This window comes from Schistocerca serialis, chromosome 11, assembly GCF_023864345.2.
Source record: "Schistocerca serialis cubense isolate TAMUIC-IGC-003099 chromosome 11, iqSchSeri2.2, whole genome shotgun sequence".
NCBI lineage: Eukaryota > Metazoa > Arthropoda > Insecta > Orthoptera > Acrididae > Schistocerca > Schistocerca serialis.
Window position 1 is genome coordinate 182,234,545 of NC_064648.1, and position 72,089 is coordinate 182,306,633.

The window sequence follows — 72,089 nt, forward strand, 5'->3', positions numbered from 1 at the left end:
TTTTCGTTACTTTAAAGTGAACAGTAACTCCAGACTGCAACAAACCTTTATTTTTGTTTTGAGGTTACCGGTTTTGGTCTGTTGGATCATCTTCAGACCTCATATTGAATTATGAAAACAGAATTATAGGGATATACTAATATATAAAATATATTACAATTGATATACAAATTATACCTATGATGATGGTAGGTGGTAGCAGTGGACAGACCAGGCGTTAAGACTCTACGAACATTAACTGCTAAGGAGAGGAATGCAGGTGTTGCTTAAATACCCAATGCACTGCCCACTGCATTCTGATTTACATCAGCGATAGCAAATGTCAAACATTTGTTACAGTAGTGTGTACAGAATAGTTACACAAAAGCTAATAACAAATGAAGAAATTAGTGCTTGTATAATATAAAGAAACTGTTATACACACAATTTTGTCAAACTGCGATAAAAATCTATACAAAAGAGATAATCAGTCATTGGTTGTGAGAATACTGATAGCCCTATGTGGAGATTTATTGCAAACTAGTTGATTGTAGGGCAGCAGAGATGGTGGGTAAATGACAGTAATGGTTCCCATGGAGATGGCATGGTCACATCAATATGTTTCATACAGTAGTAGTGAATGTCAGGGCTGCTGTTTGCTTCAGTTTGTATGTATTCCTCTGTTATTTCTCCAAATGATGATTGTAACTTTGTGCTTATCATTGTTTGATGGGCATTTTGTGACTAATCTAGAATCACAGTACCTCTTAACTTGGCTGCTTATGCATTTGTTTTATGTTTGTCACTACTGAAATTATATATATATATATATTATAACAGTACAATATAGTATATATTTAACACTATCATATATTATATTGTAGCATTGTAACCGATATTTTTGTACACCTGACATTTTGTATAGAGTTTGATGTAACTTCATTTAATATCTCTTTCATGCTTTAGATATTTTTACCCTGCATCAGTGTCACTGTTAGTTACATGGTTAGTTAGTAGGTAAAGGTTAACATGAAATGGGCACATCATGTGTGATGGAAGTAGATCTAACTTTGTTGGTCTAACATTTAAGCAAAATCCTTCCGTTATCACTGTCTTGCTTCACATTCTTGTGGTGTTTGTAACAATACTGCTTAAGTGGCTAATTAGGCGAACACTGGTTTAAATTTAAGAAATTGAGCATTAGTGCCTCCAAAATGAATCCATACAGTGCAACATGTGAATTTCCTGGAAGGGCATTGTTTAACTCTCTCTAGTACTTTATTCAAAGAACTGCTCCCTTATTTTGTATTCCTCATGTGGATAGGATTTGATAAAACAATTTCCTCAAGCTCATTAACTCCATATGTCCCCTCTGAACAACGTGATGCAGTGCTGCACATGGTCACATTAGGCTCCAGGACACAGGAAATCCCCAGCAGGATTGAGACAAGAAGTATTTGAGCAGAGCCAACATACAATCATGAGCTGCGTATGTCATTGCATTTGTGCGTGTGTTGTAACGCCCATTTTCTGGAGTTTGAAAGTAACACTCTGGCAGCTGCTCATCCGAACCTGTAGTCACTGTCGCCCACTCGATAGCACGTCAGTCTGTTGTCACAAAGCTGAAATCTTACAAAGTATTTGATGGGAATATAATAGAGGGAAACATTCCACGTAGGAAAAATATATCCAAAAACAAAGATGATGTGACTTACCAAATGAAAGTGCTGGCAGGTCGATAGACATATAAACAAACACAAACATACACACAAAATTCTAGCTTTCGCAACCAACGGTTGCTTCGTCAGGAAAGAGGGAAGGAGAGGGAAAGATGAAAGGATGTGGGTTTTAAGGGAGAGGGTAAGGAGTCATTCCAATCCGGGAGCGGAAAGACTTACCTTGGGGGAAAAAAGGACAGGTATACACTCGCGCGCACACACACACACACACACACACACACACACACACATCCATCCGCACATACACAGACACAAGCAGACACAGTACTCCATAGTATTTGATGGAATGTACAAGAAAAGTGTACACATCGTCACAGCTGTAGTCAAGTTAGTATTACTTTGGCTGTTTCAGTTGAAAATGTTTTTCAGATTTAGCTTGCATAGTGTTTTCTCGAAATAATTATATATATGAAAATTTATGCAGCTAATAGTTAATAACAAACATTGCATTCTTTGACAATCTGAAAATTAGAAATTTTCAGTCTTTGTAAAATATCGACTTTATTCTCAAAAATAAAATTAGAACAATTGTAAACAAAAACAGAATTTTTGTTTATGGGAAAAACTGAAGCATAATAAATTTATATAAATTGTTGATGGTGTACAGCAACCTGCCACAAACTGGGTTAAGGTTACTTTATTCAAAACATACCAATACCCATTTCAAATTTTGAACAGTTCATCATGAGCCTGTTATTCATGCTTTCATCAATACAGATGCGGAATGGAAGCTTGAATAAACATAAAAAAAGGTCTGGTGAACTAAAAGATTCTAGACTGATCACAGTACTTTTTGAATAAAGTAACCTGATACCAATTTGTGGCAGTTTGTTGTACACCGTCAACAATCTATTTTATATAATAACTAAGATCTCCAATTACGTCTATATATAACAAAATTGCAATAATAATATCTTCACTGTAAAGTGGTTTTTGATTCATTTAAGTTTACATTTGTGGTCACTAATTTTCGTGGTTCAGGGTAGATGTTGTGAAAAGGATCGATACGAAAAATAAATATACATTATCAGGAAAATGTCGGGCCGTAATTTACATTGGACGATGATTTCAATTGATGTGCGAAACATCAAAGAAAAAAAGATTTATTACACAGTCGAAACAAAAAAGGAAAGTTAATTGAAACATGTTATGCACGTCCTTGAGAATGTATTATCTAATATTACAAGTGCCATATTGAATATTAGTGTCAGTTGTGGAAATATCTTAATGCTCAATCAATTAATGAAGTGTCATCTAATGCACAAAATTCAGGTCTAAAGAAGTATAATGACAAAGGCTAGAATTTAAGACCAGAGGAAATATCTGCAAGAGAACATGGAGCTATTTCTGAGATTGATTATTATCATGTAAATTAATGAGTCTAACAGAATTTGGAAAATGTTATTTAGAAGTTGAACTGTTAGTCTTAATAGCTAATATTCTCTCCCCAGAAATGCATATTAGTTTGTTTCCTTATTATGTCATGTACTAGATTTTCATCTAGGTTTAACTTTTAAGTAACTGATGTCTTAACTAAATTGACATCAGAATTAGAATAAGCACATCAAAAATATTATCTTGAATAGTGAATCTAAGTGGGAAAACGGTTTCAAATTTCAGAGTATTTGGACGCGTTCTTCTTGTATTTATTTATTTATTATCATCCTAATGATCACATTTGTGATATAGAATTTGTCAGGGTACATTTTAACAACTATGTAATATCTTTACAAAATTTGTATCATATTAATCTATCTTATGTTTAATACAATATACAACTAATAAGTGTTTTTATAACGTAATTTATTATGCACTGATGTAATTTCATTTGTCACATTAACTTAAACATATATTTTATACAGTTACGCAGAGATATTCACTTATGCTGTAATAGCATTTGTCAAGCATGTGGTTCTTTAGAACAGTTTTAAATTTATCCTCATTTTCCAGCTCTTTGATATGTTTTGGTAGTGCATTAAAAAGTTTGATGCCTTGATTACATACATGTTTCTGGCTTCGGGTCTTTGTTACAGCTTGTATGTGGAGATCTTTATATTGCCGTGTGTCGTAATTATGGTAGTCTGTATTGGTTTTCATTTTGTCCTGATTTCTTTTGATCACCAACAGACATTTCAGAATGTATAATGATGGAATTGTTAAAATTTTCAATGCTTTGAAAAAGGGTCTACAATGTGTTTGAGGTGGGCTGTGGGTCATTATCCGAATAGCACGTTTTTGCAATTTGAAAATCTCATTTAGACGACAATTTGTTTTTCCCCAGAATACTATTCCATAGGATGCAATGGACTGAAAATAGCCAAAATATACTAATCTGGTACAGTCATTACTACAAACTCTTGAAATTATTCTAAGCACAAAACATGCTGAATTTAGTTTTTAGTGCTAAGTTCACCACATGGTCCTTCCAATTAATCTTCTCATCAATGTGCATACCCAGGAATTTTGCACACTGTACTCTTTCAAGTTGTTTGCCCTCCATGGTGGGATTTAGGTCGTCCTGTTCACTTATTTTTCCATATTGCACATAATTAGTTTTTTTTTTTTGCATTCAGTGTTAGCTTGTTAGCACTAAACCATTTTTGTATATCTTGTATTACATGGTCCACAGTACTGTGCAATGACTGCTTCATATCACTAACTATTAAACTAGCATCATCAGCAAATAACATGATTCTAGCTTTTCTCTCTGACACCTGAATATCATTCATGTAAATGAGGAACAGCAAGGGGCCTAATACACTTCCTTGGGGTACTCCTACTGTGACCTCCCTTGGATCTAATCTTAGTTTAATTTTTGGATTAATATTTGGTGCTGTAATTTCAACCACCTGCATCCTCTTTTCCAGATAAGACTCAAACCACTTTTTTACCGGTCCTCTGATACCTATAGCTTCAAGCTTTTTAAAAATTATGCTGTGGTCAACGGTGTCAAAGGCTTTTGACAAATCTAGATATAGCCCAACTACACTATTTCCCTCTTCCAATTTAGTGATTATTTCTTTTGTGTATTCTAGTACAGCTGTTTCGGTACTTCTCCCAGCTTGAAATCCATGCTGATTACTGTTTATCAGATTGTGCATATTAAGATAATGTGTGACTCTATATTTCATTAGTATCTCTAAAACTTTAGAGAAAGTTGGGAGGAGTGAGACAGGTCTGTAGTTTTCTATTTTAAGTTTATCACCCTTTTTCAACAGGGGAATGACTTTGGAAATTTTCAGTTTTTGTGGAAACACGCCCTCAGCCATTGACAAGTTTGCTATGTGCACCACTGGTTTTGCTATCTGATTAGCTGTTTTCTTTACTAATATTATTGGCACCTCATCTACTCCAGCTGACATCTTGGACTTCAGACTTTTAATCACTTTTAAAACTTCCTTTTCGTTTGTTGGAACTGCCGTCACACTGCTGGCTGCCTTGGTGCTTCCATCTTAATCTGCTTCCCAAGATTCCTGCTTAATGTCTGGGGTAAATTTAAAAAGTAATTATTTATATAATTAGGCATGGCATATTTATCTACCATTTTATTCTCCTCATCTTTTAGAATAATTTCCTTGTCTTTGGTAGGTACCCCGGTTTCTTTTCTCACAATGTCCCATGCTATTTTAGTTTTATTTCTGGACTGTTTTATTTCCATATTATTACTTAACAACTTTGCATTTGCAATTACTCTGCGGTATATTTTCCTATACCTCTTTACATATTCTATAAAATCAATATTTGTACACTTCCTCAACTCTGAATTCAGTTTTTTCATGTTTTCACATGATTTCTTAATTCCAAGAGTCATCCAAGAACTTGACTTTATGTATCCAGTAGACTTGACTCTGGTCAGTTTCTTTGGAAAACACATCTCAAAGTTCATCATATAAATCGATGCAAATACACTATATGCCTCATCTGTACTTGACTGTTTCATAACATCTAACCAATTTTCATTTTCTAAGATAATTATGAACTGATGACAGCTGTCCACAGAGAAGTTTCTTTTGTAAATATTATTTACACCTTTATCTTCCTTTGACCTTAAAGGGATTTCAATGGTGAGAGCATTGTGGTCAGACAATCCTAAATCTATGTTTGTTACCTCTGTCAGTTTCTGACATATTTGAGAAAATGTTATCTATGAGGCTATTGCAGGTGTTTGTTATTCTAGTTGAATTGTTTATGTGTGGTGACATGTTGAAACTCTTTAATATGTCCAAAAATTGCCTTTTTTGTTGACTTTCAACTAGAAGATTAATATTGAAATCACCACAAAGAATAATCACAGTTTCGTTTTTGTAAATAGTATTTAGCAACAATTCTAATTTATCAAAAAAGACTTCTATGTTTCCACATGGTGACCTATACACTGTTATGACTATGACTTTTTTCATCAGGCCATATAGCTGGACAGCACCTGCTTCAAAAAACTTTTCAATACTTAAGTTCTCTGCTTCACATCTCTTTTTAAATTCTAACTCTTGTCTAAGGTAAATACCGACTCCACCACCTTTTGCAATTTTCCTACTATAATTATTTGCTAGTTTAAATGGATTAATATGAATACTATTAATTTCTTGGTCCTTACACCAATGTTCAGTAATACACAAGACATCAGGTTGGGTGTTACTTACTGCTATTTCAAGTTCACAATATTTGTTCTTGAGGCACTGCACATTTAGAGTCATAATCTTTAGAACAGGGAAGTGAGCACTGGTGGTATTTCTCCTTTCCTTTAACACATTATTTAGAAAATACACAAACTTTCAGAAATAAACAAAGGAAGAAAGAAAATGTAGACATTCTCGGGAGCTAAAGTCCTGAAAGATGGAAGAGCCTCAGCTTGATTTCTCACATTGCTTTTCCCTAAGCTGCCAATAATTCTGAGGGAATGTCATCTACTCCAGGGGACTTGGTTCGACTCAGGTCTTTCAATGCTCTGTGATGTTCTTGCAGTATCATGTTTCCTACTTCATGTTAACCTGTGGTGCCGATGAGGTTGTTGACACCAGCATCGATATACGTTTGTCTCTAGACTCCAAGCATCATCCTTGGACGCTAAGCTAAGATTATCTTCGCTCTCTTCCGCCATGGCCAGTTCTTTATTAGCCTTGCTTGTGTAAAGAGGTAAATAAATGAACTGCTGTTAAAAGGTGTTGTTTGGTGTAACTGACCCAAACATCCAACTCACTGGTGACCCCGAGTTGTAACATCTTCAGTTTTCACCATTTTACTGTGTCCGCAGCCTCTGCGCCGGTTATTTTTGCTTGTATTACGTTGACACAGCATTCGAACAATGACTTCGGCTCCACGCCAAAATCCCGATTTTGTGACAAATGTGCACCGTGTTGCTGGCGATGTACACCCGCCAGGATTGCAACACGGTGTTTCTCCTTCGACAACTCCCCTGGTGTCGCTCGATATTTTCGAGCCTGTAACAACAAGTGAGGTTAGGAACCCACACGACTCTGGTTACCGAATGCCTACGTTCCTGCCACTTCATGTGCTACCTCCACCAACCGTGCCACCATGACTTACGGCTCTCGATGGAGTGCGGTACTAACATCGAACTCCATTAATGTTTCATTGGACAACTTTCCACTGCCGGAGCAACGATTCTCGATGCCCTTCTCCATACAACCCCACGTTAACTACAGCCACATGGTTGGCTCTGCCAGGCTCACGGGCCTTTCACCTCAGCTTCCAACCACGCTTGCTGCTACTTCTGTCCCACATCAATGTGTGTCTTACGACTTCGGCACATCAGCCTGCAACACAAACAACAAGTGGTCTAGTGCGCCTAATGACAACCTACGTTTACTACTACGCCCCAATGATCTGTGCCACGGCACTCACCTTATCCGAATGTGATTTCGAGTGGAGTGACTACGAACCACTCACTCCATGTTCGGCATCACTATACACACAGTGCTTCGGTTCAGCCCACACCTCCACCACCTCCCTGCCACACAGGTGATTACGGCTCAGCTCTCTTGTCGAGCTATCAGTGTGTGAACATGCGCCAACAGTTCATGAATTATTTCTCACCTGTTGCATCCACACCGGCTCCAGTCGAGCTTCCACAACCGTTTCCAGCACAGCCGGGTGCCTCTCCTGCGTCGGCCATCCGCGACGTGACACATCGTCCTCCACCGCAATGTGCCACCTTCACTCTACCGCAGGGCCAGTTTGCAGCTCCATCGAGCTCCATGGCCGCGCCATGAAGGCTCGAGAATTCTCCTGCCGCCCACACTTTGGACTTCACATCTGCTTCCACACTTCACCTCCAGGCTCCTTCCAGGCCGCCACCACTCACAAAACTACCGAAACTGCCTGCGTTCTCCATCGAGAACCCCAAATTCTGATTCGCCTTAGTCGAGCAGATCTTTCAATATTATTTGCTTGACGGCCACTCATGGTCTATTTGTCTCATGAACAATCTCCACGACTGTGCTGACTTGATTCATGATTTAGTCACCACACCACCTCAGGTAGACGTATACACTTCTGTCAAGAGGACGATACTGGAACATGTTGCACGGACGTCGACTGAGAAGGTCCAGCAGCTCATCTATGAGGAACAACTCGGTGACTCGACTCCATCACAGCTGTGGCGCCGTCTCTGACTCCTCGTTAACAATCACGCCAAGCCCGATAACACGCTCTTGCCAATCTGGATGAAGTAACTTCCTCTTTCTGTCCAAACTGCCATCTCTTGCCTTGAATATCAAGCAACTGACGTACTTATCCGCACCACTGGCCAGGCTCATTCTGCACTACAATGGAAGCTTCACACCTGGCAAATTGAACCCGCCTCCCGCCAATAGCTTCGACCTCCCCCTGCACGCCACGGATGCCGCATTAATTTGGATACTGGTAACCACTCGCCAGCACTGCCGACGGCCTTGCCCCCTCCTGTAGTCAACTCCTCAGCAGGCTCGGACCCTCGTCCTTCCCCCTCGGCTACGGGCTCTCTGCAGGATGCACATCCACATTACCCCTATTGCTACCTCCACACACGTTTTGGTGATGCAGCAAGGAACTGCAGACCACCTTGCTGTTTCCCAAACACAGGTCGCAGGTAGGTTCGGGTGCCACCTCCTGCACACAAGACAGGCACCTCCCAGTGCTTCACTCAGTTTATGAACGACCTAACATTTGTGGACGCGTATATGTCAGAGACATGTCTTTGGGACAACTGTTCCTCGTTGACACAGGTGCTGCTGTGTCCCTACTGCCCACGTCCTTAGGATCCGAGAACATTCGTTCCCACCACACATCACTGCAAGCTGTCAACTCCAATAAACTGCAGTGCCTTGGTTCGACATCCCACTCTGTTATGCTCTCCCCGAACTGCAAGCTCGAGTGGACTTTCCTAGTCTGTGATATTGATGAACCTATCATAGGCATTGATTTCTTGCGCCACCACAAATTTTTCCCAGACATAGTGCGCAATATCGTGTTTCATCACCCAACAAACACTCAGTTTCCCTGTGCTCCTTCGAGCCCTCGCTCCCTGGATGCATCTGTTCATGCTCAACTCAAACTCAGCTCCAGCTCTCGTATGCAGCAAATGAATTACAGACACTACATCAAGGTCAGTAAGTGCGCCGAATCTGCTTGTAGTTCCAGCAATCGAGCCTCCGTGTATTTACCTCCCACTACCCCTCCCAACTGTGCTATCAAGTCTGCCATAATGTGTATTGACAGTCCCACAGAGCCACACCCCCCTAACACGGCAGCATTTGACACTTGGCCGGACACGAGTGCGCATGTGCGACAAGCATCACGTGTTTCTGAACTGACAGCTCCTAGCCCACCCCTTGCGGACAGCACCTCAAACTATGCAACTTCTGCTCTTGCGGGCCACTGTGTGACTGCCACAGACAACACAAACAGTGCACTCGCGCCTAGCGTTTCACCCACGACCATGCTGCCACATGCCGCGCCCTTGGACAATGGACTCACTAATGGCTCACGAGCTCTACTGAGCTCACCTCACCTTGGTGCCAGTGCTTTGGGCCGGTGGCCATCTTGACTTTGCCGCCTCGGCTCCTGTCGGATCCGCCAAGCGGCTCCGAACACCATGACGACGCCTCACCCATCCCGCCCACCACACATTGTAAACAAACCACCTCCCGCGCCACCGGCAATATTTCCATCGTCACCAATGGCACGGTTCACAAACTTCGCCTCACGCCAGGTCCCTCAATCTCCAGTAAACCACGTCGACTTTTTCCCGAGCACCTCACCGACCTTAAAAAGCAGATTTCTGAACTTCTAAGCTCTGGCGTCATTGAACCCTCTGCCAGTAGCTGGTCTATGCCCATTCATATGACACCCTGGCGCATGTGCGGAGACTACTGTCGACTAAACGCACGAATAATTATGGACACCTACCCCATACCCAACATTGCCGACTTTACCAGTTCCCTCGCAGGTGCGACCACATCCTCTGTCATTGATTGCAAATGGGCCTACCACCAGATCCCCATGGCACCTGAAGACAGCAGTCATCACCCCGATCTGATTATTTCAGTTTCGATTCATGCCCTTCAGTCTGAAAAACGCAACCCAGACCTGGCAACGCTTAATCAACAAAGTGCTATTCGACGTAAAATTCTGCTTTGCATATCTTGATTACGTTTTTGTGTTCAGCTCCTCCATCGAGGACAACATTCGACATGTGCAAACTGTTATGAACACTTTTGTGGCAGCAGGCATCGAAACCAACCAGGACAAATTGCAGCTACATCAACCTGCTGTCACTTTCCTTGGTTTTCGGGTCTCTGCCGCCGCCATTTCACCACCCCCTGACAAAGTACAAACAGTACTAAACCTACCCCGACCTGCGTCATTCAATGAGCTCCGGAGCTTTCTGGGGATGGTTAATTATTATCACCGACATCTGCCTTGGGCTGCGGAGATTCAGACTCCACTGACGGACACCTTGGCAGGCACCCACACTTCTGGATCTCAGCCCGTTCCATAGACCCCTGCTCTGGCTGACTCTTTCACCACCCTCAAAAGTCTTCTTGCCGAGGCCTGCACCATCGTGCATCCTCACCCCAATGTGCAGATTTTCATCACCACAGACGCAAGCGATACTGCCATCGGCACTGTCCTTAGCCAGACAATCGAAGGCCAGACTTCGCCTCTGCAGTTCTTCTCACGCAAGCTCACCAGCGCACAACGGAAATATTCCGCATTTGTCAGGGAGTTGCTCGCTGTCTATGAAGTGATCAAGCATTTTAAGACTGACATTGAGGGATGCCCTTTCTATGTTTCAATGGACGACAAACCCCTGACTGCAGCCATTACAAACCCGCCAGCTGACCTGCCTCCTCGCCGCTTCAGATACATGGACTTCATATCTCAGTTCACCACCGATGTCAGACACATAAAGGGTGCTGACAATATAGTTGCTGATTTCCTTTTATGAGTCGACGCCGTCCATTCGCTGTTAAACCTCTCTGAACTGCCTAACCTCCAACCTGCCAACAAGGAAACACAAAACCTGATTTCAGACTCTACTTCTTCACTACACTTCGTCTGCACCATCTTCACTGGCATTTCTGGTGAGAGCTGGTGCGATGACAGTACAGGCACATTATGCCCCCTCATCCCAACCATACTCCATCAACCTATCTTCAACACATTGCGTAATTTAGTCCACCCCGATGTTCGTGCATCCACCTGCCTGGTAGCGGAGCACTTTGTGTGGAGAAATGTCAATAAGGACTGCCAGCAATGGGCACGCTCCTGCATCGCATGCCCACGCTGCAAAGTACACAAGCACACTTCACCCCCCCTCAGCGTCTTTTTGATCCCTCCTGGGCGTCTCCAGCATATTCATACTGACATTGTCGGCCCTCTCTCCCCCTCTAACGGCTTTCATTATGTTCTCTCATCTATCGAGCGTCGAGTCATGGGTATCGCGTTTTGGATGTCCAGCTATCATCACGACTGACCAGGGCAGACAATTTGAGTCAGCCCTGTTCAACAGGATTTGTAACAATTGCGGCATTCAGTGCATCCGTACCACAGCATATCACCCGCAAAGTAACGGGTTAGTCGAGTGCTGGCACCGCACTTTCAAGGCAGCTCTTCGATGGCACGACTCTCTATAGACTGAGGCCCTTCCTCTTGTGCTACTCGGCATTCGTGCTATTTATAATGAAGACCTCAAAGGCACAATAGCGAGTTTGTATACAGCTAGAACATTGTTCTCCCTGGCGAACTTGTGAGCCCTTCCACTTCTCTCCCTCAGTCTGACTTACCTTCCTTCATGCACCGTGTCAGATGCCACTTCATCAACCTCCATATCCCTTCACCTGCCAGACATTCCTGCCCTAAAGTTCACGTTCCAAAATCTCTGAACAATTGCGAGTACGTCATGCTCCGAGATGACACTGTCCGTGCTCCCCTCCAGCCCCTATATACCGGCCAGTACCGAGCTCTCCGGCACTCAGCCAACACCTATGACATCCAGATGAAAGATTCAGCTGTTACAGTCTCTCTCAACAGACTTAAGCCTGCTCATGTCGAGCCTTCTTCTACCCCCCTTCAGGCCACAACCACGCCACTCACTGTCGTTGCTCACGACACTCCGACCACTCCCTCCACGTCGGACTTACACACTGGATCAAGCGACTTCCAGTTCTAATTGTCGAGTTCTCCTCCAACCTCGCCCTCTACTCTGGCCTCACACACTCCATCGAGTGACCACATGTTCCCCACTTCCAGCTTACCTATGATCACACTCTCGCCTGTCCCTTCGACCTCTCCACCGTCGCCTGCCTCGCCCTGTCGAGGTTTCTCATGCCACCCCGTCTTGAACGTGCCCTCGCTTGAGGTGTTTGTTCCTGTCCCCCTGGACATAATCCATGACATCTCAATAATACTGCATGAATATACACTGTTCATCGTGTGTTTCTCTTCATCCAGTGCTCATGACACAACTTCCGCTATTCCCTGCTACCTTGGGAAATGTGTTCCCCTCCCACCTGTCACCCTGGACATGCTTCGTGTGTTCGCCACGCCCACCAGAGACATCGTCGTCGTCGTTCCGTTCCACCCGTGAACCGCTGGCCGACCTGGCGCCGTGCTATATGGCACCGATGAAATCGACATCAACATCAATTGGCTGTTCCGCCATGTTCACTTCAGTTCTTTGTGATCATTGTATGTGTTAAGGTTAATAAATGAACTATTGCTAAATGGGTGTGATTACTGGTGCAACCAACCTGGTAATCCTCCTCAATCAATATCATATCATTAGTGGTGCTGGATACACTTGTAATCCTAGTAGGGGAATTTATAATTGGGAGCAGGTTGTATGTTGCACAAATAGCCATAAGATCATGTGTATCTTTTGAAACTTTGTTAAAGTCAATGTTAAAGTCTCCACATATTATAACTGTTTTGTTTAGGTCCCTGATACTGTCAAGACTACCTTCAAGTTGGTGAAAGAATATTTTTATGTTTGAGTTTGGACTTCTGTACAGGCAAATGATGATTATTTTTATTGAGGTTAGTTCTACAGCAGAAATTTCAAAATCTCCTTCTTTTCCTAGCTTTTCTAGAGATTTTAGGCAGCAATAGCTGATACTGTCTTTCACAAATATACGTGTTCCTCCATGTGTAGATTTTTTTCTACAGAAATGAGATGTCATAACATAACCATTTATACATGTGATTGCTAACATCTCATCAGTTAGCCAATGGTCACTAAAAGACATTACAGATCCTTGTTTTAATTGATCTGACAGTAATGCTTATAGCTCATTAATTTTGTTTCGCAATGACTGCACATTTTGATGGACTATTATAAACTTGGGGTTTCTGCCTGGCATATCTGATTCATCACTTACCTCTATTTGTCACTGCCTTCCCTTCATTTTAATCTGACAAACACTTCTGTGATGAGCTATGGAGGTGCTGTCTTCATCTGTGGACAGTAAAAATCCTCACTTCTTGATAGTGGTTGTCTTGCTCTTGCAGGTTGTGTCCTTGTGGATATTTTTACTGTTGTATCTGATGATGTAGTTGTTTCTGTAGCTGAATATGTTGTCACTCTTGCTGTTTATTTGTTCTCTGGTCCTGACTGTGTTGTTTTACCTGCTACCACTGTTATAACTTCTGTCTCAACACTTTGCACTACAATCGATTGTTTTTGTTCTAGTACTGCTGTAGCAGGATTTATTTGTAGGAAAGATATTTTGCACATCTCCTTTACAGTTGGCAGTGAAATTTTGTCACATTTCTGACTGTCATAAAAAACACTTTTCACTAAGGCCTTGATTTTTTGGCAAATTTGTGATTTGCCCCATTTATTTAGATGCATTCCGTGTGTTGTGAAATGCTGTCTTTCTAAATAATCAACAAGGGGAAAAAAAGCATTTGAATTGGTCTTGCAGATCTTTCTGTAACCCCTGTTTGCTTTTTGAATCTCTTTATTTACACAAGAAGATTCTATAAGGTCATGCCTGTGAGGTATACCAATCGCAATCAATTTCTGGTCACCTAATGTACATAGTGCATCTCTTAAGATTCTGTTTGCTACTTTTAGTTCATTGTTACACACGTCATTTGAGCCACCTAAAAATTACAATACACTGATTCTGCGACACACAACTACTGATTTTATAGGCTTTTAGAACATCTTGCAAACCTGCTCCAGGTTTCACAACACTTGTAACATATAAATCTTGCTGATAATGAAGAATTTGTGCAAGTCTTCTTCCATGGCTGTCAGCAAGCAAAACTGCACCAATACCGGTATTTTCTCAGTTCCCGATACTTCTTGGAGACATGAAATCATTTTTCTTATTTCCCTGGTTGACTGTATCTTCATTTTTATCTAGCAGATCATATTTGTTTGTTGTTTTCAGTTCGGAATGTTCTTCATTGTGTATTGGGAATTAGTATGGCTGAGACTTTTCCTATACAATTTTGTGGAGATTTACTCATTCGTTGCTGTGTAGTTCAGCTTACCTAAATATGTTAATGGAATGTAACTATACCAGATTGAGTGCTTCCTTTTTCCTGGCCCTATTTATTTTTCGTATCGGTGTGCGAATTAGGTTAAGAATGTCATTTGTTTTGTTTGTCCCCGCCCAAAACACCACCTATTTCTGCTGCTGTACCGTTAGTTTCATGTTCTTCTTCAGATTGTTGTAAATGACTTTTGGATTTGTTTTTGTTTTGTTAGTTGCATGCTGGTCACGAAATGAGGTAGAGGCAATATCGCTGTGTCCACCATTCTGAGCAAGAGAGAGAGAGAGAGAGAGAGAGAGAGAGAGAGAGAGAGAGAGAGAGAGAGATTTGTATCTGATGTGGCTACATTACTCTGTTTGGCTTTCAGGTTTCAGGAATCTACAGGTGTGGCAGCCATGGAATATGAAAGAAGTCTGTGGGTGAAGAAAGAAGAAGAAACTGAGATGAAAGTGGAACAAAACCACTTGGTAAGGGATTTTCATGAGCTTACTCTCTAATTTTACAAGCAGTATTCTGTGTTACTTAACTCAGTGCAGACCATGGTGTTGGATATGTGAGACATGAGTAGGGCCAACTTAGCTTGGCCTATGCAGTGCTTCGTAACTGCTACAAGATTTATGTCCTGTCACTCACAGTGTTCAATCATGAGTACCTTGGTATTACAAAAAGAGCTTCTTCCATTGCCTGCACTAAAACTTAATCAGCAAAAATCTTATGTAATGAAAATACTTAGAAATTTATTTGCCATCATACAGCATTTTGCATGCTATTGATGTTGTCATAATTTGCGCAGAGTAAATAATACACAGCAATATGTAATATAATAATGCAACACTGCTGTGAGGATGACAATGAAGAATACGGATATCTGTATAAACATCCAAAGATATAAGTTACATGTTTATATTCCTTTTGCACAATCAGTGACCTTCTGTATAGTATAAAAAGCCAGTTTTGCATTTCATTATAAAAAGATTTTTAATGAGGTAGTGTATGATTCTAATACAGTACCTATATTGAATGATTTAACTTCCAAGTATGCATAGCTACTATAAGCCTTGCTTAGTCTAATATGGTTTTTTTTTCAGCCTTCTGACTGGTTTAATCCAATCCACCATGATTTCTACTCCTACGCCAGCCCTTCTTTTCAGGGTGGTACTTGCATGTGATGTATTCCAGTCTCTGTCTGTCTCTACACTCTACAGCTTTCTCCAGTACCATAGAAGTTGTCCCCAGATATCTTAACACATGTCCTGTCCCTTCGTGTTTTCTCAATGTTTTCCACATTTTTAGCCATTTACACCATCGTTCGTTAAGATGTGCAACTCACTGATTATCTCAATTTCCGATTTTCCCACATTATGTGATGCAATTCCAAACAATACTGTGTTCCAAACCTAATTCTCAGAAATTACTTCCTCAAATTAAAGGCAAAATTTGACACTAGTACGCTTCTTTTTTTTTTTTTTTTTTTTTTTTTTTTTTTGGCAGTAATGCCCCAGTTGGTTGTGCTAGTCTGTTTCTTGCTTCATCTGTTCCAAGCTAGCAGAACTTCTGCAGTTCACGTGCTTCATGTTCCCCAAACTTGATGGTATGTTTATTGCTGATCTCATTTCTGCTACTCCACTTTACTTCCACCTTTCCTTAGTTTCCTCTGATTCCATGAAGTGTGCTCATTAGACTGTTCATTCCATTCAAAAGGTGCTGTAATTCTTCCTCACTTTCACATTGAGGATATCAATGTAATCAGTGAATCTTATCATTAATATCCTTTCAACTTGAAATTTAATTCCGTGCTTGAAGCTTTCTTTTATTTCTCTCATTGCTTCTTCAAAGCATAAATTGAACAGTAGGGGCAAAAGCCCACACCATTTTTAAACTGAATGCTTCATACTTGGTCTTCCACTCTTATTGTTCTCTCTTGTTTCTTGTATATACTCTATATTACCCATCTTTCCACATAGTTTACCACTATTTTTCTCAGTATTTTGAACATCTTGCGCCATTTTATATTTCCAAACACATTTTCCACGTCGACAAATTGTATGACTGTGTCTTCATTTTTCTTAAGTCCTGCTTATCAAGTGCTATTCAGAACCTCCTCTCTGCTGCCTTCACCTGTCTGAAAGCCAACCTGATCGTCATCAAACAGATCCTCAGTTTCTTTGTCATTCTTCTGTTTATTATTCTTGTTAGCAGCTTGGTTGCTTGAGCCTTTAAGCTGATTGTTCAATAGTTCTCATATTTACCCACTCTTGCTATCTTCGTCATGCTGTGTATGATATTTGTCTGCAAGTCTAATGGTATGTCTTCAGACATATGATTTCTGCACACCAGTTTGAATTAGTAATTTGATTGCAATGTCCCCCCAGTGATTTTAGAAATTTTAACTCCTCTGTTTCATCTCTGTGCTTTCAATACCCACTCATATTTCTTCTTCTGTCATGTCAGCAGGAAGTCCCTCTGCCTGACTGTACTCTTTCCATATTTTGCTCCCTTCTTTCCTAAGACACTGGCTTCTTAGTTGCATGTTATGTTCCAATTCACTTAGTATCCTCCAGAGCATCTGTGTACTATACACATACCATCACTTAATACAACGAATCCAAGAACGCCTCTACTCACTCACTGATGATGGAGCTGATGTGATGTTCATGAGTCCTTGGTCACGTCAGAATGTCATGGAATGAAGCTGCTGATGAGGCTGCAGTCCAACTACCCATGCCTTTTTAGCTGTTATGTCCCTTCAGATGATCTGTGTGTTGCCACACATCGAAAATATTTGTGCCATCTGTCAAGAACACTGGTCTTCTCCATAAGAGAACAAACTCCAAAAAATTAAACACCTGGCAATGGCTCGTATGACTTCCTGTTGCCCCTCTCGTCATGAGGAGATACCTTTAGCTCACTTGCATATTGGGCACTGACATCTCAGTCACCATCATTTGTTAATTGGAGACCCCACACCACTCTTTGCTTACTGCAACTGACCATTGACAGTGCGCCATTTTCTGACATGATGCCGATTTTATAACTGTTTATGTTTTAATGTAAGTTTGCCATCTGAATTATCAGATATTTTAGCAGACATAGCATGAGCTGTAGATTGCATTTCACATTTTATTTGTCACAGTAATATGGTGAAGGAAATTTAATGTTCAACTGCATGAGCATCCTCCTCAAAGGGTGGGCCTTTTTAGCTATCCCTCTACTCCAGTCGATCACGCTGGGAGTATTATCAGTTTCAAATTCATTTGGTAATTGACCTTTTTAAGGTATGACATGGATGCTTATGAGTTCAGCTATTTTGGACCCTAAAGCCACAACAAAGAAACTTTTTCCTCTCCTTCTAACAGTGGAATTTCTTTCTTACTCTTAATAACTGACACCTTTGCTTTTTTTTATCGACTTTTCTATTAGCTGAACCAGTCCTTCTGAAAACATTTTTCTTTCCTATTTTGTAGCATATTTCCTGTAGCCATTCCACCATATCTTCATTTCTCTTTGCATTCACTTATTTCTCGGTTTTCTTTTGTGTTGAGCAGGCAGCTGAGTATAAATGATGGGATTCTTGTGATACTCGATTTTTTGAATCCGTATAGAATCTGTCCCGCCTACACTTCTCTTTCTGTCTGCCCATTTGTGAAACTTTGCCGATCTAACATGTTGCATAAATGAGGGTTTAAAACACATAAGCCGTTTTGCTGGAAAGTCAGAAGTTTGCACCATGGTGAGTTGAGATGCATTCTGTTTTGCGCTCTGGCGTTTTTGCGTGAGTATGAAGCCAACGTGTTGGTCTGCCATCTGTCGGCAACGTCAAGAAACAAGTGTGATTGAGAGCCTCTCGCATATTACTTGACCCATTTCGCATTTGGAAGTTTCACAAGAACATCTCAGAAATAACAAACATCTCCTGCGCGATATCAACTGTTTGAACATATTTTATTAATGGGATTGCTAGAAGCGCCAATACCTCCTCATTATTTCGGGCGAAAATATTTCATACTCACCAATGTTTGTGGTAACACATTTTACATATTTACGAACTGCCGCCAATTGGATCGACATTTACAAATCTCCGTCATCTACTCTATTTTTGCAAGACACAGAAGTTTCAGTCTGTGTCTACAAATCTGATCGAAGCACAGAATTTCGGTAAGTAATAAATTTTGGAAGAACAGGTAAACGTTTATAAAGTACGGTATATTAACAGTATACCAATTTTTGCTGGATACCGTAACGTATATTCGTGACTCGTGTCTAAACGTCTATGGGTTGAATGAACTACAGATGCAAGCGATAGGCACAGTGGTAATGGGGTAAGAAGACCACCACTTAACTAAGTTCTCAGACTCATTCATGCATATGCCTGTCTCACCACAGCAACTCATAGTGTGCACGTGGACACAGCTTCTGAACAGTTCTTGCACTGCTGCAAGTCTGAACACACAATCGTAGTGCTTCCCTTTCGGACAAAGCGGAGGTTTGGTACGATCGTATAGTGTTGGAAACACTACCGATTACGCCACGTCATTCTTACTCTCCTAATTATGTCATTGCCTGCCCATCCAGTCGACAATCACTATCTTCAATTTCCGTTAATGTAAAAACTCACCTTAGCTTTTATCTGTTTGTTGCTTTTGCGTTACTGCTACGGTGGACCAATGGAGAAAAGTGCACGGCGTTTAATGACGGAGAATCCACACCTGGCCGGCTGCACGTAGTGTAGAGGAGCGGCGCGAGAGGGCAGCAGCTGCGGGCGGCAGCACGTAGTGTCACTGCCTGCGAAAGTATGGCCGTCATTGGATACGCACGGCGTACAGCTGACTGCACTTCGTGGCATTTGTAGCCACGTTGTTCGTTTAAAATAGCAAGTACTGTGTATTTTTGTCTTGAATAAGTCAACAATGCTGTGCTTTTAGCTGAACTTTCGAAGTCAAGAAGAGAGGGAAGCAGCAAGAAGAAGAATATAGCTGATGAACTTCTGCAGAGCAAACTGGCAGAACACAAAAGCAACTGCATTATGTGGAGTAAGAGCAATTTTCACGCATTAACGTCGATTGGAAAATGTAAGATTCCCCGCCTAGTATGTCACGTAGCAGTATTTTACTTCTACAGCTCGTGACGTAACTAGTTGCAGAATGTTGAGGTTAAATTCGTAAGGTACAGTATTGGTGCTTTTACTGGTGAACACGTGGTGGTAAAACACAAAATTATGTCACCAGTAACTGAGCCAGCAAAACAAAATCTCGTTTCAACTTGTAGCGTGCAGTTCCTGAAGCATGCTTTTCTCATTTGTTTATTTCTGTTCAGTGTAACATCACGGGAAGTGACGAATTAAAACGAAACGAGACAAATGTGAAAGGAAAACAAATATAATGAGAACAGTATAGTTGATTTCTCGTTATTTTACAGTTGTTGTGTAAGAGGCTGTTGCAGTAAACTATCTCAAGTGCAAATAGACCTTCAACATGTGTAATATATTGCGGTACCGGAACACATGCCAAGTAATGAACGTCATATAAGAGCAGATGTTAAGTTTTTAAAATAAAAATAAAATTGCTTTCGAGCAATTCAAAGAGTGGAATGCCACAGATGAGGAGGTGTCGTGAGTATTACTCCACTCCAGCATGTGCACTTTGTGTGTTGCGATTAACAGTAATATTTCTAAAGTTGTGTTGTTTTGCAAATGAACATCTTTTTCATTTCCAAATGTAATTGTAACGGACAGTTACGAAATTTATTCACCTTTAATACACAGCAGACGTAATGGGGTCAGCCAATTATAGTTTCACTGATTAATCGAATAGTTTTATTCAAGAGCCATTCTAAACCAAAGGAACTACTGCGTTTGTGATACTTAAACCAGCTTTTGTTATTGTAAACCAATACTTGTACGCAAGGCCGTTGCTGAGAGGAAGATGTTTTTGAAATATGCCCCCAGGAGACAGGAAAAGGGAAAAATTAATTTTATAGCTTCAGTAACTTGCACATCTTATTCATACTATCGTTTGCTGCTGAATCACAACAGCCTGAAATACTATAGGAATACTTATAATTTTATGGTTTAATTAATAGGATGTTAAACATTCTGACCCACCAGCTTGGTGTCCATAAATTTTCCATTACAAGATACTTAAGTATTCCAATAAAAGAAATGAATGGAATTACCTGGTGTATGCTGTGAAAGGAAAACTAGGTTCAGTAACTATTAAAATAAAAATTAATTTTTATTGTAGCTACTGTATTTTTTAAATGGGACAAAAAGTAAAAATAATTTCATCCATCCCCATACAGATAGCCATGAAAATGAGTGACTGTGAAACTGTAGTAGGTATATAGATGCTTTGAAGACTTAAAATGAGAAATGTGGTGTACATTCAGTAGATAATCGATGCATGAATAGTTCATCTCTTTGCTATTAACTTAGGCATGCAATTATTCCATAATACATTACTGTGCAGAAATGCGCTAAAGATGTCTGCATTATTAGTCGGAACATGCGTGTTCCTGGAAATATTTTAGACTGCCATTAAAATGTAGTAGTTTTGTTGAATATGACCTTAAACTATTATGGACTTTAAATAAATTTCCCTCTTCAATTAACGATTTGTTGCACATCAGTTGTTTCAGCCTGAGCTGTGTCAATAAATGTGCTTTGATTCGGGATCCTACTATCTTCCTGCTCACAAGTTGCAAAATTAACTACGAAAATCAGATTCAAACACCCAAATAATGGTTATAGTACTTTTTACCTCTCGGAATCCTTCAAGAAGTGCATTAAAATCGTCACAAACTAATGACTGGTTCAGCTTGTTTCACAGATAGCTCAGTAATTCATGTAGATTTCTCTTAAATCACTGAAAGTCTCATAGACCTCTGAGGAGTGTTATAATTAGAAGTGTATTATTCTCTAGTAACAACCAAGAAGCACACTATTTTACATTGCGATCTACAAAGAAACTCCTTGTTTCCATATTTTTGCTTTTGTGTTAAAACTCCTCATTTTTCCAGGTTAAGTGTACACATACATGATGCTAGCCTGTAATCCCTTATATCTTATTTCTCCATCACCGTGAGTACATGGTGCTGAGAGTGGCACAAAACACACATCCAAATTTCACACACCTTTCTAACAAAAAAGAAGCTCAAGTAACTCTTTATTCAGCATCCTAATGTTTTGACGGACCAAACATTTAACTTTCCTAGAAACTATTCCATAGTTTACGATGCTATGCAGTTCTAATTTCTCTCAAAGCTGTCTGTCTGTAATCTGACTCTAACCAAAATATGTGTTGCCTTATGCTTCCTCCAAGATGCTCAACTAGTTTCTCGGCTTAACGGAAACATCCGATTCCACCTGTGTGCTTTGACCAATACCATCACCAATATGGCGGAATCGACCATTCACAGCAACTCCCATATCACTACTAAAACGTCATTATGTAAACATGACAACAAACACGAAAATAGATCGAAAAACCATCAAACACATATTTCTCCGATAATATAATGAAACTAACGGGACAGGGGGGGGGGGGGTTGTTTTTAGGGTAGGGACAAACTAAAAATAAACACAAGCCACTAAACCAAACGATAAAATAAGACGACGACAACCTTCCCAAAATCAACTAGAAACAATATCCACTGGAATCGAACATTTCCCTTGACCTATATAGCTCAACAGAAACTACAGATACCAATTCATACAACCCAAACCTACAACCACTTCAGCAATCATCACTGCCTCAAAAACCACAAGAAAACACCAAATTTGGAACTAAACACTTCCCTTGACCTTACAGGTCATCAAAAACACACAAACCCTACTCACCGATACCAGCAGCACCACCACCCCCACACATGATCCACAAATTATCTAACCAGATATAAACATGACCAACACACACACACACACACACACACACACACACAAAAAACTATACACGCAACCTCATAAACATAATAAACCACAACCAAATAAAATTTTTTGCATATTATGTGAACTGTTTATTTCAAATTTCTGCACTCTTCCAGTTAGGTATGATTTAAACCATTTGAGCACTGTCCCATTCATACCACAGTACTTGAGCTTATCTAGAAATATTCCATGATTTACAAAATCAAAAGCCTTTGATAGATCACAAAAAATCCCAACGGGTGACTTCCGGTTACTCAGAGCATTTAATATTTCATTAGTGAAAGTATATATAGCATTTTCCGTTGAAAATCCCTTCTGGAAACCAAACTGACATTTTGTTAAAACTTTATTTTTACAAAGGTGTGAAGCTACTCTACAATACATTACTTTTTCAAGAATTTTGGATAAGGCAGTCAGAAGAGAGATTGGGTGGTAGTTGTTGACATCAGACGTATCCCCTTTTTTATGCAGTGGTTTAACAGTGGCAAACTTCAGTCTATCTGGGAAAATACCCTGCTTCAGAGAGCTATTATATATGTGGCCAAGAATCCCACTTATTTCTTGGGAACAAGCTTTTATTATCCTGCTGGAAATGCCATCAATTCCATGTGAGCTTTTATTCTTGAGAGAGTTTATTATCTTCCTAATTTCAGGAGGAGAGGTGGGTGGAATTTCAGTTGTGTCAAATGGTGTGTGTAAGACCTCTTCCATTAACTGCCTTGCTTCTTCTAATGAACATTTAGATCTAATTTTCTCTACAACATTTAAAAAATGATTATTCAAAATGTTTTTGACTTCCGGCTTGTTGTTTATCAAGTTTCCATTCACTTCGATGGTGATGCCATCATCCTGTACTCTTGGTTGTCCTGTCTCCGTTGTAATAATATTCCAAATTGTTTTGATTTTGTTATCAGAGGTATTAATCTCAGACATGATGCACATGCTTCTGGACTTTTTAATAACCTTTCTTAATGTAACACATTAGTTTTTATAATATTTGGCTGTTTCTGGGTCATTACTATTTCTTGTTGTTATATACAGTTCCCTTTTGTGGTTACAAGATATTTTTATTCATTCAATAAGCCTAGGTTTTTTGCATGGTTTCTTATAATTAGATTTAACTACTTTCTTGGGGAAACAGTTTTCAAATTCTCTTACAAGTGTATCATGAAATAAGTTATATTTTAAATTAGCATCGGGTTCCTTGTACACCTCATCTCAGTCTAATTGCTGAAGATTTTCTCTGAAATTTCTAATTGTTGAGTCATTAATTGGATGCACAACTTTGGAGGGTAGCTTTGAATTACTGAATGGAGCTATGTCATATACTGTAACTAGCTGAGCACCATGATCAGAAAGGCCATTCTCAACAGGACAAGAATTTATGTTGTTAAACCTATCTTGGTCTATAAAAGTATTATCTATCAATGTGCTGCTGTCCTTGACTACCCGAGTAGTGAATCAACAGTGAAGTCCCCACAAATAATAATTTGCTTTCCCCTATCTGACAGATAGCACAACAAGGCATCCAAGTTTTCCAGGAATAAATGAAAGTTTCCTGAAGGGGACCTATATACTGTTACAAGAGCCCTCCTTCAGTTTAAGTTGACAGGCACATGCTTCTATACAATGCTCTAGACAAAACGTTTTAGTATCTAAGCTTTCTACACAGTGATAACTTTTGACATATATGGCAACTCCTTCTCCCACCTTATTCTCTCTACTCACTTCAATCACGGCTGGTTGTGGTGCTGCAATACTTAAACATGTGTGCTGTTACTTCTTGTATTTTCTCCAGACTGGCTTCCATACTCTGCTCTAAGTTGACAGAACTATTTAAGTGAAACAAGTCCAAAACTCCTTTAGACTTTGTGTTCCTTTCTCTGTGGCTTTGTGCATTTGTGACTTCTGTATAAGTTTCGTTATTAAAGGAATGTAACAGTTATTGAAATTTTCAGCCAGAATAGACACATACAAATTTGGTGGACCCAAAGGTTGTAGTTGGATTCTTCACTTATGATGAGAAACGGAAAGTAAGAGATAAACAGGAGAGGAACAAGCACCTGCTTGGAATTCAAAGAGGGTCAGCCAGCATGCAGGTATTCTTGCCTTTGGTCAGTCTGATGGCTTTTCGTACCTAAATTACTGCTGCTTGGATATTGTTGTGGTCATCACTCCCAAGACGGATTTCGTACATATCTCCAATCTAGTCTGTCATGTGCAGTCCTCTTCATCTCTGAATAACTACTGCAACCTACATCCATTTGAACCTACCTACAGTATTCAAGGGTTTGACTCTATCTAAAATCTCTACTGCCAACACATTCCTCAAGTACCCAATTAACTGTTACTTTTTACTTCTTGATGTTTCCTGTTACATTTAGGCAGATGGTGCAGTAAATTTCTGTCCTCTCAGATAATATACCTCTTTATCGATCATGATCTTCTCCATTATTTTCATTGGAGAATTTTATTTGTGGGTCGGCAAGTGATAAACTGTTTGTGATAGTATAGAAGTGCCGTGGCCATACTATATTGTTTTTATTTTGTGTGTTTATATTCCAGTCTTTGTGATTCATTTTGGGATCTGCCTCATGTCGATCTGGAATGAGGCATCATTGCTGGTCGCAGTGGTCAAAACTAGTCTCAAACATGAAATTGGTAAAATAAAGCGATGGAGTTGTTCAAAAACAAATACCTCTTCATTGGTGATTCAGACTACCCACCACATCTTTAGCATTCTTCTGCAGCACTACATTGAAACGGCTTCTAATCTCCTCTTGTCTATACTGTTTATTGTCCAAGTTTCACTTCCATATAAGGCTACGGTCCAGACAAATATTTGAGCAACAGGTGGATTTATTTGTGTTAATGCAAGGTGTGTATTGTGTTAGGATTTTAGGGCAACCTGAGGCACTGTGTGTAAAGAAACAGATCCCTATTTTAGAACATGGCTGTGTGAAGGTCACTGACTAAAACCTGAACATAAATCTAAATATGTAAATGAAATAACTAAAATGTAATACCTCCAGTGGCCACAGGCTCCTTTCTTGGTCATATGCATCACAATAAACTAGCAGTGAGTTAACTAACCCTCCAGCACCTCCGAAGAGGGTATGAAGATCACAGCTGAGAACCAAGTAAGTGACACTGTAAACTTATTAGACGGGACCATTAGAATAATGAATAATAGACATCAAATTGAAATTTATTGGAAGTCTTCAACAATGCTCTGCCACCCACAATTCCTCCTGTCATCCCACAGCCACAAAATGGTAGCATTCTAATGTGTTGTCAACGGGAACAGCAACCCAACTACAACACTCTGAAGATAAATGTAAACAATAAATTGAAATGATAAAACACCACCTCCATAGTATACTCCCTGAAAAACTCAAATAACTGCAGAAGAATCACAGCACAGAAAACAAACATAAAATGAGATCTTCCACACACTACCATTTGTGGTTAGTATTTCATATTTGATTATCTCGATATGTAAAGGCATAAACATATCTTTCGTCATGTGCAACATGATTCGGCAGATAATTAGGCATCCTTGAAACACTGCAGATATACAAATACACTACTGGCCATTAAAATTGCTACACCACGAAGATGACATGCTACAGACGTGAAATTTTACCGACAGGAAGAAGATGCTGTGGTATGCAAATGATTAGCTATTCAGAGCATTCACACAAGATTGGCGCCGGTGGCGACACCTACAACGTGCTGACATGAGGAACGTTTCCAACTGATTTCTCATACAAAACAGCAGTTGACCGGCGCTGCCTGGTGAATCGTTGTTGTGATGCCACGTGTAAGGAGGAGAAATGCGTACCGTCACGTTCCCAACTTTGATAAAGGTCGGATTGTAGCCTATCGCGGTTGCGGTTTCTCGTATCGCGATATTGCTGCAAGCGTTGGTCGAGATCCAATGACTGTTAGCAGAATATGGAATCGGTGGGTTCAGGAGGGTAATACGGAATGACGTGCTGGATCCCAATGGCCTTGTATCACTAGCAGTTGAGACGACAGGCATCTTATCCACACAGCTGTAACAGATTGTGCAGCCACGTCTCGATCCCCGAGTCAACAGATGAGGACGTTTGCAAGACAACAACCATCTGCACGAACAGTTCAACGACGTTTGCAGCAGCATGGACTATCAGCTTGGGGACCATGGCTGCAGTTACCCTTGACGCGGCATCACAGACAGGAGCGCCTGCAATGGTGTAGTTGACGATGAACCTGGATGCACGAATGGCAAAATGTCATTTTTTCGAATGAATCCAGGTTCTGTTTACAGCATCACGATGGTCGCATCTGTGTTTGGTGACATCACGGTGAACGCACATTGGAAGCATGTATTCGTCATCACCCTGCTGGCGTATCACCCAGCGTGATGGTATGGAGTGCCATTGGTTACACGTCTCGGTCACCTCTTGTTCGCATTGAGGGTACTTTGAACAGTGGACATTACATTTCAGATGTGTTACGACCCGTGGCTCTATCCTTCATTCAATCCCTGCAAAACCCTAAATTTCAGGAGGATAATGCACGACTGCATGTTGCTGGTCCTGTACGGATCTTTCTGGATACAGAAAATGTTAGACTGCTGCCCTGGCCAGCACATTCACCAGATCTCTCACCAACTGAAAACGTCTTGTCAATGGTGGCCAAGCAACTGGTTCGTCACAATACGCCAGTCACTACTCTTGATGAACTGTGGTATCGTGTTGAAGCTGCACGGGCAGCTGTACCTGTACACGCCATGTGAGCTCTGTTCGGCTCAATGCCCAGGCGTATCAAGACCGTTATTACGGCCAGAGGTGGTTGTTCTGGATACTGATTTCTCAGGATCTATGCTCCCAAATTGCATGAAAATGTAATCACATGTCAGTTCTAGTATAATATATTTGTCCAATGAATACCTGTTTATCATCTGCATTTCTTCTTGGTGTAGAAATTTTAAAGGCCAGTAGTGTATCAAAGAAAACAGACTGAGTCCATCCTAATTGCCAACATATATAACAGTGTCTGTCATCTCTGGTTTTAACAGCACCCTACACCACTCGATGCACTTGCACAAGCTCTCTCTCTCTCTCTCTTACACATATACACTACCTTTACCTTCCACTTCATATTCACCATGAATTTCGTAATTTTTATGTTTCATTAATATTTTCTATATGAACATTTGACTAGCATACTTCCAGTACTCACTAGATCTACTTAAAATGCCAAAGAGTTTGGATCCTTTGTCATCCTAATTGGTTATAGCATGCAACAGATGGAATCCTAGCAAACCCATAGCTCTAGGATAACCAGTATTTCTCTCTTCTTCTGCCACTCCTTTTGTCCTCTGTCTCTGAATCCCAAACCAAATTGTTATTTATGTATAATTATACCATTTTTAGCACTATAATTATCACATTTCATGTTTTTAACAGGTCACCTGAACACACAAATGAGTACAAAGTTTAAGTTATGTAAATTTAGAAGAAAAGATTCATGTACCATTTTAAATACTAAATCTAAAATATCTATTCATGTACTCAACCACAGATATGCACAATACTTTAACGCATACTCAGAAATTCTGGGCGTTTTTACTGTATGCTCTTAGTATTTTGAAATAGTGTTTCTGCTGTACAGTCTTTGTGTCTATCAGTTTCTAAACATCATCTTTGTCAACGAAGTGTGTCAGTTTATTGTGATGTATAGTGACACAGAAACTAGCCTGTGGTAAACAGGGGTATTCTAAAACAACAGTTTTGTGTGTACATTTAGATTTACGTTTAGGTTTTAGTCAAAGATCCCCACAGAGTCATGTTCCAAATAGTGATTTGTTTCCCTACAGGCAGTGCCTCAGGTTAGCAAAAAATCATAACCCAATACATACATCATATTAATACAAATAATCCACCTGATATTGAGGTTTAAATCTTTGAAGCACATTGAGGAAATAAATTAAACAGTGACTGATAACTGTAAACACATTGTTTCATGTGAATGAATATACTTCCGTATAGTGGCTTCAGAAGTACTGAGGTTAAGGGCTTAGCCAAATCACTTGGCATGCCCTGCACGAGTCTGGATGCAAGTAAACAGAAACCACTGGAAAATTTAAAACAAGGTAAAGGGATGTAGTCGAATTACAGCAGGTAATGTACAAGGAATTAAGAGGGGGAAAAGACCCACTACTAGTATTGGACAAATTTTGCTGTTTTGGCAGCAACATACCTGACACCAGCCAAACTAGAGAGGACTAAAATGGAGTGTGGCAGTATATAAAAAAGCTTCTTTGAAAAAGAATGAGGTATATTTACATCACGTAATTATAATTTTGACTACTGGAAAGTCTTTTTTTGAAAGTATTTGTCTGGAGTGTAACAGGATGTGGAAGTGAACCATGGACAACAAATACATACATAGGATGAAAACTAGTTGTGTAAATGTGGTGCTACAGAAGGGTGCTGAATTAGATGTGTAGATTGGACAACTTATGAAGAGGTATTTGTTTCTCAATTGAAATCCCACAGGAAGTCCTCATGTCCATATTTTCACCATGTGTCTTTGAATGCGAGGAAACCTTCCTTGTTCAACCAACCATTAATTCAATTGGCTACCTGTCCTGTCCACTTGCAATACATTCGCATTACAGCCATAATTACGTCCACCCCGCCAGTCTGCTCCCTAACCCATTTTTACTCTTCTATATAATTAGGCTGTAGTCTTTAAGTCCAGTAGTCCAGAAAAAATACACACAAAAGCTCTCCATATCAGAGATAGGACATATATTTCATGGACACTTAACTTGAAAGAATTCAGAAGAAATGACGTTTATATGAAGTGCCTACAGAACTGAATTACATGTTAATTAGCAACACACACACACACAATGCTCGTTTCACTATTATTTAAGTTAGATTCTTCTCATGCTGCTCAAAACTGCATCTGCTCAACCATAGGATGCTTAGAGCTAGTATAAAGACCTTACTTATCTGTACAAATATATCAGGAGAGGCAAAAATTTGTTTCTTTAACTGTGTGGGAAGAAATTTTGTTTAATATGACTGTAACTTATAAATGATTCACTGAAATGTTATAAATATTTGTAGCTACAAATTGTAAACTTGGTCTTTCTGTGTCTCCACACTTCACATCACACGTGACAACTCATCAATCACGTATACAATGAAATAGATGATGATACATGAAATCTTTCGAAATTGCTATTTATATTAACCATAAATTTATCATTGTACCTATAACTACAGATATCACATGCTAATATATCTGAATCACAAACATATCCTTAAGAATTCCAACTGTTTGCAGCAATTTTGGAGCTTACAGTTCAAAACCTAGAGTTGTCTTAGCTTTATATAAAAAAGAAAAAAATTAAAAATAACAAAATCTATGTTGCTATTGTCCTCTTGACTGGCAGGTTCTACTCAATTAATAAATAATATATAAAGTTGGTGTATCATCTTCATGAGCACGGGGCATGCAACATTTGACACCAGTGCAAGAAAAAGTTTGCACTTCTAAACTCTCATTTGAAAGTTTTGCGTTTTACATCGCAGATCACAGTTTTCCTCTCACTCTTACTAGAACATGGTGTTGTTGTTGTTTTTGTTGTTGTTGTGGTCTTCAGTCCTGAAACTGGTTTGATGCAGCTCTCCATGCCATACAGTAAAGCTGGATGCCCTCGGGAAAAATTACGGTCGTCGTTTCCCCTTGCTTTCAGCCGTTCGCAGTACCAGCACAGCAAGGCCATTTTGGTTAATGTTACAAGGCCAGATCAGTCAATCATCCAGACTGTTGCCCCTGCAACTACTGAAAAGGCTGCTGCCCCTCTTCAGGAACCACACGTTTGTCTGGCCTCTCAACAGACACCCCTCCGTTGTGGTTGCACCTACGGTACGGCCATCTGTATCGCTGAGGCACGCAAGCCTCCCCACCAGTGGCAAGGTCCATGGTTCATGGGGGGGAACATGGCGGGTGAATGTGGAATGCTTCATACAAACGATGCTACAATATCTATAAGCTGTTTTCTTTTTTCGTGTCAAATAGTATAGGTAAGTTTGATTTCACTATGAATGATTTCCAGTGACAGAAACCAGACTTATGAGTAATCTACATCTACATTTACACTCTGCAAGCCACGCAACGGTGTATGGCGGAGGGCACTTTACGTGCCACTGTCATTACCTCCCTTTCCTGTTCCAGTCGTGTACTGTTCGCGGGAAGAATGACTGCCAGAAAGAATCCATGCACACTCGAATCTCTCTGATTTTACATTCGTGATCTCCTCTGGAGGTATAAGTAGGGGGAAGCAATATATTAGATGCCTCATCCAGAAACGCACCCTCTCGAAACCTGGACAGCGAGCTACACCACAATGCAGAGTGCCTCTCTTGCAGAGTCTGCCACTCGAGTTTGCTGAACATATCCGTAACACTGTCACGCTTACCAAATAACCCTGTGATGAAATGCGCCGCTCCTCTTTGGATCATCTCTATCTCCTCTGTCAACCCAATCTGGTACAGATTCCACACTGATGAGCAATACTCTAGTATAGGTCGAACGAGTGTTTTGTAAGCCACCTCCTTTGTTGGTGGACTACATTTTCTAAAGACTCTCCCAATGAATCTCAACCTGGCACCCGCCTTACAAACAATTAGTTTTATATGATCATTCCACTTCAAATCGTTCTGCACGTATACTCCCAGATATTTTACAGAAGTAACTGCTACCAGTGTTTGTTTCGCTACCATATAATCATACAATAAAGGATCCTTCTTTCTATGTATTCGCAATACATTACATTTGTCTATGTTAAGGGTCAGTTGCCACTCCCTGCACCAAGTGCCTATCCGCTGCAGATCTTCCTGCATTTCGCTGCAATTTTCTAATGCTGCAGCTTCTCTGTATACTACAGCATCATCCGCGAAAAGCCGCACGGAACTTGCGACATTATCTACTAGGTCATTTATATATATTGTGAAAAGCAGTGGTCCCGTAACATACGATGGTACAGACTTCGAGTTGAACTCAAAAGAAGGAAAGACAGTGAGAAGTACCTTTGTAACATACGGTAGTGCTGTGAACAAGACAGGAGGCCATTCCAATACTGCCATGGAACTCAATTGAGATAAAAGTGAAATTTGTTATTGTTATTTATTCCAAAACATGTTTCGGCCGTGAACTGATCTTCTCTCCTATCGTACTACGCAGATGACTCCATCCGTCTTCCCACAAATGCAAATGCGCATGCGCATGTTCATTCTACCTCTATCTCTCTGCCTTCCCACATGTAACAGTCTGCTCATTTGCGTATGACATCTGTCCAGCATGGACTACAGCTCCTTTGCCAACACTGCCAACTGTGCCAGCTGTGACACTTGCACCAGTCAGCTGTGCCTTCACCCTCACTCTTGCTCCATTTCCACATCACCATCACTACATGTGGGTCCAGAAACAGCGTCCCAGCATCCCCACCTACTCCAGCAACAACAAACCAACACCTACAACCTGTGCCATGTCGCGGTCGCCTCCCTCTTTTTATTCGTGCCTTTATAATGGATCGACAGTTCAGGGTATGTGTGGGTTCTGTCCTGTCAGACACCTTTCGCCAGGAGAATGGGGAGCCACAGGGCTCCGTTTTGAGCGTCGCTCTCTTCGCCATAGTGATCGATCCAGTAATGGATTGCCTCCCAGCTGATGTATCAGGCTCCCTTTTCGTGGACGATTTTAACATCTACTACAGTGCACAGCCTACACGTTTCCTGGAGCGCTGTCTTCAGCGTTGTCTTGACCGTCTTTACTCCAGGAGTGTCGCCAGCGGCTTCAGTTTTTCTGCCGAGAAGACGGTCTATATTAACTTCTGGCACTACGAAGAGTTTCTCCCACCGTCCTTACATCTCGGTCCTGTTGTGCTCCATTCGTGGAGACAACAAAATTTTTAGGTCTTACATTTGACAGGAAACTTAGCTGGTCTCCACATGTGTCATATTTGGCTGCCCGGTGTACCCGTTCCCTAAATGTCCTCCGTGTTCTCAGTGGTACGTCGTGGGGAGCGGCTCGAACCGTCCTACTTCACCTACATTGGTCGATCGTCCGCTCAAAGCTGGATTATGGGAGCTTTGTGCAGTCCTCTGCACGTCCGTCCATCTTACGCCGCCTCAACTCTATACCACATCGGGGGTTACGTCTTGCGATCGGAGCGTTCTATACTAGTCCTGTCGAGAGTCTTCATGCTACCGGCACGTTATACTGCTTTGTCGGTAGGCCTGTCGGCTACTGTCAATGCCCGACCACCGGTCTTATCGTTCCTTTTTTGACGACTCTCTCGACCGTCAATACGGGTTGTATGTATCTGCCCTGCTACCCCCTGGAATTCGCTTTCGTTGCCTCCTTCAGCAACTTGATTTTCCACTCCCTGCAACCTTCAGAGTGGGCGGGAGCCAAACGCCACCTTGGCTCCAGGCTCAGGTTCGCGTTCACCTCGACCTCGACTCGCTCCCAAAGGAGGTTACCCCAGCTTCGGAATACTGCTCGCAGTTTGTCAAACTTCGTCCGAAGTACATTAATACGATCTCCATTTATACAGATGGCTCTAAGACCAATTACGGTGTCGAGTGTTCTTTTATTGTCGGGACGCACAGTTTCAAATAACGGCTCCGTGGCCATTGTTCGGCCTTCACAGCTGAGCTATTTGCCCTCTACCAGGCCGTTCTTTACATCCACCGCCACCGACATTCTGCTTATGTCATCTGCTCCGATTCCCTGAGTGCCATCCAGAGCTTCAGTGATCCATATCCGGTTCACCCTTTCGTGCACCGGATCCGACACTCTCTTCGGCAGCTGGCAGACGACGGTTCTCCGGTTACCTCTATGTGGGTTCCTGGCCGTGCCGGTATCCCTGGGAACGAAGCTGCAGATGCTGTGGCCGAGGCTGCGGTCCTCCAGCCTCGGATAGCTTCTCGTTGTGAGCCTTCATCCGATTGTAGCAGGGTCATTTGTCAGCACATTTTATCACTGTGGCGTGCCGATTAGGCTCCACTTACTGGAAACAAGCTTCGGGCCTCGAAACCTCTCCCCGCAGCTCGGACAACCTCTTCACGCCCTTCTCGGTGGGAGGAGGTCGTTTTCGCCCGGTTACAGATTGGACACTGCCGGTTCAGCCACTGCCATCTGCTGACGGCTGCATCAGTGCTGTTCTGCCCGTGTGGGCAATTGCTGACGGTGCGCCACATTTTAACGTCCTGTCCGAATTTTAATACACTGTGCGTTGATCTCGGCCTGCCATGTACTCTGTGTGAAATTTTAGCGGATGACCCAGGAGCAGGTGCTCACGTTCTTCGTTTTATCCACTTGACAAACTTGTCTGAGGACATTTGATCATGCTGTTTTCTTTTCATCCCTTGCCTGTTAATGTGCCTTTTATAGTGTTGTCCTTTTTAGTTGCTGTTTTAACCTTGTGCCTCGCAGTGCATTCATAATTTAGTCTGGGCGCTAATGACCACTGTAGTTGTGCGCCCTAAAACCACAAAAAAAACCTCTCTCTCTCTCTCCAGCTCCACACCCTCCATCTCCTTCATCAGGGCAATTTCCAGCACCGCCCCCTTTCGGATGTTGAACTTCGCCGTGACATCTACCCTTCCTTCCAACTGTAACCTGACCTCGTTCCCGCCCCCTATCCACAGCTCGTGGTCTTGCAGTCGCTTTCTCGCTTCCCGAGTGTGGGGTCCCAGGTTCGATTCCCAGCGGAGTCAAGGATTTTCACCTGTCTCGAGATGACTGGGTGTTTGTGTTGTCCTGAACATTTCATCATCATTCATAAAAGTGGAGAGTTTGGAGTGAGCAAAAGTTGGGGATTTGTACAGTTGCTGATAACCGAGCAGTTAAGTGCCCCACAAACCAATCATAATCATCATCATCATCATCATCATCATCCCTCTCTCCCCCCCTCCCCCCCCCCTTCTGTCGCAGCTGTATATACAAAAGTAATTTTGAATAGACTATAGGTAGACTTAGACTATGTGCATCGTACAATATATGTTGATACACAGGAAACCTAAATCTCATGAAAACTAAACTTAAACAAAGATACATTACCTAAAAGATGTTAGTTATCTCATGTAAAATAAAATTTTTTTCAATTATTTTGCAGGTGGAAGCTGAGAGATTGATTAGAACGACAGTGTTTGTGTATAGCTACTGTACCTAATTCACAGGCCTCTGACCACCTTGCACTGCATATAGTTTTAGTAATGTGTGCTCAGTTCTATTGATATTGCAGATTCATATATTTTATATTATAAAATATAGTTATATGTACAGTTTTGAAATTTTTATATCGCTTAAATAATGAAGTTGGTAATTAAATTGGCTGATAGTACTGTTTCTGTTTACCAGAATCACTTCACTCGAGACCAGTTTGAAACCAAAAGAGCTTGTGGAGTGGTAAAACTTAAACCAAATGCTCTGACAACCATTTTTTGTCATCATAAGCCACCAGTGGGATGTAAAGCTCCTTCTGAGAGAAACCTGTTGGCCCACTAGAGAAACAAACTGAGGATACTGGTAACTGGAAAATAACATTCACGACTTCAGTAGCTTTTTATATATGTCATGCTGTCACACGCTGCTGAATTACAGTACTGTGAATATCTTGTGTAACTGCTAACGGTTCACATTTGTTGTTTTGATCAGTAGGACACACAGAATTTCCCTTCACAGCATTATGCTTGCAAATAGTGGGCGTACTTGTATCGCAGAAGTTGTTGTAGTAAATACTTTGTCAATTGAGTACAATATGCATTTACTTTTTAATAGTTGTTGTAAATACATAGCTTAGAGTTTCTTCTTTAGAAATAAGAGAAGGAGTTTATCTACATCATTTATTATTTGCTGATGATCAAGTAGTCATAGCACAAGATGGGGAGGATGCTAACTATATGTGCAATCAACTAACAGTAGCATACAAAACTTGGGGTTTGAAGATTAATTACCAAAAAACAGAATACTTGACTAATGATTCAGATGAGCTATACATTGAAGGAAAGAAAATCAGAAAGATAAACACTTTCTGTTATTTGGGATCCATTTTAGAAATGGAGGGAAAATCAGGGTCAGAAATCAATAAAAGAATTAGTAGCGGATGGAGGGTCATTGGGATGCTTAACTCAGTCTTATGGAGCAGGAATATAATGAGCAGAACTAAAAAATTAATATACAAATCCATATTGGAGAGTGTGGTTCTGTATGGAACGGAGACCTGGACGATTAACATGAAGCACATTAAAAAATTACAAGCCCCAGAGATGGACTTTTGGAGAAGATCAGCAAGAATCTCCAGGAAAGAAAAGATAAGGAACACCGAAGTAATAAGGAGAACGGAAATAAAAGAAAGAATATGTGACGTAATGGACACGAAGAAATTACAGTGGTACGGGCATGTATGACGAATGGAGAAAACCAGAATACCAAAATTGATAATGGAGTGGGAACCGGAGGGGAGAAGAAGAAGACGACGACCTATGACCACCTGGCTCCAAAATGTACAGCACACAATGAGGAGAATGGGCACAGAGGAAGAAGACACACAAGATCGAAACACCTGGAGGAATATTGTTTAAGAACGTTGATTGTTTGTATTGTAATTTCCAAGTAAATTATTATGTTGGAGATAAGCCTCTGTAATGAGGAAAAGCTCAAAATAATATAATAGAGTTTCTTCTTTTGAAGTTATATTTAATACTCTCATTTAAACTCTCAGTTGTGTACAGAAACAGACTCAAACATTTCATTTACAACAACTGTATATTTTTCAAACTGGCACGTCCAGGGTCTGTTAGTGGTGGGAACAAAATACTTTGTCACAAGTTAATTTAGCAAGCACGGCCACATCTCTTACGTACACAGTCCACTTCTATTGGTATCTGATGAAATAAGTCTTTTCTCATGCGTTTTAGCTATGTTTCTTCTACTGCTTGCCATTGGATACTGTAAATACCATATTCAAATTCACAGTCAAACATTATACTACAGTGAGAAAATTGATAGTTTGATTAGTTACCACAGCTGTTTATATTTTATGTCAAAGCCTGTGGCTTTTCTGTACCTTTTTTTTAACTCTGTATACAGAGCATTACATTTGTTGGCAATACGTGGCACAACAGGTGCTAAGATGTCTAATGTTGTGGTTGAGTTTGGTCATTATTTAATCTTTTATTGTAAAGAATATTTACTTGCACTTAACTGTATTCCGCGCTACAACCCACATCAGGAAGTATGACTGGCTTCACAGCTCTTGTAATTTAAGTATTCAGGCCACACAAGCTCTGTTATTATTGAACTGTTGTATAGTGAAGGTCTGTTAAATTACAGTGCTGTCAGATTTCTTTGGTGCCTTAGCAAAGAGCTAAGGATTTTTGTAAACACTGTGGTAGTGTTTATTGGGAATTAAATATAACTGGTCGCCTACAATTTCACTTTAGTATATGGCATTACTTTTCCATTCCATAGTATTAAGAGCCCATCTCCGGAATATTTTGGGCTCTTAATACTATGAAATGGAAAAGTAATGACATGGAGAAGAAATAAAAACTTTGAGGTTTGCCGATGACATTGTAATTCTGTCAGAGACAGCGAAGGACTTGGAAGAGCAGTTGAAGGGAATGGATAGTGTCTTGAAAGGAGGATATAAGATGAACATCAACAAAAGCAAAACGAGGATAATGGAATGTAGTTGAATTAAGTAGGGTGATGCTGAGGGTATTAGATTAGCAAACGAGACACTTAAAGTAGTAAACGAGTTTTGCTGTTTGGGGAGCAAAATAACTCATGTTGTTCGAAGTAGAGAGGATATAAAATGTAGACTGGGAACGGCAAGGAAAGCGTTTCTGAAGAAGAGAAATTTGTTAACATCGAGTATAGATTTAAGTGTCAGGAAGTCGTTTCTGAAAGTATTTGTATGGAGTGTAGCCATGTATGGAAGTGAAACATGGACGATAAATAGTTTAGACAAGAAGAGAATAGAAGCTTTCGAAATGTGGTGCTACAGAAGAATGCTGAAGATTAGATAGGTAGATCACATAACTAATGAGAAGGTATTGAATAGGATTGGGGAGAAGAGAAGTTTGCAGCACAACTTGACTAGAAGAAGGGATCAGTTGGTAGGACATGTTCTGAGGCATCTTTATTAGAAGATGCTAGGCTGTTAATGGAAGAGGCCATACCTATGCAATTTGATACAATTGAAATCTTACCCACTTCTCCCTCTGAAATTATGAAAATAGTACACTTGCTTAAAAGCAAAACCTCACATGGAATTGATAGCATTTCCAGAAAATACTAAAAGCTTGTTCTCGACAGATAAGTAAGATGCTCAGCCACCTGTGTAATAGCTGTCTGGAATAGGGCATTTTCCCTGATAGACTGAAATATGCTATTGTTATACCTTTGCATAAAAAAGGGGATAGATCTGATGTCAACAATTACCGTCCAATCTCCCTTCTAACAGCTTTATCCAAAATTTTTGAGAAAGTAAGGTATTCAAGAGTAGCTTCACATATCTGTAAAAATGAAGTACTAACAAAATGTCAGTTTGGTTTCCAGAAAGGTTTTTCAACAGAAAACGCCATATATGCTTTCACCAATTAAATTTTGAATGATCTGAATAACTGAACACCACCCACTGGGATTTTTTGTGATCTCTCAAAGGCTTTTGATTGCGTAAATCATGAAATTCTGCTAGACAAGCTCAAGTATTGTGGCATGAGTGGGACAGTGCACAAATAGTTTAATTCGTACCTAACCAGAAGAGTACAGAAAGTTGAAATAAGCAGTTCTCATAATATGCAAAGATCAGCACATTCCTCAAACTGGGGAACTATCAAGAATGAGGTTCCACAAGGGTCGGTCTTGGGTCCTTTGTTGTTCTTAATATACTGTATATTAATGACTTGCCATTCTATATTCATGAAGAAGCAAAGTTAGTTCTCTTTGCTGATGATACAAGTATAGTAACCACACCTGACAAACAAGAATTAACTGATGAAATTGTCAATAATGTCTTTCAGAAAATTACTAAGTGGTTTCTTGTAAACAGACTGAATTTTGATAAGACACAGTACATACAGTTCTGTACAGTAAATGGTATGACACCATTAATAAATATAGACCTTAATCAGAAGCATATAGCTAAGGTAGAATATTCAAAATTTTTAGGTGTGTCCATTGATGAGAGATTAAATTGGAAGAAACACATTGATGATCTGCTGAAACGTTTGAGTTCAGCTACTTATGCAATAAGGGTCATTGCAAATTTTTGTGATAAACATCTTTGTAAATTAGCTTCCTATGCCTATTTTCACTCATTGCTTGCATGTGGCATCATATTTTGGGGTAATTCATCACTGAGGAATAAAGTATTTATTGCACAAAAGCGTGTAATCAGAATAATAGCTGGAGTCCACCCAAGATCATCCTGCAGACATTTATTTAAGGATCTAGGGATATTCACAGTAGCTTCTCAGTATATGTACTCTCTTATGAAATTTGTTATTAACAACCAAACCCAATTCAATAGTAATAGCAGTGTGCATAACTACAATACTAGGAGAAAGGATGATCTTCACTATTCAAGATTAAATCTAACTTTGGCTCAGAAAGGGGTGAATTATACTGCCACTAAAGTCTTTGGTCACTTACCAAATAGTATCAAAAGTCTGACAGATAACCAACAAGTATTTAAGAAGAAATTAAAAGAATTTCTGAATGACAACTCCTTCTACTCCATAGAAGAATTTTTAGATATAAATTAAGAAAAAAAAAAGAAAAAAACAAACAAAAAAGTTGTTATATTAACTTAATTATGTTGTTAAATTAACTTAATTATGTCATGTATTAGAAAATTTGACTCCTTCCACATCATTACGAAATATCGTATTCGTGATCCATGGAACTAGTATTAATCTTATCTAATCTAATCTAAGGGATCACCAATTTAGTATTGGAGGGCAGCGTGGAGAGTAAAAATCGTAGAGGGAGACCAAGAATGAATACACTAAACAGATTCAGAAGGACTAGGTTGCAGTAGGTACTGGGAGATGAAGAAGCTTGCACAGGATAGAGTAGCATGGAGAGCTGCATCAAACCAGTCTCAGGACTGAAGACCACAACAACAACAAAAAGAGCCCACCTGGAATTTTACAACTCATATTGTCACAGAGTTGCCTCTGTCCCTTGAAACTAAGATTTTGGCATCTTATGAATCTTTAATGGTTCATGGTGTGGGTTCCTGTAGTCATGTCCTAGTTCATGAACCATGGGCAACGTATGAGTGGCCAAGTAAGTGGTCCCGACAGTCGGGATACCAGTTACTTTGGAATAAGGCTGGGCATCTCGGACATATTCTGAGTCGTGGTCACCTTTGTGCTCATACGGCAAAGACTACCAAATCCACCGCTTAGTCCCTCAGCCGTTAGGGGTAAAACCCAATGGGACTCAGGGCAAGTAAGGCTAGCAACCTGCTTCCCTGGTACTTTAAATATGATGCTGGCAACAATCAGAGCAAAATGCCTCGGACCTTTGGAGGTGATGGAGTCCCACCTCTAACTGACAAACCAGGGACTCCTAAGATACGACTTGGCAAACAAATGGTAATGAGATGGGGAGCTATTAATATCAATGGGGGCTACTCTGGGAAGAAGGTAGAGCTGGCAGAGGCTGCAAGTAAGACGGGACTGGACGTTTTAGCTGTTAGTGACATTCGGGTAACGGGTGAGAAAGAAGAGGAAGTGGGAGAATACAAGGTCTACTTGTCAGGAGTCAAAGCAGAAATTGCACAATGGGGTGTAGGGCTTTACATCAGGAAAGAAATGGAACCCAGCGTAGTTGCAATAAGGTATGTAAACGAACGACTGATGTGGATAGATTTGACAGTGTCTAGCAAGAAAATTAGGATTGTGTCAGTATATTCGCATTGTGAAGGGACTGATCAAGATAAGATGGACAGTTTTTATGAGGCACTCAGTGATGTAGTTGTTAGAGTAAAGGACAAGGACAGTGTTCTGCTCATGGGTGATTTTAACGCCAGGATTGGAAATCGAACAGAAGGGTATGAAAAGGTTATGGGTAAATTTGGAGAGGATATGGAGGCCAACAGGAACAGGAAGCAACTCTTGGCTTTCTGTGCCAGTATGGGCTTAGTAATCACAAATTCCTTTTTTAAACATAAGAACATTCACCGGTATACGTGGGAAAGCAGGGGAACCAGATCTGTCATTGGCTATATACTAACAGATCAGGAATTCAGGAAGGCTGTGAGGGACACACGTGTATTCAGGGGATTCTTTGATGACACTGATCATTATTTAATCTGCAGTGAAATTGGGATTGCGAGGCCGAAAGTGCAGGAGGTCAGGTCCATATGTAGGAGGATAAGAGTGGAGAAACTTCAGGATAAGGAAATCAGGCACAAGTACATAACAGCGATCTCAGAAAGGTACCAGTTAGTTGAATGTAGTCAATTACAGTCATTGGAAAAGGAATGGACAAGGTACAGGGACACAGTACTAGAAGTGGCTAAAGAATGTCTTGGAACAGTAGTGTGTAAAAGTAGGAGGAAGCAAACAGCTTGGTGGAAGGACACAGTCAAGGCAGCCTGTAAAAGGAAAAAGAAGGCGTATAAAAAATGGCTACATACTAGAACTCAGGTAGACAGAGAAAGTTATGTTGTAGAAAGAAAGATAATTGCAGCATCCAAGAAGAAATCTTGGGAAGACTTTGGAAACAGGTTGGAGACATTGGATCAAGCTGCTGGAAAACCATTCTGAAGTGTAATTAGCAGTCTTCGAAAGGGAGGTAAGAAGGAAATAACAAGTATTTTGGACAGGTCGGGAAAACTGCTGGTGAATCCTGTGGATGCCTTGGGCAGATGGAGGGAATATTTTGAAGAGTTGCTCAATGTAGGTGAAAATACGATCAGTAATGTTTCAGATTTCGAGGTAGAATGGGATAGGAATGATGATGGAAATAGGATCACGTTTGAGGAAGTGGAGAAAATGGTCAATAGATTGCAGTGCAATAAAGCAGCTGGGGTGGATGAAATTAAGTTGGAACTCATCAAATACAGTGGAATGTCAGGTCTTAAATGGCTACACAGGATAATTGAAATGGCCTGGGAGTCGGGACAGGTTCCATCAGACTGGACAAAAGCAGTAATCACACCAATCTTTAAACATGGAAACAGAAAAGATTGTAACAACTACAGAGGTATCTCTTTAATCAGCGTTGTGGGTAAAATCTTCTCAGGTATTGTTGAAAGGAAAGTGCGAGTATTAGTTGACGACCAATTGGATGAAAATCAGTGTGGGTTTAGGCCTCTTAGAGGTTGTCAGGACCAGATCTTTAGCTTACGGCAAATAATGAAGTGTTATGAGTGGAACAGGGAATTGTATCTATGTTTTAGATCTAGAAAAGGCATATGACCGTGTTCCTAGGAGGAAGTTATTGTCTGTTCTACGAGATTATGGAATAGGAGGCAAATTTTTGCAAGCAATTAAAGGTCTTTACATGGATAGTCAGGCAGCAGTTAGAGTTGACGGTAAACTGAGTTCATGGTTCAGAGTAGTTTCAGGGGTAAGACAAGGCTGCAACCTGTCTCCACTGTTGTTCATATTATTTATGGATCATATGTTGAAAACAATAGACTGGCTGGGTGAGATTAAGATATGTGGACACAAAATAAGCAGTCTTGCATATGCGGATGACTTAGTTGTGATGGCAGATTCGATTGAAAGTTTGCGGAGTAATATTTCAGAGCTAGATCAGAAATGTAAGGACTATGGTATAAAGATTAGCATCTCCAAAACGAAAGTAATGTCAGTGAGAAAGAAATATAAACGGATTGAGTGCCAAATAGGAGGAACAAAGTTAGAACAGGTGGACGGTTTCAAGTACTTAGGATGCATATTCTCACGGGATGGCAACATAGTGAAAGAACTGGAAGCGAGGTGTAGCAAGGCTAATGCAGTGAGCGCTCAGCTACGATCTACTCTCTTCTGCAAGAAGGAAGTCAGTACCAAGACTAAGTTATCTGTGCACCGTTCAATCTTTCGACCAACTTTGTTGTATGGGAGCGAAAGCTGGGTGGATTCAGGTTACCTTATCAACAAGGTTGAGGTTACGGATATGAAAGTAGCTAGGATGATTGCAGGTACTAGTAGATGGGAACAATGGCAGGAGGGTGTCCAAAATGAGGAAATCAAAGAAAAACTGGGAATGAACTCTATAGATGTAGCAGTCAGGGCGAACAGGCTTAGATGGTGGGGTCATGTTACACGCATGGGAGAAGCAAGGTTACCCAAGAGACTCATGGGTTCAGCAGTAGAGGGTATGAGGAGTCGGGGGAGACCAAGGAGAAGGTACCTGCATTTGGTTAAGAATGATTTCGAAGTAATAGGTTTAACATCAGAAGAGGCACCAATGTTAGCGCTGAATAGGGGATCATGGAGGAATTTTATAAGGGGGGCTATGCTCCAGACTGAACGCTGAAAGGCAAAATCCGTCTTAAATGATGATGATGATGAATCTTTAAATCACATACCACATCCTACTGAGAAACAATTTCTGGCTGCTTGAAAGCATATTATAGTATTAAATACTTTTTCATTTTTGAAGATTGTAATATTGCAAATTTGTGTTCCAGAGGTTGGAGAGCCTTCAAATGTGACCAGTGACATCAGTCCTCCAGAGAATCTGGACGCAACAGGAGATGAAGTCACCACTCTGAAGAACCTAGTACAACAGCTTCGGGCTGAAATTTTAGCTTTGAAGAGAAAACTCAACTTCTCTCAGAAAGGGGGGAGACAAGAGTGTGTTTAGAATAAGACAACTTTCTTGCCAGCCTGCATGGTTTATTTGGTGCAGATCTGTTTGCAGTATTAACAAAGGGGACATGTAAAGGTAGCAAATGGTCAGTGGAATCACTCCAGAAAGGGCTGAGAATTAAGACTAGCTTGTGGTTGTACATGGCAGAAAATAAATTTCCGTTTCCTTCAGACAGAACCCTGAGATGTAATTTAGACCTGGTGTGCTGAGGGAGCTAATGAGTTTCCTGAAAGTTAAGTTTGACCTCATGCTGCCAGATGAAAAATGTGCTCCTCTCCTCATGGATGAGGGTCGTATCATTCCATCATTGGAATATGATTGGAGCATTAGTTGTTATACTGGGTGGTATTACCTGAAAATGGAAACATACAATAGTTTACCATTACACAGGCCATCATTTTCCAGTTCTCATGTCAAAAACATCACTATAAGCATTTAGTGAATCTGAGGCACTCGGTATCAATGTTCACTACGTCGTGTCAGATACGGCAGGGCAAAATCGAGCTGTATGGTAAGAATTTTGAATTGTTGTTGGCAGGTTTTCAAAATTAGTCAATTTTTGCCATTATCCTTGTGATAACAGGAAGCTAATTTTCCTCAGAGATACACCACACATTTAGAAAATATGAGGAACCACTTAGTCACCGGGCAATAAGTCTTCCTTTCACAAAATGTTGTTGAGGAACGATATCTACCTTGTAATGAGGTACATATAAATCGTGTAAAACAGTTGCTTGAGATAGACAATGGTTTAAGTCTTAAACTGGCACCACAACTACATGAGAGGTGTTTGATGCCAAACCTTTATGATAAAATGAAAGTTGGCTTGGCTACTGCCCTAATTAACAGCCAGACTGCAGCAGCCATTGAGTATGGTGTCAGGACAGAGAAACTGCAGAAAAATGCTTTAACCACAGCACGGTTTCTAAAGCACGTTCATAAGTGGTTTCGCCTCATGACATGTAGAGCTCCAGTTATGGCTCTGAGTCATTCTGATGAACAAACATACAGTGAGGCTCTCTGTCATCTGGAGGACACTCTGTGTTTATTTGAAAACTTGAAAATTGGCCTGAAGGGTGCCTGGAAACCAGTTCAGTCTTTGTAGTTTTGTCAACTGTAGGTATTTTGGAATTGCAGGACACATTCATGAATGAGAAGAATTTTAAATTTCTGCTGACAAGTAGATTTGCACAAGATGCTTTAGGAAATCTGTTTTCAATGGTCTTCTTCAAAAATCCGGTATCAGCACCATCAGAACTGAAAACAGCACTGATGATTGTTACTCTTTCTTAATTCTTTATTTCTACCACTGATAATGAAAATTAAGACAGTAGATTCCTGGCAGAATTAGTGGGGTAATTTGTAAGTGAAGATGAGGGTAAGTGTGCTGAGGAAGTTGACGAGCCACTTGTAACATGGCGTGTGATGATGAGCACCAGTCTCTCTACTATTTATGTTGTCACAGTGTTAGGCAAGCTATGAAGCGCCTTGCACTTTGGAAATTTTGCGAGGAGAGCCTAATCGCATCTAAAGAAAATCCCTGTACGTCTGTGAACATGCTTTTACATCTGAAGTCCTTTACAGATACCTCACTTATTCAGCCACCAAGTGAGGTTTTCAGTGTATTGCAAATGGCAAAAGTTCATTTGAGAAGCAACAAGAAGAAGTTACTCACAAGTGAATTTTTGGTCTCTGATATAGCCACTTCTGTGTTTGCATCAGTGGAGGAGAAAGTAGTTTTCCCAGCCAGCCACTTTATACAGAAGAAAATAATACACTTTGTTGGCAACAAGAGTACATATGCTTCTAAATGAGGCAAATAAAAGATACCAGAGTGTAGTGACACAGGGCAGTAGAAGCTTGGCCATGAGAAAATTATTGCAGAATCTGCGACTTCCAGATTCACTTTTTACTAAATAATTTGGAAAATTGACATTGAAACTTCTTAAGGTTGTCGTTAACGTATTGAGGTACAAAATCTGTGGTAAGATTTTCTCTTCAAATAATCTCATTTTTGTTTGACTTAGAGATTTTTATAAAATTTTTGTTCCATGATTCTTTCTGAGTGTGGAATGTTATTATTATCTCATGTAATATTTGTTACATTTTGCAAGCAGACTCTGTCCCTGTCAAGGGTTAAGAATGATACATATATAAATAAAAACTTCATCCTTCAACCTGTGTACATATTTGACATTTGTGCTTTACCATCACCTTTGTTTCTTCCTTGTGCTTCATTTGCTTTCATTAATTTGTTTCTCTGAGTTTTAATAGGCTTTTATACATACGGTGTATCTACATTTTATGTAATATTGTAGAGAGGGAAAAAGTATAAATACTTCCAGGAAGAAATTAGCTTGTACTCCATACTCTTTCCTAGCCCAGAATGAAATAGCACGTACAAAATCTGGTGATGGTTCACAGGTAGGCCACCCTTTTTGAAGAATACTTGTTTCAAAACATGGTGAAATTTGAAGGTTATTTCATGTAAATGTCATGCACATTTTGTATTGTAACTGCTATTTTTATTTCTCTTCATAATCTGACAATTTATGTTGAAATCACGAATGTGTGAGCGGAAATGCAGTCAACTGTGGTACATGCTGTAGTTAAAGTTACCGAATGCTTCTGATAGTAAAAATATAGACAAGTTAACCCATTGCTGTAATATTTTAATATTTATACTGATAAAGTTACACTGCCATTCTTGCTAAGTTTAGGTTAGTCTTAGACAACACTTATTTTACCTACATGGAATACTCTGAGTAACTTATTAGCAATCCCAAAAGTAAGTTAGTGGTTAATAAGAAACTTAAAGAAATTGTTCTAGGTCAGTAATGCAGGATTAGTTTGAAATTCAAAGATATTTATGTACACCTGTTATTAACAGTTTTTAAGTTAAGTGGACAAAAATGTAAAAATAAGATTTCTTCAGGATATTTTTAATAACACACATTACAAATAATAGTGCACATATTGTCTTACAAGTTGAACAACACTTTCAGTAATACTATATAGTAAATACATTCCCTCAAATTTTTCAGATACTTAGTGTAGATGTTCACTGCTATAATGCACCAATCCCCTTTCTGTTTACAGATATTGGGTGAGATTTATCTTTTCTGTTAATACACTTTCTTTACAGTACAAAACTCCATTTTAGCTTTCTGGCCAAAACCTATTTCTTTATTCCTTTCTTGGTCCTAGAAATGCAACTTATTTAAAAAACTTGCCTTATATATCTGCTGCAGTGACTTTTCCAGCATATGATTTACCATCATACAGTGTAATGTCAATCATTTATTTGAAAGCCATATTCAAAAATTAATTTAAATTTGGGGAGCAAATCCATCAGCAAACCCAGAACCATGTTCTGTTATTGGTTGTAAGTTTCCTGTGATTGTGAGCACGTTTCTGCTAATTCAGCTAATTTCATGCTCCTACTATCAGGAGCACCTCCAGGCCTGTTATTTTAATCTCAATATCTGACCACTGCAGCATAAGTCCTTATACATTTTCTTGTTTTGGGGTTGATTTTAGTCACAATGGGAAAGGTTGCAGGAACTTGACTTAACCATTCAGTTAAATTTATTCGTTTCTGGCCTTTTGTCTTTCTACATTTCTGTTACTTAGTTTCCAATCCATTCGAATAGCAAAAAAGTCAGAAGAGCTAACAGTTTGGTTCTATGGTAATTTAACTACAAAATAGAAATCTTAAAGAGATAAAGCTTCCACTGTTAGCATACTAAATGAGAAATAGTGAGTGGTGCCGTACAAAGTCATCATGACTGGTAAAAAATTTGACCTCATTGAGTGTACAGTATGGTTTAAACTTATATTTAGGATGTTCATAATAATAAATTGTAGTTTGTTCCACACAATATAATGTACAAAAAGTAAAAAAAAAATTATGCACTGTGCAAATATCGAACCTATGACCTACTATTCAGTAATCATTGTTACCAGGAGACTATTATTACAATTGCAACCTGGTTGCTAAAATGAATTGTATTAAGGCTAGTACAATTGTTACTGTTTCCTACATGCTCCTTCTGATCGTAGGCCTAGTTTTGTTTGAACACAGTTTTTTTTCTTTTCTTTTCATAATCATTCTTCTAATGTCATAGAACAATTTGCAGGCAACATTTTACGGGATAGATCTGACTAAAATAAAAGGCATGTGTAATCGTATAGGAACGTTTATCAGTTCTATTTACTAAGGAACCTTGCATATATATTTGAATCCAATGCTTCACTTCGTATTAAAGAAGAAGATACAGTGTTCGTATTTTCGTAGTACCAAGTAGCAGGAACAAGAAGTCGATATAGAGCTTAAAATTAACGATAGCATTTTCCTTGCACCTGTGGAATAATATTGGTTCCCTTGTCTCCCGCTGACTATTGGATAGGACTAAACTAACGCTAATTTCGCTACAGGCTTTTAAACTCGATACCGCAACAAGAACTGCGAAATCTGGTTTCGCTATTAATAAAGAATAGCAAGGAAAATCTGTTTCATGCTCGCCACAACAAATGCTTTTCGACTCATTTCGCTAAAGTTTATTGCTAAATATCTAACATGCCACAGATCAGTTTTAGCAGTGCATTAGACGGCAGAGTGCACTTCTTAAATGTACACGGCTAATCATGCTGCAGAAGTCAATATATCCCCAGGAGTTCAGTGCCACTTGCAAGTTGGCCGTACATTCCCTATACAAAGCTGTATGCTTTGCAGCTCGCGCATGCCATCTGTTGGTGACAGTGCGTACTACGTGACTCCGGGTACTCTGCAATGCGGGCAGGTACTGCACTCTCGCGTTACTCCTCTACACTACGTGCAGCTGGCTGGGTTGGAATCTCCGCCATTACACCACCTGCTGTGTTCTGCTTGCCTGGATTTCCAAACCTGAGCACAACTGACAGGGAAAAATTTGCGATTTCAGTACTGGAGCGAGGGAAGACTAATCCCGAACCTGTTGGTATGAAAGCATATATTCATGGCATTTAACCAACACTTTTCGTCCTAATCCGCGAGTTCCACAGGGTGAGACGAAACGCGGGATGTATTTTTACGTGAAACACCCTGCTTTGGCTTACAGCAATGTGTTTACATGTAATCCACATGCACGTGGAGGGCAGTCGAGGTAAGAACCTAAAACAGAAAGTTTGAAAGTATGCTCGAAACTCGATACAAAAAGCTAAACTATCACGCAAGGAGCAAATGGATAAAGTTGCAAGTTGTACAGAGAAGAAAAATAAACAGAAAAGTAAAAGTAACCTGGCCTGCTTTACTCTAAACTCGATATAGGCTTTCCAAAACTAAGTTTCCGATTTGTTTGAAAGGCGAATATTGCAAATATTACCAGTTTTGACTTATAGCGACGAGATATGCTGGTGGTCTTCAAATACCGTTCTTGTGGAGATGCTTGTTGGGAATTTCAGGAGGAGACAGGGATATACACAAATGCGCCAGACTCCAGAGCAGACTAGCAAACATAATTACTGCCGTAACGGAGATGGGATGCGACTATGCAAGCAGAAGATTAATCATACGTGGTCAGAATTATGTATTACAGATACTACTACAACCCATTGTTGGCATCTACTTCACCGGCATGGAACTGTTGCTCCGTGAAATTCCAAATATTACCTGAATAAAGAAACTCTTAACCAACATTTTGTGTTTTCTTTTTTTTCTTATTGTTATCTTGAAACCTGTGTACAGGCAGGCCAGCAGCAGCATACTATGCCGCTCTTGGGCCTCAGAGAAACACAAAAGATACAAATGAAGACATTTAAAGAAAAAAATAAGGTAGACATATAAACGGAGACAAGCACTTTTTAAAATACATGGAGCCGTTCACGGGCGTAGAGTCCAAGACAAAATTTGTTCAGACACTTCGACACATACATAGACGAAAATTGTCTCACCTCAATGTACGTGCACAAAACGAATAACACTGAACCACTTAAGCACATAACGATGGCACACACAGAACATGAGGCGTTGATCTCTGGCGCGCGAATGTTCACTAACCGTGTACGAGTCCGGGGACCTGCCAAGAGAGAAGGAGGGGGGGGTGGGAGAGGGAGAAGGGAGAGCAGATGCCACGGGCAGGGGAGATAGGGAGACGGGAGGAAGGGGGAGGGGAAGCCCAGGGGAAGAGGGGTGGAGGGAGGACACAGAGGAAAAGGAAAGAGAAGGGAGGGAGGGTGCCTAAAGGAAAGACACAGGAAGTGGGGGAGGGGAGGATCAAAGTTGATAGGAGGGGTAGATGGAGGGGAGGAGGACATCATCAGGGAGTGGGAGCTGGCGGAAGCCACCATGGGAGAGGGTGGAGAGATGGAGACCGGGTGGGATGTGGGAATACAGGCGCGGCAGCGGGCGGGATTGGGAGAGGATGGGTGAGACAAGCGGATGAGGAGGATTGAGTTTGCTGGAGGTGTACAGGATCTGTATCCTTTCAAGGAAAAGGAGGAGGTTGGGGAAGGGGATGAGATCGTACAGGATCCGTGTGGGGGAGGGGAGATGGATGCGATAGGCGAGGCGGAGAGCATGGCGTTCAAAGATTTGGAGGGATTTATAAAAGGTAGGGGGGGTGGAGATCCAGGCTGGATGGGTGTAACAAAGGATAGGGCGGATGAGGGATTTATAGGTGTGGAGGATGGTGGAGGGGTCCAGACCCCACGTACGGCCAGAAAGGAGCTCGAGGAGACGGAGTTGGGAGCGTGCCTTGTCTTGGATTGTCCGGAGATGGGGAGTCCAGGATAGGCGACGGTCAAGGGTGACGCCAAGGTACTTCAGGGTTGGAGTGAGGGCGATAGGACGGCCATAGATGGTGAGATAGAAATCAAGGAGGCGGATGGAAGGAGTGGTTTTGCCTACAATGATCGCCTGTGTTTTTGAGGGATTGACCTTGAGCAACCACTGGTTGCACCAAGTGGTGAACCGGTCAAGGTGGGATTGGAGAAGGTGTTGGGAGCGCTGCAGGGTGGGGGCAAGGGCAAGGAAGGCGGTGTCCCTGGCAAACTGGAGAAGGTGGATGGGGGGTGACGGCGGCGGCATATCCGCCGTATACAAAAGGTACAGAAGGGGGGAGAGGACGGAGCCGTGGGGCACACCGGCGGAGGGGAAAAAGGTGTAGGAATCTGTGTTATGGATGGTGACGTAGGAAGGACGGTAGGAGAGAAAGGAGCCGATCAGGCGGACATAGTTAATGGGAAGGGCGAAGGTTTGGAGCTTGAAGAGGAGACCGGAATGCCATACGTGGTCATAAGCTCATTCGAGGTCCAGGGAGAGGAAGATTGCGGAGCGACGGGAATTAAGCTGGTTGGAAAGGAGATGAGTGAGGTGAAGGAGAAGGTCGTCGGATGAGAAGGATGGCCGAAAGCAACACTGGGTAATGGGAAGGAGGCGGTGCTGGCGGAGATGCTGGTGGATGCGACAGGTGAGGATAGATTCCAGGACCTCGCTGAAGACTGAGGTAAGGCTGATGGGACGGTAGGAGGAGACGGCGGTTTGTCAGGTTTAAGGAACATGAGGATACGGGAGGTTTTCCACAGGTCGGGATAGTAACCGGTGGACAGGACTACATTGTAGAGCCTGGCCAGGGTGGAGAGGAAAGAGACAGGAGCTTCACGAAGGTGACGGTAGGTGACACGATCATGACCAGGAGCGGTGTTGCATTTTGTGCGGAGTGTAGCAATGAGATCCTGTGTAGTGATAGGGGCATTGAGTTCCGTGTGTGCAATGTGGTCCAAGTACTGGAAACCAGGTGCGAGGGGAGGGACAGAGGTGTCAGTTCGATCTCGGACATCGGGGAATAGTGAGTAATCGAACTGGGGATCATCAGGAATGGAAAATACATCGGAGAGGTAGGAGGCAAAGTGATTGGCCTTACTAAGGGTGTGTCACTGGAGTTGTCGGTGGCGTCATAGTGTGTCTGGGTCACGCGTGCGGAGGAAGGCATGGTAGAGACGGCAGGATTCACGAAGGAGGACGACGGCCTGTGGAGGTAAGGTAGGACAGTGGGGGTGGATGGCGACAGTAGGGACGTGGGCCTCCACGGCCTCAGACAAGGTCTGCTGGAGAAAGGAGGCGGCATGGGTGACATCGTCAGGGTGGTGATAGGTGAGAGGGTGGCTATCGACCTGGGTGGAGAGGGTATCCCGGTAGGCATTCCAGTCGGCTCGGGAAAAGTCGTGGACATACTTAGGGGGAGGGTCAATACGAGGGTCGGGGCAGGGGCGACGACCGTCTGAAATGGTGCGGAGGACAGGGAGATGGTCGCTATCAATAGGCTCCAGGACATCCACCGTTATGTGGCCAAGGAGGTTGGGGGAGGAGAGGATAACATCGGGAGTGTAGTTGGATTTGGGACGGGTGTGCTGGGGCATGGGGATGAGGTCACCTTGAAGTGAGGAGAGGAACCGATGCCACCGCCATAACTGGGCGGCGGAACGACTATCGATGTTGAGGTCGGCGGCGATCACGTAGGAGGAGAAGGTATGGTCAATGTGGGAGAGGAAGTCAAAGGGAATAGGGGCGTGAGGGCGTACATAGATGGTGGCGCAGGTAACGGTAAGGCCGGGGAAAAAGAAACTGAGGATCAGGTGTTTGGTGGGGTCGGGAAAGAGAGGTTGGAGCCGAACTGGGATCTGGCAGTGGTGACCAATGGCAACTCCACCATGTGCATTCGGGAGGGGATCATTGGAGCAGTGGAGGAGGTAGGGTAAGTGTGGACGGTGTGGTGCGGTTGGAGGAAGGTTTCATTGAGGAGGAAGGCATCCATGCGGTGGGTGGCAAGAGTGTGCAGGAAGAGGTTCTTGTTGGCGGGAAGGGAGTGGATGTTGTTGAAAAGGATACGGTGCTGTCGCACCATGACAGGGATTTAGATGAGGGTGTCAAGATGGGAAAAGGTGAAATGGGCCTGGTTGTTGGAGTACGTGGCGTACATTTTTAGGTGGAAAACGGAACGGGCAGCAAGGGAGATCTATTGGAGGGTGTGGGGGCACTGGAAAGGATGAACATTCTGAAGGACGATGCTGAGGAATCTGATGATGTCCTCAGCGGTAGCTGCGAAAAACGTTTGGTTCAGCATAAATACAGGTGCTGGCTACCTAAGCCTGCAGATTGTGTATTTCTATTTGACCGTGAACAGCACCTTAGAAACGACCTCAATACGTTGCAAGCTATAGTGTAATTATACAGGGTGGACTATTGATAGAGACCGGGCCAAATATCTCACGAAATAAATGTCAATCGAAAAAACTACAAAGAACGAAACTCGTCTGGCTTGAAAGGGAAAACCAGATGGCGCTATGGTTGGCCCGCTAGATGGCGCTGCCATAGGTCAAACGGATATCAACTGAGTTCTTTTAGAAAGGAACCCCCATTTTATTACATATTCGTGTAGTACGTAAAGAAATATGAATGTTTTAGTTGGACCACTTTTTTCGCTTTGTGATAGATGGCGCTGTAATAGTCACAAACATATGGCTCACAATTTTAGATAAACAGTTCGTAACAGTTAGGTTCTTTAAATTAAAATACGGAATGTAGGTACTTTTGAACATTTTATTTCGGTTGTTCCAATGTCGTACATGTACCTTTCTGAACTTATCATTTCTGACAACGCATGCTGTTACAGCGTGATTACCTGTAAATACCACATTAATGCAATAAATGCTCAAAATGATGTCCATCAACCTCAATGCATTTGGCAATACGTGTAACGACATTCCTCTCAACTGCGAGTAGTTCGCCTTCCGTAATGTTCGCACATGCATTGACAATGCGCTGACGCATGTTGTCAGGCATTGTCGGTGGATCACGATAGCAAATATCCTTCAACCTTCCTCACAGAAAGAAATCCAGGGACGTCAGATCCAGTGAATGTGCGGGGCACGGAATGGTGCTTCGACGACCAATCCACCTGTCACGAAATATGGTATTCAGTACCGTTTCAACCACACGCGAGCTATGTGCCGGACATCCATCATGTTGGAAGTACATCGCCATTCTGTCATGCAGTGAAACATCTTGTAGTAACATCGGTACAACATTATGTAGGAAATTAGCATACATTGCACCATTTAGATTGCCATCGATAAAATGGTGGCCAATTATCCTTCCTCCCATAATGCCGCACTGTACATTAACCTGGCAATGTCGCTGATGTTCCACTTGTAGCAGCCATCGTGGATTTTCCGTTCCCCAACAGTGCATATTATGCCGGTTTACGTTACCGCTATTAGTGAATCACGCATCGTCACTAAATAGAACGCGTGCAAAAAATCTGTCATCATCCCACAATTTCTCTTGAGCCCAGTGACAGAACTGTACACAACGTTCAAAGTCGTCGCCATGCAATTCCAAGTGCATAGAAATATGGTACAGATGTAATAGATGTTGATGTACCATTCTCGACACCGACGTTTTTGAGATTCCCGATTCTCGCGCAATTTGTCTGCTACTGATGTGCGGATTAGCCGCTTCAGCAGCTAAAACACCTACTTGGGCATCATCATTTGTTGCAGGTAGTGGTTGACGTTTCACATTTGGCTGAACACATCCAGTTTCCTTAAATAAAGTAACCATCCACCGAAAGGTCCAGACACTTGGATGATGTCCTCCAGGATACCGAGCAGCATACATAGCACTTGCCCGTTGGGCATTTTGATCACAATAGACATACATCAACACGATATCGACCTTTTCTGCACCTGATAAATGGTCCATTTTAACACGGGTAATGTATCACGAAGTAAATACTGTTTGTAATTCCATAATAAACTAGTTTGTTGACGAGTGAAATATGCTCCACACAATCAAAGGCTTTGCTAAGATCACAAAAGGTAGCCTGAGCAAAATATTTTCCTTCATAAGCATTTAGCACTTTTTTAATCAGGGAGTCAATGGCATGGACTTCCTAAAGCCAAATTGTACCGCAGTAATTATGTTATTACATGTCAGATAATCACACAACTGGGAGTTGATGATGGATTTCAATCTATAGATAAAATAGGTGTCAAAGATATTGGCCGATAGCTAGAGGGGCAATTTTTGTCTCCTTTCTTGTAAATGGGAGCTACCCTGGATAATTTTAATACATCTGGGAATACTCCTTCAATTAGACATCTGTTTATACATTTAGTAAGAGGATATACTATGTGCCCAATTATCTTTTTTAACATGTTACAAGAAAGACCATATATATCATCACTATCAGAGGGCCTAAAATTATTTACAATAGTTAAAACAACATCTGGTGTGACCTCTTTATTTATATTTATTTATTTATTTCGTATTCAATTAATCCGTATTGTGATAAATCACAAGGATGTGGAATGAGTCATGATTACATACAACAGATATAATACACATATATAAAATGACAAAAATGTACCATAAGATTATGAATAAGTTTGTAGGTTAAAATCAAATCAAAGGTATAGCTCAAGTAATATAAAACAATACCTAAAAAGGAAATATAGTACATTTTCCAAATTAAACAAATAATACACATATATAAAATGACAAAAATGTACCATAAGATTATGAATAAGTTTGTAGGTTAAAATCAAATCAAAGGTATAGCTCAAGTAATATAAAACAATACCTAAAAAGGAAATATAGTACATTTTCCAAATTAAACAGTTAATGTGATCTATAGCAAACAAATTTTTATCAGTATAAAAAATCATTGCTTTATCTGTAGATACTCATCAAGAGAATAGAAGGAATTTACCATTAGGTATTCTCTCAATTTACATTTAAAAGTAGGTAAGACATTAATGTGATCTTTAATACCTGATGGAAGGGAGTCGAAAATTTTTGTGGCTGAATAATGAACACCTTTCTGAACAAGACTTAAATGTTTCAGATCCCTGTGTAGATCATTTTTAGACCTAGTATTATGATCATGACATTCACTATTAGTTTTAAAAAGAGATAGGTTGTTAGAAACAAAAATCATCAAAGAAAATATGAATTGAGAGGTAAGTGTTAATATTTGTAACTTATGAAACAGACTTCTGCAAGAATATCTTGGATGAACACCACTCATGATTCTAACAGCTCTCTTCTGTGCAGTAAATATTTTTTTGGCTAAAGGCTTGTTGCCCCAAAATATTATGCCATACGACATGATAGAATGAAAATAACCAAAGTAGGCAGCTTTAGTAGCGTCCTCATCACCAATGGGGGTAATTACACGCAGAGCATAAGTTGCTACACTGAGCCTTCTATGTAGGTCTAAGATATGCTCAGACCAGTTCAGCTTGCCATCAATTAGAATGCCCAAGAACTTAGATGATTCACAGTGTAGTATATTTTGGTTACCACAGTTTAAGTGGCATACTTCATTTTCTTGTTGAGATGTGTGAAATTGCATATACTGAGTTTTCTGAATGTTTAGAGTTAGTCCGTTGCACTTAAACCAGTGTAGGATGTCAACGAGTACAGCATTACATTTATTTTCTAGGTCACTGTTAGTTCGACTTTCAAGCAGAATAGTGGTGTCATCGGCAAAAAGAGTAAATTTACACTCGGTGTCTGTGCAAAGTGGGAGATCATTGATGAAGATAAGGAAAAGCAAAGGTCCTAGGATGGATCCCTGAGGCACACCACACTTTAATGTGCCCCAATCAGAAGAAATGGGACTATCATTGGCACCATTAATTATCACCTTCTGTTTTCTGTTTTGCAGATATGATTCTATCCATCTACCAATGCTACCTCGCAAGCCATAAAAATTAGCCTTATGTAAGAGAATGTTGTGGTCCACACAGTCAAAGGCCTTAGACAAGTCACAAAAAATTCCAATAGGTGACATTTTATTATTTATTGACTCTAAAATTTCATTTGTGAGAGAAAAAATAGCCTGCTCAGTTGATCTACCTTTTTGGAAACCAAACTGGTTTCTGTTGAGTATGTTGTGGCTGTTAAGATGTTCTACAATTCTTGTATACATTAGTTTCTCTAATACTTTTGAGAAACTACTTAGTAGTGATATTGGACGGTAGTTAGATAAATTAGTTTTGTCACCCTTCTTGAAAAGTGGTTTCACAACGGCAAGCTTTAATCTCTCTGGGACAACACCTTGCTGGATAGACTCATTAAAAATGTGACACAGGACTTGACATATGTGGTCACTACAATGCTTCAGTATTTTTGGTGAAATGTTGTCAATACCAGTGGAATTTTTATTTTTTAAGGCCTTGATGGTATTTTTAACTTCAGTAATAGTAACTGGGGCAATACAAATTGGGTCATACGTGTTAGGGTTAGCTCTGTGTAATAAATGCGTAGCAGCATTTAAGGAACCGTTACAACCTACTTGTTCTGCTGCAGTTATGAAGTGATTGTTGAATATGTTGGAAACTGTTACAGGGTTATGAATAACCTCATCCTTATAGCTTATCTCTGTGGTATTAACATTCTTGTTACTCTTGCCACACTCTCTCTTTATAACATTCCAAACTGCTTTTATTTTGTTCTCAGATTTATCAATTTCAGACTTAATATACAGGCTCTTGGATTTGTTTATCACCCTTTTTAAAATTTTACAATATAACTTAAAATGAGACCTTTGAAGGGGATCATTTGATACTCTTAGTGAGGCATGTAACTCCCTCTTAGTCCTGCAAGAAATTTTTATACCTCCAGTAATCCATGGTTTACTGGAAGAAACCTCATTGTTCTTTCTGACAGTTTTTTTTGGGAAAGTCATTTCAAATACAGATATAAATTCATTTAAAAAAAGGTTAAATTTATCATTAACATCTGATGTGCTGTACACTGGCTCCCAATCTATCTGTGACAAATAGTCGTTAAAGGCAGACACAGTTTCAGTGTTTATACATCTATAGGACCTATAGGTGTGGGAGATTTTATTGCACAAACTGATGTTATTTACTTTCAGAAGTTGTCCATCATGGTCAGACAGGCCATAAATTACTTTGCTCACACTAACACTGTTGACTCTATTCTTGTCAATGAAAATATTATCTAGAAGGCTCTTGCAATTTTCTGTAACTCTAGTGGGCCAGGTAACCATCGCAGCCAAGTTGTAAGAATTCATTAAGTGGTCCAGGTCAGTTTTGAGGTTGTTATCAGTTAAGAAGTTGACATTAAAGTCACCTACAATTATTAAATTTCTAGTTTTAGAGAACAATTTGGCCAAAAGAGATTCTAACTTATTCATAAAGATGCAAAACTTCCCTGCTGGAGCTCTGTAAATTGCAAGCACAGTAAGTAACATGTCCTTTGCAGAAATTTCAGTCCCGCAAACTTCAAAATGTTGATCTACACAATACTTACTTAGATCTAAAGATTTATAAATGATTTTACTGTCTATATAAATTACAGCACCACCTTTCTCCTTACTTGTTCTGCAGTAATCAGTAGCTAGATCATACCCATCAAGCTGCAGCCCATCAATTCCAACTGTTACATAATGCTCAGTAAGGCATAAAACATGAGGACGGTCAACAGTGTCCATGTCCCCTAAATTTACAGATAAAAACTCTAATTTACTTTTGAGACTTCTGATATTTTGATGAAGAATAATAAGATTCTTATAGCTACCTCTACTGTCCTTCTGCTGGTCTGCTTGTCCATTAACACCGTTAGTCCCCGTTGCACTCAAAACTGTGTTGGATACATTAAGACCTATGTCGCAGCTGGAGATTTGTTCACTAGATGTCGTTGGCGAGGTCGGGTGGGTGCTGGCCATAAAAAATCACTGTTTCTTTTTGGAATTCTTCTTTCTCTCGTAGAAAATCGGAGATTACCTTTTATCCTTGGAGATACTGCATCGGAATTATTTTCCAGTCCTTGAGGTTCTTTGGGTGGAACTTCATCATATGGTATTAATATGTCATTGGCAGTGACAGGGTGAGACACAGCTATACATCTGTTTCTTGTATTCACATTGGTTCCCTGTCTATCTTGGCATGAATTGGTTTCTACAGTACAAAATCTGACCTTTCTTGCAGAGCTGGTTGTAAGTGTTTTTACTACATCACACCGTTTCCATGGGTTTGATACTGATGAAGCAATGTTCCTGCACAGTCTGAGCTTTCCTGTTTTGTTCAGGTGTAGTCCATGATTAGTGTAATCAGGCCTTTGCAAGAATAAATTGACATCAATTACTTTCACATTAACAAAATTAGATGACAAATTCATTATATATTCATTAAATCTGTACACTGTTTCGTTGACTTCTGGCTTGTCATAACAGTAGGGAACGGTACATAACAATAGCTTTGTATGATCAAGTGCTGCAGTCAACTTTTCTAAGTCTGGAATAAAGTTGTTTTTCTTACGAATGTCATTTATTCCTGCAAGGATAATAACTGCATCGTCCAAATTGAAATCACTAGTAAGATCTGATGCCCCTTCAACTACACCACTGAGGCATGCATTTGGTTTAACAACAGATGATGTGTAGTACTTGGGTTTCAAAAATTCATTTAGCAATGATGCACAGTTTCGCCCATGACTGTCCGATAGTAATAAAATCTTATTCGTTGGCTGACTCTCAATTGGTCTTTTTGTCGAATTTTTAGGAACATTGTCTCGTCCTACCACCTGAGTAGATTTCTCTGTTTCATCAATTTTATCACTTAAGGCACTAAAACGGTTGCTTGTATTCAGATGATATAACTGCTGAGAAACGAGATGTTTTGGTATCTTCTTGGGCTGGTGACAATTTGTGCTCTCGTCTTGGGATTCACTTTTGTTCTGTTGACTTCTGGCAGACAATGTGACATTTTCAGCTTTCAGTCTTTGCAGTTCTTCTAACAACACGGAAATTATTTCTTCCTTGCTGTCTATAGTGCCCACTTTTACGCAATTATCACATTTCCATATCACTTGTTTTGAGTCCACCTTTGCACAGTTATAATGATAAACAATTTTACACTTAAAGCACATAATACCTGTAACGACTTTCTTTCTGCATGAGCATAGTTTGCTGTTTGTTATTTCTTGAAGCGCAATTTCGGGGCTGTATGATGAAGTTGATGCTAAGCAAACACTGAGTTTCTCATTTTTTACTACGACCTTCATAATTAAATAACAAGAGATGCACTTCCCATCACTAAATACGTCGAACTTCTTACACTTCACACAAACTTCGGATTGTTTGCTTTTATTTGCGGAACTCATGCTGTTCTGTTTACCGATCGTCAACATGGTTTCTTTTTCACAGTCTATAGATGCATCACAGTTTTTTTTCAGATACTTTTAACACAACATAACACGTAATACATAACTGGTCACAATACCAACCGACATTTCTGCAAAATGCACACTTTTCTTCATTAAATTTACATTTATTACTGGAACTAACACACTCGCGAATTTCATTCGGCGCCATCTGTTAAAAGGAATCTGTCTTTCAGGGTGTAGTCTACATTATGATATTTAATGAGATCAGCTACAGTTTCTTGCGGCCTCCCAACGCTTCCCATAATTTGGTAAACAGATTTTATACAGTAGTTATTAAATTCGTCTGCTGAAATTTCTACCTCAGCTTTCTGCTTGCTTTCAGCCACTGAATTTCTTATGGTCCATGCTTTTTTGCATTTATTTTTTGATGACTCAATGCTGACTAGATTTCTTGTTTTTTGGCCTCATTTAAAACATACTTATATTCCTTTTCTGCTCTTGATTACCTTTGTTTAGCCATATCAGTTTTCTGAAGTCTGTAAGAATCTCTACACAACAACAACCTCCTTTTCATATTGGATAGTTGAGCGGTATACCATGGATTCTTATCCCTATGTCTATTACTGTTACTTTTAATGTTAACTTTACATTTATATTGAGGGCAGATGGTCTTGAATATATTTAAGAAAGAATGAAAAACTCTGTCGAACAATGTATTGGCAGAACCCTGGGCATTATTGTTAAACATATGTGATCAGTCACAATTACTGATTGAGACCATGAAATTAGACAATTTTTCTTGCGTTAAGTGTCTTGTGATGACTATTTTCGGCTCTTTAAACTCCTTATAGTCCTTATTACGCTTATCTGTACCTATTTTTACCCAAACTGAGTCATGCTCTGAGAAATCAAAGACAGCTACATCTGAAGATAGTAACTCTCTATTGACATTTGTAAGTATGTTGTCGAGACAAGCAGACTGTCTTGTGGGTTTGCAGTTCGTAAAAATGAAGTTGAATTGTCCTAACAGGTTTTTAAATTCATTTACGGTGTGCACATCTTTGTATACATCAAATGCAGCATTGATGTCACCATCAATAACTATACTATATTTCTTCCAGTGAGGACTACGAAAGAAATTTAGTAAAATCTCAGGTTTCTCTAAAAACATTAGTAGACTTCCGTCTGGTGATCTATAATTAGATACAACAGCAATTTTTAAATGATCCAGATATACACCTGTGGCTTCAAAATGTATCTCACTGCCTAGAAATCATAGATCTAGTTCATTAGTACGATTTAGTAATTCTTTCTTAATGTAAATTGATACACCCCCATGAATATGCTGCTCTATGCTAAAGCTATTTTCTAAGAGGAAATCATCTAGTACATGAAAAGATATTTCATTTCCTTTGCACCAGTGCTCACTTTGGCATAACTCATCAAATAAGTTCTCATTTGCAAATTCGTTTAAAATTACTTGTTTTCCTCTTATACTTTCAATATTGAGATAACCTACCTTGAGAGGCAAAGTTGGTGAGTATTTTTTTTTATGGGGGCAATCGTCATTACTGCTACTCTTCTTTCTAGTGTTACTGACATTTATTATATTACTCGTATCTTTAATCTGGTCGTCCAGTGTGAATCTGGGCAAACCTGTTACTCTCGGCCCTTCTTTGCTACCTATAAAAAAGAGTCTTCACCAAATCTAAGTGGTATTGACTCAGAGCTTTCGATTTTTGCTATGCCTAACTCATTGGCTACTTATATGATTCATTACTCACATGCTTCTCTCCGAGTTGATTCAGATGAAGACCATGAGCAGTGTAGAATCTTGTACCTAAGTTAGTTATGCTTACAAAACAGAAACAGCAAGAAATTAAGAATTCCGCAGCAAAACACAACTCAATATGAGAGAAGCAGTGGTTACATGGCACATATCACTAATGCCAAATTGAAGGATAAGTTTAAACAGGCAATCAAACAACTGCTATCACAAACCCCTTTATATTCAATCACAGAACTTATTACAAACGAAAATATCTGGAGCAAACAGGCATAGTACACTAAAAAAAAGTACACAAGTATAGAGAAAAAGAGAAAGTAAAAGGTCTTAACTTCTTGACAGCATTTATTTATCTAAAGATTTCGTTTTTCTACAGTATTATTACTGTTAATTTTTTTATAATTGTAAACAAAACAGGATCCAGAATATGTATGTGCCGTGTGGCTGTATTATACCGTTGTTATTGTTGTTGTTGTGGTCTTCAGTCCTGAGACTGGTTTGATGCAGCTCTCCATGCTACCCTATCCTGTGCAAGCTTCTTCATCTCCCAGTACTTACTGCAACCCACATCCTTCTGAATCTGCTTAGTGTATTCATCTCTTGGTCTCCCTCTACGATTTTTACCCTCCACGCTGCCCCCCAATGCTAAATTTGTGATCCCTTGATGCCTCAGAAAATGTCCTACTAACCGGTCCCTTCTTTTTGTCACTTTGTGCCACATACTCCTCTTTTCCCCAATTCTATTCAATACTTCATCATTAGTTACGTGATCTACCCATCTAATCTTCAGCATTCTTCTGTAGCACCATATTTCGAAAGCTTCTATTCTCTTCTTGTCCAAACTATTTATCATCCACGTTTCACTTCCATACATGGCTACACTCCATACAAATAGTTTCAGAAACGACATCCTGACACTTAAATCTATACTCGATGTTAACAAATTTCCCTTCTTCAGAGAAATACCGTATATACAAAATAATGGACCAATAGTACATAATTATTGCAATTAAATGTTCTGTAACTTAGGTACATATATTACGTATGGCTCATAAAATCCGTTCAGTTTACAGTATCTAAAATTTTGTAACTATGATGTTAATTTCCAGAAATGTTGTGACTAAAATTTATTAGTTATCTTAACAAAACTATAGTTAGTATCAGTATGAGTAATGTAGTTTATTGGAAAACTGACAAAGCAAATATGTACTTGGACTTACTCCTTAGATGTACATCATAAGCTGCTAAATAAATTTTAAAAAAATTCTGGACTGCTGCGGGATCTACTAACAAGTACTGTATGTGTGTTGTTTACAATGCAAAAGGTGAACGTTGAATCCTTATAGAATCTGTCCCCCGTACACTTCTCTTTCTGTCTGCCCATTTGTGAAACTTTGCCGATCTAACATGTTGCATAAATGAGGGTTTAAAACACATAAGCCGTTTTGCTGGAAAGGCAGAAGTTTGCAGCACGGTGAGTTGAGATGCATTCTGCTTTGCGCTCTGACGTTTTTGCGTGAGTACGAAGCCAACGTGTTGGTCTGCCATCTGTTGGCAACGTCAAGAAACAAGTGTCATTGAGAGCCTCTCGCATATTACTTGACCCATTTCGCATTTGGAAGTTTCACAAGAACATCTCAGAAATAACTGACATCTCCTGCGCGATATCAACTGTTTGAACATATTTAATTAATGGGATTGCTAGAAGCGCCAATACCTCCTCATTATTTCGGGCGAAAATATTTCATACTCACCAATGTTTGTGGTAACACATTCTACATATATCCCAACTGCCGCAAACAGCTATGCCCCCCCACCCCTCTTATGGGTACTCATCCTTCATCAGCTCCTTTCCTGGTCCCCCCCCCCCTTCGCTTTTACTCTCCTTTTCCCCCCTTTTTGTTTTCCCATCTCCTGTTCAGTTTCCCCCCACCTGCTCTCGACTGTGGTGTAACCTTTGCCGACTTTTTCGTGCTGTGTTCTAGTGACTATTCAGTGTTGTGTTGCGAACAGAAACCATGCTGTCGCTGGGTGTGCGTTTTCTATACTTTGCGAACAGAATCCAGACTGTAGCCGTGTCTTTTTAATTGTCTATTGTTTCCCCTGTCTGCTCCGTATGTATTTTTATTCGCTTCATCATCCCTCTGTTGTTTGTTTTCATTTCCCCATTTTCTTTTCACCTTGTTACTCAATGAGTCCCCGATTTTATCGCCTGTTTTTTATTATTATTTATTCTCCTGCTCTTTGTCAGAAAACCTGTAGGCTGCAGAGCGGCGTCCTAAGCTGCTGCCAGCCCGCCCCCTTCGGGGGGAACTGAAATTCAAAAAAAAAAAAAAAAAAAAAAAAAAAAAAAAAAAAAAAAAAAAAAAAAAAGCTAGGCCGACCTCACAGCCGTGATCCTGCCGACCTCCGGCGGTGGCATCAGTTTCTCACCACTCTCCAGGGAGACCTGGTTCCCCCGCCCCAGCACACCCGGCCCGAATCCAACACCACTCCTGATGTAGTCCTTGCCTCTCCCAACCTTCTTGGGCGCATCACCGCGGATGTCCTTGACCTCATTGGCAGTGACCATGCTCCTGTCCTCCTCACTATCTCTAACGGTCGCCATCCCCGCCACACTCCTCGCCCTGACGTCCCTCCTAAACTTGTCCATGATTACTCCCGTGCCAACTGGGATGCCTACCGGGATTCCATTCACACCCAGGTTGACAGCCACGACCTTACCCTCCAGTCTCCTGATGACATATCTCGCACTGCTGCCTTCCTGCACCAGACCTTGTCTGACGCCGTCGCCACCCATATCCCCACCAAAGCCATCCACCCTCACCGCCCTGCCCTGCCTCCACAGGCCGTCCTTCTCCTTCGGGAGTCCCGCCGCCTCTACCACAGCCGTGATCCTGCCGACCTCCGGCGGTGGCATCAGTTTCTCACCACTCTCCAGGGAGACCTGGTTCCCCCGCCCCAGCACACCCGGCCCGAATCCAACACCACTCCTGATGTAGTCCTTGCCTCTCCCAACCTTCTTGGGCGCATCACCGCGGATGTCCTTGACCTCATTGGCAGTGACCATGCTCCTGTCCTCCTCACTATCTCTAACGGTCGCCATCCCCGCCACACTCCTCGCCCTGACGTCCCTCCTAAACTTGTCCATGATTACTCCCGTGCCAACTGGGATGCCTACCGGGATTCCATTCACACCCAGGTTGACAGCCACGACCTTACCCTCCAGTCTCCTGATGACATATCTCGCACTGCTGCCTTCCTGCACCAGACCTTGTCTGACGCCGTCGCCACCCATATCCCCACCAAAGCCATCCACCCTCACCGCCCTGCCCTGCCTCCACAGGCCGTCCTTCTCCTTCGGGAGTCCCGCCGCCTCTACCACAGCCGTGATCCTGCCGACCTCCGGCGGTGGCATCAGTTTCTCACCACTCTCCAGGGAGACCTGGTTCCCCCGCCCCAGCACACCCGGCCCGAATCCAACACCACTCCTGATGTAGTCCTTGCCTCTCCCAACCTTCTTGGGCGCATCACCGCGGATGTCCTTGACCTCATTGGCAGTGACCATGCTCCTGTCCTCCTCACTATCTCTAACGGTCGCCATCCCCGCCACACTCCTCGCCCTGACGTCCCTCCTAAACTTGTCCATGATTACTCCCGTGCCAACTGGGATGCCTACCGGGATTCCATTCACACCCAGGTTGACAGCCACGACCTTACCCTCCAGTCTCCTGATGACATATCTCGCACTGCTGCCTTCCTGCACCAGACCTTGTCTGACGCCGTCGCCACCCATATCCCCACCAAAGCCATCCACCCTCACCGCCCTGCCCTGCCTCCACAGGCCGTCCTTCTCCTTCGGGAGTCCCGCCGCCTCTACCGCTCTTTTCTCCGCACTCGTGACCGGGATACACTTACCCGCCACCGGCAATTACAGCGACACATCCGCAACCTGCTTGTTGCGAAGAAACGCCGAGCCTGGCGCCAGACATGTACACACCTCAACACCACGCTCCCCATCAACTCTTCCAAGTATTGGTCTGCTTTCCACCGCCTTACTGGGAACCGCCCCACCCCCCAGTACCCTCTCCTCCTTAATGACCGTCCCTTTCCTGACAACCTCAGTAAGGCCAACCACTTTGCCTCCCACCTCTCTGATGTTTTTTCCATCCCAGATGATCCCCACTTTGATTATTCCCTCTTCCCTGATGTCGTGGACCGTACGGATACCTCTGTTCCTCCCCTTGCTCCTAGCTTCCAGTACTTGGGCCACACCCCACCATCTGCACTTAACACTCCCATCACTACACAGGACATCAGCCTCACACTCCGCACTAAACGCAACACTGCTCCCGGCCTCGACTGCGTTACCTACCGCCACCTCAAACACTGCCCTCCCTCCTTCCTTTCCCTCCTTGCCGCCCTCTACAATGTCATCCTTGCCACTGGCTTCTATCCCGACCTGTGGAAAACCTCCCGTATCCTGATGTTCTCCAAACCCAATAAGCCTCCATCTGATGCCTCTTCCTATCGTCCTATCTGTCTCACGTCGGTGTTCAGCAAGCTCTTGGAATCCATCCTTTCCCGGCGCATCCATCTCCACCTCCACCAAAACCACCTCCTCCCAAACACCCAATGTGGCTTTCGACCTTCCTTCTCTGCTGATGACCAACTCCTCCGCCTCACTCATCTCCTCTCCCTCCAGCTTAACTCCCGTCGCTCCGCCATTTTTGTCTCACTTGACCTTGAAAAGGCCTACGACCGTGTCTGGCATCCCGGTCTCCTGTTTAAACTCCAAACCTACGCCCTTCCTATCAACTACATCCGTCTGGTGGCCTCCTTCCTCTCCCGCCGCCCCTCATACGTTACCATCCATCATGCCAATTCCCGCACCTTCTACCCCTCTGCCGGTGTGCCCCAGGGCTCTGTCCTCTCCCCTCTCCTCTACCTCCTGTACACGGCCGATATGCCCCAACCCCCCCTCCAGTGCACCTCTTGCAATATGCTGATGACACCGCATTCCTCGCCCTCGCTCCTACCCTCCAACGGTCCCAACGCCTTCTCCAGAATCACCTTGACCTTTTTTCTGCATGGTGTAACCAATGGCTCCTGAAACTAAATCCTTCCAAGACCCAGGCAATCATCGTAGGTCGTACCACTCGCTCCTTCCGGCTCCTGGATTTCTCCCTTACTGTCTGCGCACGTCCTGTCCGTCTCACCCCCACCCTCACCTACCTTGGCCTCACCATTGACCGTCACCTCACCTGGATCCCTCATCTCCGATCCATCCAATCCAAAGCCCACAACCGCCTCCGCCTCCTCAAACTCCTCTCTGGCCGGACATGGGGGTTGCACCCCTCCACCATCCTCCACACCTACAAATCCTTAATCCGTCCCATCCTCTGTTATGCCAGTCCTGCCTGGATATCTGCCCCCCCCCAAATTCTATCAGTCCCTCCAGATCCTTGAGCGTCATGCACTCCGCCTCGCCTTCCGTATCCGCCTCCCGTCCCCCACGCGGATCCTCTATGATCTCATTCCTTTCCCCCATCTGCTCCTCTTCCTCGAACATATCCGCATCCTCTACACCTCCCGCCGTCTTGAACCCCCTCACCCCCTGGTTGCTCCTCTCCTCTCCCATCCTCGCCCCCTGCCACGTCTTCACCGTTGTGTCCCCCCTACCCTCCATCTCTACACCCTCCATCTCCTTTCCCAAGGTGGCTTCCGTCAGCTCCCCCTCCAGGATGATGCCCTCTCTCCCTCCATTTATCCTTCCTATCAACTCTGATCCTCCCTCCCCCTCCTTTCCTCTGTCCTTTCCCTGGGCTCCCTCTTCCCCCCCCCTTCCGTCCTGTTTCCTCCCCACTACGGCTCTCCCTACCTCCCTTCTCCCCCCCAGTCCTTTTGTATTCCCCTCCTCTACCTACCCCCCTCCCTGTCGCGTCTGCCCCCTACCCCTCTTATGGGTCCTCATCCTCCATCAGCTCCTTTCCCGGTTCCCCCCCCCCCCCCCCCCTTCGCTTTTACTCTCCTTTCCCCCCTTTTGTTTTCCCATCTCCTGTCCAGTTTCCCCCACCTGCTCTCGACTGTGGTGTCACCTTTGCCGACTTTTTCGTGCTGTGTTCTAGTGCCTATTCAGTGTTGTGTTGCGAACAGAAACCATGCTGTCGCTGGGTGTGAATTTTATATACTTTGCGAACAGAATCCAGACTGTCGCCGTGTTTTTTTAACTGTCTGTTGTTTTCCCTGTCTGCTCCGTATGTATTTTTATTCGCTTCATCATCCCTCTGTTGCTTATTTTAATTTCCCCATTTTCTTTTCACCTTGTTACTCACTAAGTCCCCGATTTTATCGCCTGTTTTTTATTATTATTTATTCTCCTGCTCTTTGTCAGAAAATCTGTAGGCTGCAGAGCGGCGTCCTAAGCTGCTGCCAGCCCGCCCCCTTTGGGGGGAATTGAAATTCAATAAAGAAAAAAAAAAAAAAAAAAAAAAAAAACAAACAGCTAGCGGATGGAATTTTAAATGCATTTTGGTTATCTAATCAATTTTTGCAAGACACAGAAGTTTCAGTCTGTGTCTATAAATCTGATAGAAGCACGCAGAAATTTAGTAAGCAATAGCATTAGTGATGGGCTAAACTGCGATTTTCCGATATCTGTGATTTCTGTGAATGCTACTTTTCAGTATCTGTTATTCTTAACTGTGATTTGTCGCAGTTAAGAGTCGCAGTTATAATCAAGTTTTGCAAGACATAACTAACACTTGGTTTAAGAATCATGAAAGAAGGTTGTATACATGGAAGAACCCTGGAGATACTAAAAGGTATCAGATAGATTATATAATGGTAAGACAGAGATTTAGGAACCAGGTTTTAAATTGTAAGACATTTCCAGGGGCAGATGTGGACTCTGACCACAATCTATTGGTTATGACCTGTAGATTAAAACTGAAGATACTGCAAAAAGGTGGGAATTTAAGGAGATGGGACCTGGATAATCTAAAAGAACCAGAAGTTGTACAGAGATTCAGGGAGAGCATAAGCGAGCAATTGACAGGAATGGGGGAAATAAATAAAGTAGAAGAAGAATGGGTAGCTTTGAGGGATGAAGTAGTGAAGGCAGCAGAGGATCAAGTAGGTAAAAAGACGAGGGCTAGTAGAAATCCTTGGGTAACAGAAGAAATATTGAATTTAATTGATGAAAGGAGAAAATATAAAAATGCAGTAAGTGAAACAGGCAAAAAGGAATACAAACGTCTCAAAAATGATATCGACAGGAAGTGCAAAATGGCTAAGCAGGGATGGCTAGAGGACAAATGTAAGGATGTAGAGGCCTATCTCACTAGGGGTAAAATAGATACCGCCTACAGGAAAATTAAAGAGACCTTTGGAGATAAGAGAACGACTTGTATGAATATCAAGAGCTCAGATGGAAACCCAGTTCTAAGCAAAGAAGGGAAAGCAGAAAGGTGGAAGGAGTATATAGAGGGTCTATACAAGGGCGATGTACTTGAGGACAATATTATGGAAATGGAAGAGGATGTAGATGAAGATGAAATGGGAGATACAATACTGCGTGAAGAGTTTGACAGAGCACTGAAAGACCTGAGTCGAAACAAGGCCCCCGGAGTAGACAATATTCCATTGGAACTACTGACGGCCGTGGGAGAGCCAGTCCTGACAAAACTCTACCATCTGGTGAGCAAGATGTATGAAACAGGCGAAATACCCTCAGACTTCAAGAAGAATATAATAATTCCAATCCCAAAGAAAGCAGGTGTTGACAGATGTGAAAATTACCGAACTATCAGCTTAATAAGTCACAGCTGCAAAATACTGACACGAATTCTTTACAGACGAATGGAAAAACTAGTAGAAGCCAACCTCGGGGAAGATCAGTTTGGATTCCGTAGAAACACTGGAACACGTGAGGCAATACTGACCTTACGACTTATCTTAGAAGAAAGATTAAGAAAAGGCAAACCTACGTTTCTAGCATTTGTAGACTTAGAGAAAGCTTTTGACAATGTTGACTGGAATATTCTCTTTCAAATTCTAAAGGTGGCAGGGGTAAAATACAGGGAGTAAAAGGCTATTTACAATTTGTACAGAAACCAGATGGCAGTTATAAGAGTTGAGGGACATGAAAGGGAAGCAGTGGTTGGGAAGGGAGTAAGACAGGGTTGTAGCCTGTCCCCGATGTTGTTCAATTTGTATATTGAGCAAGCAGTAAAGGAAACAAAAGAAAAATTCGGAGTGGGTATTAAAATTCATGGAGAAGAAATAAAAACTTTGAGGTTCGCCGATGACATTGTAATTCTGTCAGAGACAGCAAAGGACTTGGAAAAGCAGTTGAATGGAATGGACAGTGTCTTGAAAGGAGGATATAAGATGAACATCAACAAAAGCAAAACAAGGATAATGGAATGTAGTCTAATTAAGTCGGGTGATGCTGAGGGAATTAGATTAGGAAATGAGGCACTTAAAGTAGTAAAGGAGTTTTGCTATTTGGGGAGCAAAATAACTGATGATGGTCGAAGTAGAGAGGATATAAAATGTAGGCTGGCAATGGCGAGGAAAGCGTTTCTGAAGAAGAGAAATTTGTTAACATCCAGTATTGATTTAAGTGTCAGGAAGTCATTTCTGAAAGTATTCGTATGGAGTGTAGCCACGTATGGAAGTGAAACATGGACGATAAATAATTTGGACAAGAAGAGAATAGAAGCTTTCGAAATGTGGTGCTACAGAAGAATGCTGAAGATTAGATGGGTAGATCACATAACTAATGAGGAAGTATTGAATAGGATTGGGGAGAAGAGAAGTTTGTGGCACAACTTGACCAGAAGAAGGGATCGGTTGGTAGGACATGTTCTGAGGCATCAAGGGATCACCAATTTAGTATTGGAGGGCAGCATGGAGGGTAAAAATCGTAGGGGGAGACCAAGAGATGAATACACTAAGCAGATTCAGAAGGATGTAGGTTGCAGTAAGTACTGGGAGATGAAAAAGCTTGCACAGGATAGAGTAGCATGGAGAGCTGCATCAAACCAGTCTCAGGACTGAAGACCACAACAACAACAACAGAAGTTTCAGTCTGTGTCTATAAATCTGATAGAAGAACGCAGAAATTTAGTAAGCAATAGCATTAGTGATGGGCTAAACTGCGATTTTCCGATATCTGTGATTTCTGTGAATGCTACTTTTCAGTATCTGTTATTCTTAACTGTGATTTGTCGCAGTTAAGAGTCGCAGTTAAGGAACCTAAGTCGCGTATCCCTCCACCACTGCTATTTCTGCTACTTCCGCGATTTCTGCGACTTCTGCTACTTCTGCGATTTCTGCTACTTCTGCGATTTCTGTGACGTACCACCGTATGAAAAAGTTACATCTGTCCACACAGAAAATTGCATCTCAACAAACCTGTCATTGGTAAGTATGTTTTACGTTTATTCTTCCGTTGGTTTTAATTTTGTATTAAAGAAACAACTGTGAAAATATTAATAGTGTCATTAATATGTAAGTAGCCGCACAGTACCGTAATAGTTCGTGTTCAGAAAATGAATTCTAACATATTGTTATGTTCATAGGTACCTGAACTACATTTCAGTCACTCAGTGATTAGTTTCTAAGCGTTTTGATGGACTTAATTACTTCAGTGAGATCGTTCTTGCAAATGTGATATAGCAAATATTAGCAAATGTGATATAGCAAATATTAGCAATCTACTCTGTCAGTTATATTGCTAGTAATTAGTGACAGCAAAAATTGTTTAATAATCCTTGTGTTTTTGCAGACTCAGTTCTGACTGATTACTGGTTGCTGTACATATCTATCCACATCAAGGCTGTTGAGAGAGACTCGTGAAGATTCAAGACAGCTCTTAGAGTATTTGCAGTTTAAAAGTGAAGTAATTATGAAATAAGTGTGCGACTGATTAAAGTGTTTTATTGAAGTTGTTGTGCGATTTTAAAGGAATAATAAATGTTAAATACATTGAGTGAATAATAAAAATCTCATTTTCCACATGTTAAGCCGTCCTATACCCGTAATTTTCCGCCACTTATTTATTGGTAAACACTTGTTGGATACAGACGTGCCGCCCCCCCCCCCCCCCCTTTCTCCACAATCTTGGTGTGACACTGACTTGGAACATATCCTGAAGTCTACAATATGCATTTTGAGGCTGTTGTTATGAAAGTGGGGAAGTACAGATCTTCCAGTTAAATCAGGAATAGCTTAAGTGCATTACTTGAAAGTGACACAGGAAAAGCTTACTTATGTAGGTGGTAGTAGTGTCGGCAAAAAATTCTTGTGTGTGAAGTTGCCATGTAGAACACCAGGTGTAAAACGTTTCTCCCGAGTCTTGAACTGTGTCGGAACAAAAGTGAGGCATTCATATGACTGTTTTCATTTCTCTACACTTATACAGATGTCTGAGTTCTGCTGTGTTAACATTGCAAAGTCCTGTAGGCATGTGGAGTATTAACCAAAACTGTCATATTGGAAGCAGAATCAAACACATTTGTTACGATACTTGATATTTTCGGGAGAAAAAGGCAATGTTGCTTC

General features: G+C 41.2%; 1 long non-coding RNA gene across 2 annotated transcripts; it reads left to right on the forward strand.

Annotated features, from left to right (window-relative positions):
- Positions 1 to 19,507: 19,507 nt before the first annotated feature.
- Positions 19,508 to 45,536, forward strand: LOC126427012 (uncharacterized). Of its 2 annotated transcripts, none has more exons than XR_007576495.1 (3): positions 19,508 to 19,792; positions 35,077 to 35,244; positions 43,376 to 45,536. It is a non-coding gene; the product is annotated as an uncharacterized LOC126427012 (long non-coding RNA). The 2 variants fall into 2 exon arrangements; XR_007576494.1 differs by having other exon boundaries at positions 19,508 to 19,753.
- Positions 45,537 to 72,089: the final 26,553 nt, after the last annotated feature.